General features: G+C 38.7%; 3 long non-coding RNA genes across 9 annotated transcripts in view; 1 reads left to right on the forward strand and 2 right to left on the reverse strand.

Moving 5' to 3' along the window:
• Window positions 1–3,838: 3,838 nt before the first annotated feature.
• LOC121393241 lies at window positions 3,839–5,762 on the reverse strand. 2 transcript variants are annotated; one of them, XR_005960883.1, is made up of 3 exons: window positions 5,078–5,762; window positions 4,781–4,938; window positions 3,839–3,894 (listed from the first exon to the last, which is right to left on the reverse strand). It is a non-coding gene; the product is annotated as an uncharacterized LOC121393241 (long non-coding RNA). The 2 variants fall into 2 exon arrangements; XR_005960884.1 differs by lacking the exon at window positions 3,839–3,894 and adding an exon at window positions 3,937–4,116.
• An 881-nt stretch (window positions 5,763–6,643) lies between these two features.
• On the reverse strand, window positions 6,644–39,904 carry LOC121393242. 6 transcript variants are annotated; one of them, XR_005960886.1, is made up of 13 exons: window positions 38,282–39,904; window positions 18,394–18,458; window positions 15,880–15,995; window positions 14,371–14,517; window positions 13,066–13,253; window positions 12,407–12,535; window positions 11,296–11,380; window positions 10,972–11,117; window positions 10,699–10,838; window positions 10,370–10,549; window positions 8,970–9,178; window positions 8,724–8,782; window positions 6,644–7,266 (listed from the first exon to the last, which is right to left on the reverse strand). It is a non-coding gene; the product is annotated as an uncharacterized LOC121393242 (long non-coding RNA). The 6 variants fall into 6 exon arrangements; XR_005960888.1 differs by lacking the exon at window positions 8,724–8,782 and having other exon boundaries at window positions 38,282–39,903; XR_005960887.1 differs by lacking the exon at window positions 6,644–7,266 and having other exon boundaries at window positions 8,534–9,178; window positions 10,689–10,838; window positions 38,282–39,903.
• Window positions 39,905–60,014: 20,110 nt separating this feature from the next.
• LOC121393243 overlaps window positions 60,015–60,381 on the forward strand; it is a 4,823-nt gene continuing 4,456 nt past the window's right edge. The window contains exon 1 of the long non-coding RNA XR_005960891.1: window positions 60,015–60,381. This exon is cut by the window's right edge and continues 20 nt beyond it. This is a non-coding gene — a long non-coding RNA (uncharacterized LOC121393243).

Genomic DNA, 60,381 nt, shown 5'->3' on the forward strand with positions numbered 1-60,381 from the left:
ATACTTGCATCTCCATGATATAGTCATGTTTTTGTAGAGACAGGTGTCAGCAAACATTTTCTTTAAAGTGCTTTGGAAAGAGACATGGAAAAGATGTCCGTAATTAAAGGGAACTGTGAAATAAGAATGGTTCCCATCTATCACCGATTTTGAATTATCAATAAAGAGTGTTCATTTGAAATCATCATCATCATAAACATGTAGCAAGAAAAAACGATTGCCAAAATCTTCCACATGCTCAGTTGTTTATCTATAGAAGTAAACAAATTATAATGTTAGAAACTACTTTTATAAAGAATTTCAGAGTCAGGATCTCGAATCCTGACACGGTAGATATGTTTAGCCTTAGGTTTTGTACTTTTTTTTAAATTATAAACACTGTAAGTTTATAAAGGGCATAAAATTATAGCAATATAATGAAAACCATGAACAAGAAAACACTATCTTGCTTAAGTAAAACTAAATATATTACTAAATTGGAAACCTTTAAAAGGGTTCCACGCCTTATGCCTAATTGCCCTTGCTTCATATTGTAACTCTTCAATCTTATTTACAATTCCACAAAAAACATTAAACTTTACTATGGTAAACAATTCTCTTAAAAAGATTGTGGCGTGATATTAAAAAAAAAAAATAGTTGCTGTTACATTATCCTAATCTACAATTGCTATGGCAGGAGCTAAAGTAGCAATAATACAGGGACCATATCTATTCTCTGGTAACCAGACCTAAGGCCATGTACCACATATAAAGTAGTAGGTAGATTTCTATGTAATTAATCCATAAATAGTTAATTTTATTTTAGAATAGAATAGGTTCCAACACTCTATACTTTTCTTAAAGTTAGTATCTGTCAAATTAACAGTTGTTTTATAAATCCCATCTTCTGCTCGTTGCTAAATTCATTAGCTTCATCTTTGGTTGCCTGTAAAAACACACTTAGACCAATCATTATTTTCCATGTGTCATTTAAACATGTTTAATGTTTTAATAGTGCTATTTTCCAAGCTATATATAAATAATAATTGTTATTGTTAAACTAATGTATGAGCAGAAATTGGGAAAACTACCATGGGTAGTCCCATTGAATCAGTTGACCTAATGCCACACTCCCAACAATTAGTTCTATTTGCTTCCTTAGTTATTCTTTTTTTTTTTGTAATGTTATGTAATGATTTGATTGTTCATAAAAATTACTTTTGCTAAAGGACATATGAACGAAACCAAAAATCAGTAGTACTCAAAATACAAATACATGCTTGTCGGGTACACTTGCTCTACTACAATTTGAAACATGTATCTATATATCTTTGTTATGTAATTTTACTGAAGTAGGTGTTACTGATTGCACTTAGAAAGGACCTTCAAACCTTGGGTCCAAGCCGTTCCTCACGTAATTTCTAATCACTACCCAGTCACCCGGTTTAAGATAGTGTGAACCAGTATTGACATTTGGATCTGGAATAGAATCAAAAACATATTTGTGTATTTCATTTAGACATTTCTGTACAATAGCTACATATACAATCCCATTCTTAGGGCTGACCCAGACAGAATGTCATAGGGTGACAATTTGTAAGGGCCTCTTGGATTGGTGCATATTGAAAACAAAGCAATGGAAGGAAGTTAACCCAAGATTTGAATGTTTCTTTCAGAATATATTAAATTTTATTCTATATAACACCATTTAGGCTTTCAACCTTCCCAAAACTCAGAGGGTTATTTTTATTTAAGACATTATCTGCCCTGTAAAATGTGTACCCCTGTTATGTTCAATGTAGGTTGGTAATGAATACCTACACATTACCTATTTAAATTTTTTTAGCAGTTGCTTTTGTTGTAGCCTTAGCAACTTGGCCATGCCTCAGGCCATCCTGAGATCATGTCAATACATACTAGTACATATTCATATGGACATACTTTAGGCAGTTGGCTGTAGTCTATTTGTAATTGCTGGAAGGGTTATTCTGGTTTAGCAAAGTGCTGTCTCGGAGATTTGACTATCTGACCAGGATTATGACTTAAACAGGTAACACAAGAAAATACACATTTTGCAACAAATGCTGGAAACCCAGATGCTATTCAACTTTTCTGAACTGAAGCAGCCATTGCATTCTTACCTGAGTGCACAAGTCCATGAGTAAGATGTGCCATCATAGCATACACTGCTTTTGATAGACAGTATAATAGGCCATTTCTCCATGTCATCCTTGGATGCTCCCAGCTTTGACCACTTTCCTTTTTCCATCTCAGGGGCCTAGTCCTGTATTGTAGCCAGAATATCCATGTGCAACGGCCCTTTGTGGTCTTTCTGGATGTAACTTACTGTCATTATAGGCAAGAGGGCAGCTGACTTGGCTCTCTCGTCAGCTTTTGCATTTCCTTGTAGGTTCTGGAGTTTGAAGCTTTGTGTGCGCTTGTACTTTAAGAATGGCTACCTCAGTTGGAAGCTGTAATGCTAACAATAGCTGTTTTACTAAATTTGTATTTGTATTCTTATTTGGATTACCTGATGATGTCACAAAATTTCTGGCCCTCCAAATCAGAAGATAGTCGAGACAAATACCAATACAGTACCTGCTATCAGAAAAGATGTTCGCCCTTTGACCTTCCACTAGTGTGCATGAATGATGTGATGAGTGCTTGTACCTCAGCTTCTTGAGCTGACATGTGCGGAGGTAGATTCTGCTGAACTAAAACATCAGACAAATGTTACAACAGCATATGATATTTAGCATCCTCAGTACAGTTGCGAGAACCATAAAAAAACAATTCACAATAAGCATTTAACAAAGGTTCATCTTTTACATTATCAAACCCATGTACCTCACTTTGTCAGGGTGTGTGAAGCATTTGATGTATCCCAATGTCTTTACAGATTTGTTGAATCTATCTGCAATATTTGAAATGGGTACATTGATTGTACATATTTGGCTGCGATAGATGAGAACACAGGGCAAACCATACTCTTGATACTGCATCACACCTCCCCCTTTTTGAAATGTGGGTGAGACCATGTGAGGCAGCAACCAAGTAACAGAGCACGTGGTGCGACAGGGCAATTGCCTAAGCGCAAAAAAGAAACATCAACTTCTGGAGTTTTGCAACCTGCTTTGGTAGTCAGATTAGGCACTACCCGATGGGATGTAATAACATCTTTAACTGCTGTGAGATCCTGAACAAAACGCCACTCATTCTTGCTGGGCTGTTTAATTGGCAAGATGGGCTGATCTTGTGAATTAACACTCCCCTGTCAGGTAACCCTTGAATGACTGGGTGAATCCCCTCTCCTTGCGCCCTGGACAGTGGGTGCTATGGGATTTTGGGCAGTGGGGGCCGTGGGTCTACTTGTTTGGACACAGGTGGGATGGATGACATCAACTAAATATCAGTTGGTGATAAAGCCCATACATCACCTAGGGCACATTGTAATTCAGGAGGTACGGAAGGTTCCTCCTTAGACATTTCTTTGAGTGACAGAAGATTTGCTGTATCTGGGGCATTAGTCATCTCAGACATTTACTGAGGTGGGACAGACACACACACTCAATCCAGAATGCAGTATATGGTGCACCCTAGTTTACAAAGGATGTCCCTACCTATGAAACTGTCAGGGATGGGGGCACTGATAAGAAAGGCAGCTTGTGTAGATACGGGACCCCTACTTGGGCTGGGTTAACAGGGTAAAGCTGGCTTGAATGCATGTAACTGCTCAATACTGATTACTGGCAACACCAAATTGGTTGAATTAGCTTGTTAAGCCTTGGACTTCATAGGCAGGTTTGTCCAATCATGAGAAAAGATATTTAAGGTGGTCAATTGCAAGTTGTACTTCTGTTTGACTCTCCTCTGAAGAGTGACAGCATGGGATCCTCAAAGCAACTCTCAAAAGATCTGAAAACAAATATTGTTCAGTATCATGGTTTAGGGGAAGGCTACAGAAATCTCAGAGGTTTAAACTGTCAGTTTCAACTGTAAGGAATGTAATCAGGAAATGGAAGACCACAGGCACAGTTGCTGTAAAACCCAGTCAGTGAGAGAACACTGCAAAGCACCCAGGAGCAGTTAAGTGAGCGTGTGGCTGAGGTTGTGAGACAAGAACAGCACCTCCGCAGGCTGAAAAGTGAAATGCACACACTGAGAGAGAGGACAAGTAGCAGTGAAGAAGAGCTGAATCCCCTACAGCAGACGTGGAACAGGGATAGAACATAGCCTGATTCCCTTGTCAGTACTGTGGTTCCTTCACTACAGGCAAAGCAGAGCCTGGGGAGAGCTACAGTATTTCCTTCTATGCTCCTAGTTGGAGCTTGAGCTGCTCTTTCTTACTAAGCCTCACTGTCTCACTCTCTCTATAGAGTGCTATTACAGGAGCTACACTACACACTGACTTAACCTCGTTCATGGGGTCCCTGTATCCCGACTTCAATAAAGGGCTTGTCCCTTTAGGGCCTAACACTTTTGGGGCCTTGTTGACTCCAGGCTCAATGGACACCTCCACTCAGATCAACTGCTGCAGGCCAAAGAGGAAGGACCTCCCCCTGCAAAGCACTTTGCTACAATGCTGCAGGATGTGGTCACTACCTAGGGCCAATGAAATAGCTATGCAAATAATGTATAATATATTACATGGGTTTTAATCCAGCAACAGGAGGCACTGGCAGGAATGAAGCCATAAGGGCCATTATACTTATGGGTCCCTACAGAACTATCCACCCTTGCCTGTTGCCCTGGGGTAGTAAGGTGAGAGCTATCACACAAACAAATGCTCATCATCACTTACCTGCTCCCTCTGAGCAAAAGCTATAGCAACTTCTCCGAGCTCCTCCTGCAGTTTCTGGATTTGCTGCTGTTGTTCAGAAATCAGAAGCTTGTGTTCTTAGATCTGTGATGCAGTGTCCTTATGGAAGCCGCAAACCTCCTGCTCCAGCCAGTCCACATCTCGATAAAGGAGTCATGTCAATACAAACTCTCCATTATATCATTATTTTCACTGTAAATTATGTGAATTCCTCTTCTAAAAATACATGCAATGTCAGATATAATTGCTCACAGGACTATGCTATTAGCACAAACCTACCTTTCAATGCACTATTTCTTTGCTCTATTACTTTGACTAGATCCAATTTCAGCTCATGCAAAAGTGACTGGCTATGAGCAGTCTCCTGCTTCTGTCTTTGTACCTCCACCTCTGCACGGCTCCGCTCCTGAGCATGGAACCTGCATAATGTTATAAATATGATAAATATACTGATCTGCAGGAGAGGAGCTGGAAGTGACACGTTACCTGGTTCAGCTGCATGACAAGTCTCTCCAGTTCTGCATAGCTATTGTCACTGTGTCTGTGAGTGACTTTATAAGCAAATCTGTTTGTAGCTTCACTAGGTCCTCTTCTAGTTCTACTACCTGTTATACAGATAGTTGCCTATAAACTCATACATTTATGTATTTAAAGGATCACCATATCTTTACTTTTTATTTACCCTTTCTATTTGTCTAAAGCTGCCATTGTCCACAAGAAGGACACAGTCACAGGTAAATGTAAATGTAACTCTCCTCAATAGGCACATTTCTCCAGGGATGTTTAGGACATTCAGGCCCTTTAAACGGTTGCTGTGTTCCACCTAGGCCCCTTTAAAGAGGCAGCATAGTACGGATCCAGCATATGTACGGGATCCGTTATCTGGAAACCCATTATCACAGACACCATTGTAATCAAATAATCTAAATTTTTACAAATGGTTTCCTTTTTTTCGGTAACAATAAAACAGTACCTTGTACTTGATGCCAACTAAGATATCATTAATCCTTATTGGTATCAAAACCAGATTATCAGGTTTATTTAATATTTACAAGATTTTCTAGTAGACTTAAGGTATGAAGATCCAAATTATGGAAAGATCCGTTATCCGGAAAACCCCAGGTCCCGAGCATACCTGTACAAGGACATAGCAGAATTTATTTACATATATACTTCTGTATATTAGCACATATGCACAGTTGTCATTTGCCTCAGCTAAGGTATTCTCTTTTGGCATCAACAGAATATTGGTCTGTAACACCACATATTCACCATGGTTCAGTCTGGAACACCAAAGGATGGAAGGCCCCATCATTGCTGGGGCCCTGAATGCTGAATCCAAAGGGATGGGGGGCCCAAAATATATACTTGTACAGGGTGGCATAGAAAATATGCACATGCCATTGGTTATTTAAGTCTTTGTAGAAGTTTCTACAAATTTCATTCAAAAATGCAAATATGCAGAGAAAGGAAGAGAGAGAGACTTTCTAGTCCTGTCTCCTAGTGGAGGAAGCTATACCCCCTGTGTCCCGCATAACCCTACAATAATTCTGTTAATAAATATCCATAAACTTGTAAACAATGAATATAAATTATTCACCCACTATTTACACTGAATTCAACAGCTTGAAATATGTCTGAATGTATACCACACGTAGAGCATGCTATCATGCATTTCCATGTATTTGGCTACAGAAAGCTATGTGACTTTTATTAAAGTCCAAATGTTAAAAACTCAAAAATGTGAGTTTTAGCATAGAATCAAAATTTTTAGTGGAAAAACAAAGGCTCAAATTTTTCGACATTTATTATACCCAGAGGCTGCAAAAAGTCAGAATCCGAAAATCCACCATCTCAGACCTGCCGAGGTTGTATATACAGCATATAAGTCAATAGGAGAGGTCCCTATCCTATTTGGAAGTTTCTGTGGTCTGTGCTGGAACTAGCCTGAAAATTTGACTATTTCTGGCAAAAATCTAATAAATCCAGACTTTTTGGGAAAAAGTCTGAAAAAATTGAGCGATTCAGAAAAAATTCCGAAAGAAAAAAATACGATCCAGATTTTTGCTCGATATTATCCTCGATAAAAATAAATAAGGTCCAATCGTGGATTCTAGTCTGGTCAGACATTTTTAATTTAAAAAATCAGATACATTTTGATTTTGATAAATAACCCCCCAAATGTCTGCATTTTTTAGTGTACACATGCAATATCTGGGGAACCATATGGTGACACTGCATGCAGGGATTATATGTGGCCTGCTGCAAGAGGGGCAACCACACAAACTGAAAAACATAGAATCACAAAGGCTACAAAGAGTACAAGACTGTAGTGGAGACTCATTTTTCTTTGTGCCACATAACTGTACCATCTGCAGGCCTGGATGGTTGCACTAAAACATTGAAAATCAATTCAAGCAAACTTACTCTTTATATCAATAAGGTAGCCATATCGACAAGCAGTGGTTCTGCAGAGGATGACCAAAAATTAACACACATTATTGAATATTGTGAACTGATATTTCAGTCTTGTTTATAAATGACTGTCTCTATATTGTGCCATTCAAAAATATTCAGACAAACCTCTGAACTAATGACACAGTTACATTCCAAATACAAGAGTCCTCTGCACTCAACCCATTATATTTAAGACATTGAGACATTTTGTGCATACTGCTACTGAAAAATGCCTTACTCTTTAAACAGGGATTGTTTGTCCATATATTGCAATATATTTAAGCTGGCTAACTACGTCAAAGTCATCCCATATCTGGCCAGTCCTATGCTTAATTTTCATCTGGTTCATTAAGAATTCTATTGCTTCATTATACATTTTACAAAGGGACTAAGTTTTACCTGCAACTTACTTGCTGCTTTCAAAGTAAAACTCCCAAACTTGGCTGCCCTTTTATTAGACACCAGTGGGATCACCTGACTATAGCTGGGAAGGGTGGGAGCTACAACATGGAGCTGGTCACTGCTCCTGTATAACTATAACAAACAAGGGAAAGTTGTGCTCACCACTAATTTTTAAAACCATTAGGCGGGAGTGCAATGAGGGTGTGACCACAAAATACATATACATAATAATAGACAAATACAAGAGTCCTCTGCACTCAACCCATTATCATTATTAATATATTTAAGACAGCGACATTTTGTGCATACTGCTACTGAAAAATGCCTTACCCTTTAAACAAAACAGGGATTGTTTGTCCATATATTGCAATATATTTACTATATATTTTCCTATTACTTTACTACACTTACTGGTAAATGATTTGCCATGTAGAAATATAATTTCTACCAAAAACAGTGATTGATCAGGTTAGTGAGGTTGGACTGCTATTATTCTGAACACAACTGTATGGGGCAGATTTACTAAGCTCGAGTGAATAGTTTGAATGCAAAAATATTCGAATTCCAAAGTATTTTTTTGGGTACTTCGACCATTGAATTGGTCAAATTCGATCGAATCAAATGATTCGACCGATTTAAAGTAAAAATCGTTTGACTATTCGACCATACGATAATCGAAGTACTGTCTCTTTACAATAAACTTCAACTTCATACTTCGCCACATTGAAGCTACCGAAGTGCAATGTTAGCCTATGGGGACCTTCCAGATCACTTTTCTTTTTGATTGAATAAAAATCATTCGATCGATCGCTTAAAATCGTTCGATTCGAAGGATTTTAACGTTCCATGAAACGTATTTTATTCGATCGTTCGATCTAACCTTTTGCACTAAAATCTTTTTACTTTGAGGGTCGAATTCGAGGGTTTTTTAACCCTCGAAATTCGACCCATGATAAATCTGCCCTTATATGTTCACTTAAAATCAGCGGTGCAAAAATATTTCCTATTGGGAGCCCTATAGACTCAAAACAGACAGAAATTGAACAAAGTATTGGAAACTCCATACTGAGGGGAAACCAGTTCCGGTTCCACTGGAGGTATAAAGCATTCATTTTTTTTATTAAACTGAAAAAAAAAGACAAGGCCAGTGATTGATCAGGTAAGTGATGTCGGACTGCTATTTTTCTGAATGATGCACAAAAATATTGGCTTACTGAAACAGCAGCCTGTTTCAAAAGAGCATCAATGCAAGTCTAAAGCCCATAGCTCAATTGTATTGGTGACTTGATTAATGCACAGTCCACCTACTGACCTCATTTTTCATTTGCAGCAGCTCTTCATTTTTAGCCGTGAGATCTGCACATTCAGATTCCATTTCTTAATGGTCAGCCATAGTCAGTAGTTCTGAATTCTCAAAAACGCTTCAATCTCCTCAAACTCACTCGTCCTTTGCAGGATCCAAATTCCTCTTGTAGTTCAGAAAGCTCCCGCTGTAGAGATTTCATTGTCTTTCTCTTCCACCTGAGCTTGCACAAAGATAAATCTTTAATGAACTCTTTCATCCCATCTTTCTGATGCTATGATGCACACATTATGCTTTCCCTTATCAATAGTTATGGGCGAATTTATTCGGCAGGCACGAATTTGCGGCAAATTTGCACAATTCGCCGGCGACTAATAAATTCACAAAACGGCCGCGAAAATTCACTGGTGAAAATTCTGCGGCGTAAAAAAATGGACGCCGACGCATTTTCGACAAATAAAACGCGTAGTTTCGCAAATTTTTCGGCAAAGCGAAACGGAGCAAATTCACCCATCACTTCCCATCACCCATCAAACCATTGCTTGCTGTGTCCTGGGTCACCATTCTCTCTTTCAAACAGTTTTTTACCATGTTGGTTACCAGTGACAACAGCTGTGATGGAAGGGACACTGCAGCCTCTCCGTATATATCACAGAGTGAAAAAATACAAATCAATTTCATGGTCATTCATGCCCCAAGGAACAAGTCCTCATTTTCTAAAATTCTGGCCAACTGTATGCGGACTGGGGAATATTATTTATTATTATTTTTTTTTTTTTCAGGGTGGGGTATATGTTTCCATGAAGCTGTACCATTCACCCCAGATTTCCTGATGGAGTTTTATTCTGTTCTCTCTCTCTCTCTCTGCTGCCAGTTTTCCATGCTACCTCTGACCTTTATTTGGGCTATGCATTCCTGCAAGTTAGAGGTTTTCCAGTATTTAGCTATGAGGGTATTAGCAGAATTGAATATGTGAAATAGTAATTTCTCCAATGAAATATATATTAATTGGAACTGGGTGCCCTTCCCAGAACTTTTTGTTTTGAGTAGAGAGACTAACAAAGTCAAGTCCTGCCTGTGACACACCTTTTAATGAGAGGATTTCAAAGCCAAGATAGTTCATCAGAGAATTTCCAGACACAGCTAGGTCGGAGGAACACGACAATCAGAAATGTCATTATATGAGCATGTGTGTATATGTTCCTTTGTGAGATAAATCTGCAATCTATTTAAGTGTATATCCTAATGAAAATGATTAATATTGGAGGCCACCTCAGTGTTCTGTGACATGTGGAAAGGCACTTAATGTTTGGACTTAAACTCTATATGGCCATGCCAGTCCCTCTTACATTGAATCATCCATAGTTCTTTTAATTCAGGACACAGTATATTATTATTGCTGGAATTACCTTTCTATCTGCCTCCTGCTTATAATCATCATTCTCCTGTGTAGCTTTATACAGGGCATCCTGAGAAGTCTGCAATTGCTCTTTCAGAACTTGAAGCTCTGTATCCCTCCTACTGACATCAAGTAGCAAAGACTCATTCTCATGTAGGGCTGCATTTATACGTTGCTCAGCCAGGAACACCTGCAAAATGTTAAGCCTTGCTTAAAGTACAGAAACTAAAACAATTAGAATGTGTCTATGTTTAATTGCATGAACTGATGCCATGACACACAGAACATTGATAGAAAGGAAAATCTAGTAGGTGACATTATTCTCTTACGGGGTGGTACCTCCTTTTGCAGATCATAGAGCTCATGATATCTCTTTCCTCTTTGAGTTTTAAACTCTTCTCCCAAGCACTCTCTTTTGCAGACTAGCTGACTGATACCTGCGCCTGCAGTTGTTCTACAGTTGTGGTTTGGAAATGTATCTGTCCAAAATTAAATAACGAAGGGATCTTAAATATGATCATCAAATATCACTAAATAAAACATTCTATTGATCAATGATAGTGTTCTGAACATTATAATTATTTCCTTATACATATCTTAGTTTCACTGTACCTTCATCCCACTCTCTCGATACCTCCTGCTCCAGGTCCTCTCTTTGGGCCTTGCTGTTACTCAGCTCTCTCTCCAGCCTTAGAATGGTCTCAACACAATGTGAGATCTTCTCTAAGGCTTCATATTTCTGATTCATGCTGCAAGACCTGTAGGAGGAACAGTAACATCAATGAATCCAGGCATTTTTATACAATGGCAGAACCTTATGTATCTGTCAGTGATCTAGACTATAATATTTGCTTTCAACGTGCTGCAAAAGGGAAAAAAAAGGAAAAAACAAAATAAATTTGTATATGAAAGAAATCAAGAATAAAATAATCACACCTTATCCTCAGCAATCTGCACTTTCTTTCTCAAAACCCTCAAGTCTCGCAATCTGATGCTCCGCCTGTTGATCTTTTTGGTTCAACTGCAAAATATGAGGACATACATGGACACTCAGAGACTTACAGTACAGTTTGCATTAGCAGAATGAAATATATACTGATATCCTATTTGATGTAATATACATTGATTTCCCAAACAGTTATACGGATCTAGGGAAGTATAACTGAAAAATCTGAATTGGAGTAAAAGAAGAACATTTTGTTCCAAACTGTGGTGGGTGAAAATAGTGAAATATATGCTGCAGACTGAATTCTTTCTGACATTAATTAAGAGATATATATGAATTCTAAAATATTAATTGTTAGTTACTTGGCTCAATAAGCATCTAAATTTAGTGATGTGCCGACACTAACTAACTCTAATGTTATCGAGAGACTAAACGATGATCTATAGCAAATTATTAACCGTAATTACAACCGATATGTACAGTAATTTACATTCAAAATAACAACATAGAACTATTGTTGTATACTAATTAAGTTGTACAACATGCATAATATCACCTGTGCAATGTGTGTATTTGCAGGGCACAACTAAGGGACATATCAGTGCTTTATATACTTATATCAGAAAGGGGGTATGGTCTATAACTGACTGTATGATGAGATCATAATTATCTAATTTGACAAATTTGCATATACAAATTAGGGCAAGGAAGGGTTAAAAAGGAAAACACAAACAATTTCCTTGTTCATGTGATAAAGTCCTGTGGTTTTAGGGATTTCGATTTGGTTGGGCCAGGTACTTTGATTCAACTGAATCCGAATCCAACAGAAAAAGACCAAATCTTGTCTGAATCCTGATTTAATGCTTACAGCTTTAAATTGCGGGTACATTTTAATGATTTGGTGCAATCAAATATGAAAATTTGTAGTAAATTGAAGAAGTTCCTCGTCATTCTCCCAATATGATGCAGTGATCAATATGTTTATTTCTCACCACTATAATATTTTATACCCATACTTTTGGTACTTAACTATAAGAGATTGCTATAGTTGTGGATGGTGCACATCCATACTAGAGGGTAGATACACAGGTTTACTGTTACCTGATTGCTCTGTTCAGTCAGTGTCAGGCGCTGTGTTTCCAGTTCAGCAAGTAGAGTGCCCGTCTCTTGCTCTAGGTGCTGACAATGTTCTTGAAGCCTTAATCATTCCTCTTGAATCTCTTGTAGAGACTGCTCAAGATTAAGCAACCAAGGACATGAGAAAGATTTTCGGTTGTAGTAGAACAAGCTCATTACTTTTATGGTGACACATATCTTTGCAGTAGGAAAAAAATGTGAGTAAATTTAGGTTGGTGGTAGGTGGGTTATCTCATCCAATGTGTTAGAGGAGGTGCTTTTCTGCAGTCTGCCAAAGAAGAGCCTCTTTCCCAATCAGCATGAAAAGAGGATCCTAAGTAGACACCCCATATAGCCATAAGAAAGAGGGGACTTCCAACTAGTAAGCAAAAGGGCTTCTTTTCTAGAATATGAAAGAAACCTCCCTACTAGCCTGTGAAAGGAGAAGTGGGACTATCCTCTCAACGGCTTTTTGTTTTGTTAGGAGGAGATTCTTTTATTGTTTTTCTGGGTTTTCTCTCTCTCTCTGAAGTATGAATATGATAAATAGATGCGTTTTAATTCAGAGAAATACATAGAATAGTTTATTTACAAACAGGTTGTGGTTTTCGTTTTAGAGTGACGTGCATTTAAAAAACTCTCACCTGTTCTTTGAATCTGTTCAGGCTGTCTATTGCAGACCTGTTCTCTCTTTGCAACTCCTGGATTATTTGCTCCTGATCCATAACCTGCTCCTGTAATTCCTCCCCTCCATCTGAGAGTTACTGTATTTCCCTCTGAGGGACACTGCCTCTGCCTCTGCCTCTTGCGACTGTTTCTGCAAACCACCCACCTGCAATCAAATACTTCATGAAAATAATACGTGCAAGACTAATCAGTGTTATTGTGCAAAATGAGTAGCTTTGAAAAAAAATCTACAAAGAAATATAGAGACATGTTTGCAACATCTCATTCCTTATTAAAATCATGTTCCTTATGTGGCATCAAGGCAGCGCTGCTTTTCCTGACCCTGGCATTAAGTATAGGACCCACTCCTAAAAAGGTGTTCTATTACACGTTATACAAGGATATAGATATCTTGCCTGTCTATGGGCCTCATCTCTCTGGCTTCCAGCTGACTGCAGGTCCATGTGAAGCTGCTGTATGCGGCTGTGTCGCTGTTCTAACTCGTTCTGCCTTTCCTTCAGCTCCCTCTGCAGCCTTAACATTAAACCAAAAAGTACACCAGACAAGACTAACATATGGCTAAATTAAACATTTAACACAAATTACTTTGTGACAAGCATCTGCATTAGGCATATGCTAGACAAACATCCTCCACTAACACTCCTTCCCAGAAAGCACTAACCACAAATCAGAGCAGCGATCCTCCTGTAATAGACAAAGTGTATTTCATTGTTTCTCTGTGCCACCTTTTTCATAAAAAGATAATTTCTGCAGTCAAGAGCTACACATCTCTGTTTTTAAAAACTTGTTAGTTTTGGAGAGTGATAAGTTTAAATACAATAGAGGAGGGTCCGCTGAAGGGTTGGCTACCTGTGGGCAGATATGTGAATGAAAAATACATCATAAACAATAATGTCTCATTTGTGAAACACAACACATACAGTGCAAAATGGACATACAAGGAGCAGGTAAAAATAACTAAAGACCTTTCAAAATTGTAAAGGGGAATAAAAAGGTCAAACAGCATTCTTTCAGTAGTATGACTTGTAATGCCTAACATAGACAAATTACACGCAGCTCTGTGCTAGTCCTATAGTTATCATAATGAACAAGAAGAGAGAGAGAGAGCGTTTCCATACAATGGCCATGGTCAAGAAGGATGTTCTATTGGTGCTTATTCATGATAGAGCAGTGGTTCAGACATCTTCAAATAAATAAGATTATACCTATCATTAAAAAAACAAAAAATACACAGAAACCGCAATGGGGGATGGAGGACTCACTGCCTGGCTCTGTGCCTTGACTTGATTTTCCAAATAGTGCTTTTCGCGCAAATGGATCACTGCCTCTGAGTAATTCAATGAAATCTCCTGCTGCAGTTCAGTGATGGTCTCCTGTAGCTCCTGTAGTTTGGAATCCTTTTCAAAAACCTGAAATTTTTAAAGAATAAAGAAAGAAGAAAAGGAGGCTGGAAATAAAACACAGAAGTGAGAATTCTTGCTGTATGTGTAGAGTATCCTTAAATATAACAAAGGAGCATAAAATATGTTTGATTTCCTGAGCACTGCAGACACAAGATACACTCCACTCATTCGTTGCCAATACACCCCACTCTGCACAATAAAAATTTCCAAAGTGTGTATATATATATATATATATTCCATCCGTCGATGCTCTCCTTGTAATACTTTCCCTGTACCTTGCCTTTTAGATATTATAGCCAGGGTTACTTTCCTTCTGTAACAGAGCCAAGTTCTGGCAGCATCTAATGAGTTAGAGGACACTATATGAGTGATCTGCACTAGGAGCCATGGGCAACAGCTTGCCATTAGTCTGGGGCTCACTAATGTACTCTGAGTCTATTACTCAGTCATCTATCAGGTGGCCGCAGTTCGTAATGATAGATTCCAGTGCTCGGAGATCTGTAAGGTGCTGCAAGGCAGACACATTACAAGCCTTTAGCTGGGCAGCAAAGAATAAAAAAAAATATTAGTGCCTGTCTGTAAATCTTCTTTCCTAAGCAATTGCCAACGAAAGCTGCACATTAACTGCAGATGAGCAGAGCAGGCCTCTTCTTTTGCTACAGGGAACACTTCTTGCCCTCCTGAAAGTTACAATAGTAGTGGCCCAACTTCAACTTGTGATCAAATGCTCATGTATTTTCCATTCACATATTGTAAGCCTGCCTTGCACAAACCCGGATAGCGTTGCTTCCCTTCACAGCAATCCCCCACAATAATTAGAGGCAGTTATTATGCTATTGTATTCACAAAAAGGCACATTAGCTTTGACTAAGCTGAGCCCCCACATGCCTCACAATGCCACTGAGTGCACTTCAAGCCCTACCTCCATCCGACTCAGTTCCTGGCTGTGGTCTGTGGATGGTATCTCTCAACTGGCTATGGAGCTGCTGCACTAGCTGTTCTTTATTTAGCACCAGTTCCAGCAGCTCCTCCACAATCCCCCTAAAGAATAACAGCTCTGTGCATATTATCCTATTCTTTTGTTATACATATAAGAGCATATTAATGAAGTTTCACTACATCACTCCTTCTATTCTGACTGCTTCGGCAAATTGCTTGCTGCACACAGTATGCCAACATACAGTAGCTAAAAAACTACGCCATGATGATTAGACAGATTTTATCATACCCAGATCTCTACAGCTTGACAGTATTGTTCAGAAAAAACAACCTTCTATGAGGAGTTATGCTCTGGGATGCAGACATTACTTCATTCACCTGTACTACAGACATACAGCTTTGCTGCCAAATGTAAGTGAACTTGCTCACAGAGGTATAGAAGCGAATATCCTGCTATGCCAAATTCCGAGTGCTGGAATCTCAATGCTCCGGTTCAAATGGACTCCTAATGCTTGTAATGCACTGGTCAGGGCCATTCTCAGCACCTGATAAAGAAAAATGGAATTAAGAAAGACAAGAAAAGGAAAGAAAGATTAGGGGGAAAAAGGATGCTGGCAAGAAAGAGTGATCATAAAGTTCAAAAAAAAAAGAAAAGATTTGATACTGATTTAAAAAAAAAACAGGTTTGGAAGAGTCATCAGCGAGCTCACAGTAAGAAGACTCAAACCCTTCCCCGCAAATCACCGGCAAAAAAAACATCCAGACATCAGCACTCATAAATTATAGAGCTCATCTGCATATTCAAGACAGGATACATTATGCAAATGCAAGCTGATTTGCACATTGTATTCTTTTTGTGTCTCCACAGCTTTAAGCCTTTCAAGACAGGAGGAAAGTGCAGGAAATCAAGCTTAATGCTGTAATATTGGCACCTCTCATCCTTCCATCCCCTGCTCCTGGAGGAGAGGCACTCTCTAAACAAACAGTTGTCCTCCAGAGAAGCTTCCAAACAAAGCTTGTATTTGCATGTCTAATTGTACTGCTAATTAACTGGTTCAGTGCTGGAGGGCTTGATCACTGCGTAATATGCCTTGAAGGCCTTTCAGCAGAGAGAGCTGGGCATTACGTGCTGAGTGCAGCAGAAGGAGGGCATGGAGAAAACATACCTTCATTCAATTGAACGTGTCAGTCATGCACACACATATGCCAGCCTGTGAGATCTCAAGATTTGTGCGTGTGCATGCTGAGAGGGGTGCGAGAGTGCACACTACTTCATAATTATTTCATCGCAAGAGATGCTCTCTGTCATTTGAGATTATTTGACTTAATTGCAGGGTATAAATGGGGGTAGGATAAAGAGGGGAGGCTTGGTATAAGTTCAGGATGGCTTCCATTTGTCTCAGGGGGAGGGAAAAGGGAGTGCCCAGCTTATTTAAAATAAAATATAATGGCACTCTACAGTCAAGCAGAGGCAGTGTCACCACAATTCCTATCAGCTGTTCTCCAATAAGCAGCCAAGGCTCTCTTGCTACAAGATTTTTTTCTGTTTCTGCAGGCTTCTCTCTGCCCCCTCCCCCACACCCAGCAGACCCATGCCAGCTTGCTGCCGCTCATACCCTCTGGGAAAAGTTAACTGTAATTTTTCAGCTTTTAAATCAATTAGCCCGTCTGTTAATTAACATCAAGCCGACAGGAGGAGGAGGAGAAAGTGCTGCATGGGCGGATGGCAGACGAGCTGGCACAATGCCATCCATTCAGTGGCAACGCCACCGTTTCGTGTGATATCGGCAGCGGGTATATGTCACGGCGGCCAATGGTGTTGGTCTGGAGATCCTTTACAGACCTAGAACAGACAAAGAACAGGCACCGACTGCCACAGCAATCCTTTTTGCCCAGGGAAAGCCAGGTACTGTGCATGAGGGATGTGTGAATAGGAGGCACTGTGGTTTGGGGGGCAACTAATATGGCTCACCCTTCCCCCAATCGCTCCTTCTGCTGCAGTGAACAGGCAACGATGTATCCTTCCACCCCAAGAAAAGCACAGTTGAGGAGCTGAGCGCCCGGAGTTTGGAATCAGCGGAACCACAAAGAGATAATAAAGATGAAAAAGCAAAATTACAGCTGTGAGTGAGAACCGGTGCCAAGGACACTGGCATCTTTTATGGCATTGGATACTACTCCAGGGACTCTTTTTCCTGCAGCTCTCGAAGCTCGTTTGGCATTCAAGTTTAACAATTAACACAGAAAGAACTGCCTTGTCAACAACAGACAAAAGGGCGTCTGGCCCACTGAGAGGCAGGAATGGCAAAGGCATAGTATGGCTTCTGCCAAGCACTTCAGATGGGAGTGCCAGCCTTGGGATTTGAGGGGGAAAATCTGAGAACAGCAGGCAGCAGATAAAGACAACAGAAAGTCTACACTCCATAGACATTGCTGACTCTGTTCAGGCATAGGATCTTTCTATTGCCCCATAGCATTACACAGCTTACAGCAGCAGGAAGACTTACAGGACTATGCATCTGCATAAAAAACACAGACACAATTATATATTTACATAAATATATATATTATATACCAAACACACACACATATATATATATATATACATATCTATAAAACATACATATAAACACTTTCAGAGCAGGTACGTTGCAGGAGCGACAGCTCCCCCAGAAACAGCAGGATCAGGAGTCTGAGAGAGATTTATCTGCATTTGCTGCTATCACCAGGGAGATGAATGGGGCCGAACCAAAGGCTTTCTCCTAGATCTGTCTGTGTTGGAGTACAGGAGCATCACACAGAGGAGCAAAAACTTGAAGGCCAGCAGATAAGGACTGTGGCACTTTACAAAGAGAACTGGCACTGGATGGTATGCACTGAGGCTATACTCAATGTGTTTGGTTTGGAGTGTGCCCTTCTACAGTGTGACGGATAAGTACTCACATGGTTGAAGCTGTGTTGGATTCTGATGGGTCTTTGGGCACTGGGTGCAGGACCAGAAGCTGGCGCTGGAAATAAAAAGGGATACGGTCAGATAAGATTCACGTTTACATGGCAAGGATTTTACAAAACTACGCAGAGGGTTTGAGCTGCTGCCCATTGTGTGGGGCAATAACAACCTGGCTTGGAATATAAAATGCGCTCAGGATTTACAGCTGCGCTGATGCCCTCTGATTATACGTATGCCGTAATGTCGATTGAAGTTTTTTTTTTTGTTTTTTTTTTAATAAATCCACACTGGGTTTTAATGAGGAATAATTGTTTGGCTAATGAGCTTTGGCACACTATGAAATAATGAAGTGCCCCATCCCCACACTGTCTGGATTACAAAGACAAGCACTGAGGATTCTGCATGTGGATGAGGGAGAGCAGCCCCCTCAGCTGGAGAAACGCAAAGATGGGCGAGGGGTCCACAATTTTACTCCTATGCCAAGGGGTGTACAGAGCCCCCACTAACAGGCGAGAGGCGTCAGAGGGTTATTAAACTTACACAGGCTGATGTCGGCTGCTAATGTCGCCTGTGGTTAATCATCCTACAGTGCTATGGCTTTGAGCATATCTCATTTGCATCTCATTAGAGCTGCTTGTGCTCAAGCTCATTCTAAGGGGAGAAAGTTAAGGGAAATGCCGATATTGGATGATCAGAGGGCAGCTCCCACTCTCACAATGGATGGCTTGGAGTTTGATCTAGCTAATTCCCTAAGGATGAGTGAGAATCATGCCCTTAAATTCCTAAACAGGAGCTGGATTATTCTTTCTTGACACAGAGATTTAGAAGCTGAAATCCTGCTTTGAGCCAATCAAACCCAGTTGGTTGCTCATTTGGGCACAGGAAATTTCCACTGTTCATTGGGATTGGTATACTGTATATTGCAAGGGATAATGTGGCAGGTGAGAACATTTGTTAGTCCCTGGGTCATATTCCCAGTCTAGATAGTTTTCATTTGAAAAGTCCAGGGATGATTTTAAAAGCAAATTTACAATATGAATATTGTTTGATATATTTCAATGCCATATACAAAAGTCAGCTTTTGCCATATTCAGAACCTTATAATTGTTATTTTGTAATCGGATATCAGTTGAGCATTTTACATTACCCAATATCAAAAGCAAATGACTAATTTAGTTTTGTTGCGCAAGACACTGGGAAGTATTTATACTTATTTCTAATCCTATTAGTCCATTTCCATTTATTTGAGGTTTCCATGAACAAACCATTGCCCTCTGCACAAACAGCCTCCCTAGACATTGATAGAATTGTTTTTGGTGCAAATCTAAAAAGAAATCAAATATCGAACCATTGAATACTAGAGAAAGTATTCCCTCAGTATCCATTTTGAAAAGTTAGTCTTCCTTAAAACCACGCTTTATTTAAATAAATATTCTTAGCTGATAATCATTGCTTTGGAAGTATTTTCCAATCCAGAACTCACATTTTCACCCAGAGCCATGCCAAATTCAGCTACTTTGTGGTTCATGTAAGTATATTCAGCTCTGCCCACTGAATGCCGTAATTACATTTCCATGAGAGTATATCCACTGTGGGGAGCGGGATTATATGAGAAATGAAATGGTTCCACTCTCACCCCCACTCATTCTCTTCCTCATGCCCTGACATGCTGATATTATGACACATGCAGATGTCGCTGTTGTTCTGCAGAAAGCGTTAATGATATGCAAAATCCATAACGATTCCATTTGAATGTTGTACAACTACAGAATTCTCAAGAGCGGCCAAGAACAGGAGGGAAGCTTACGGAGGGCAATGAAACATCATGGAGATGGTACTTCTTTTAATTATCCATAGATTATAACACCAAAGGCTTCTGATTAGAATATGATTGCATGATTTTTAGAGCATAACAGGAACATGGAAGGAAAATAAAATGAGTAAAGAGCAGTTATGCACATAAAGAATGTTACTGAGTGGTTACCAGCACACACACATATATATAACGATCTATACACACACACACACATATATAATGTAGATGCATCGATGTAATTTTGGTCTGCTTTGTCAACATCCAACGTCTATCACAGTTTAATTGAAGTGAGTCCATGGGGCAAATTCATCAAGGGTCGAATATCGAGGGTTAATTAACCCTCGATATTCGACTGGGGAATGAAAATCCTTCGACTTCGAATATCGAAGTCGAAGGATTTTGCGCAAATACTTCGATCGAAGGATTATATTTCGACCAAAAAAACTTAGCCAAGCCTATGGGGACCTTCCCCATAGGCTAACATTGAGCTCGGTAGCTTTTAGGTGGCGAACTAGGGGGTCGAAGTTTTCTCTTAAAGAGACAGTACTTCGACTATTGAATGGTCGAATAGTTGAACGATTTTTAGTTTGAATCATTCGATTCAAAGTCGAAGTCGAAGGTCAAAGTAGCCCATTCGATGGTCGAAGTAGCTAAAAAAACACTTCGAAATTCGAAGCATTTTTTCTTCTATTCCTTCACTCGAACTTAATGAATGGGCCCCCATATGTTGGAAGGAGGTGTCTATGAAAAAGTCATTTACGTAGTGATGCAGAATGCATTATTACAAGAGCTCTATGATGTGATGGCCTTTTTCTAAAAGATATATACAGTGAAACCTCAATTTTACATCCCCTGATTTTAAGTTTTCCCTCATTTTACATTGTTGTTGTCTGGTCCCACCAATATATTTTGCATAATACATTTCCCTTTACATTTTCCTGGATTTTACACCATTTTTTCTGGTCCCCTGAAATTGTAAAATTGAAGTTCGACTGTATGTCCTAGACTACTTTCCATTACAGATGACGGGACTCCCAGCTTAGTGATTCCCTACAAGCTAAAATGGTAAATGAGACAAAGAATGTGATTTTGCCAACACATTATTCCTAATGGGGAATGCCCTTTGTACATAAGAGTAAATGCTCTGTTAGAGGTTTATATTTATATACAGAAGTATGCTACCAAAGATAAATAATTAAAAAAAATATATTATAATTATAACTCAAAAAATTAGAGTGGCAAGAATACCTCCACAACATCATGTCTCCATACACTTGATATTAAACAACTTCCTTATTTACATTCAATTCCACATAACTAAAGACACCTGCACTGCAAATATAATGTAGGTGGGAGCTGCTATACCACTTACTTTGTATAAAACATAAACAATAACAGTAAATGTTCCTTATTGACAATTATTAACAGCACATGATGCTAAGGTCTTGTATTCTATATTTATTGGAAATGATAAAGCATCCTTACGACCTGTTTAATTCCTCCTTCAATCAAACTAAAATATGTTTAAAAATTAAACATGCAACCTATGACTATTTGGTAGCCTCTATGTGGACTGGCAGCCAACAAGAAGCACTGCTGGGCAGTACACCTGGTTTTTATGCATCAAAATCTTCAGGTCATAAATTAAAAAAAAACTCCTGCTTTGAGGACACTGGGAGAAACATTCAAGAGGTTGTTAAACAACAGGTTGCTCACAAGTCAGTGGTTAGGGATCACTGGCATAGACTCTCCCATGGTGTCTAATCTGCCAAAATGTATTCAGGTGCATCTTCCTTCACCTTTCCTTGTCATTCTCTTTCTATGCACATTCTCATCAATTTGTAGGAAGGGTCACCAGTTGTTGTAAACTCTTTCTCCCACATAGACACAGAGTCCAAGTGAACAGGAAAACAATCAGGCATTTTAATTCCAACAAGTTCTTCACTTTTCCATTCAGATCCGAATTTCCCAGGAACATACATCCAACATTCTGTAAATGCACACAGGCATCTCAGGCTTACTCTTTTATCCCATACGGTTACAACTGGACGGCTCAAATGGGTACTCAAGCTGGTCTCCAGTCACTGGGAATCCTGATCCCCACCCACTCAGTAATCTGGTTCTCCATTCGGCCCTATTCCGACCAGGCCTTTTACTACTGGCAGGCCTCAGACCCAAAGCCCATCATACCCTGTTCTGACCTAAACTCTTCCTCTGGGGTCCCTATCTTGTGGAATATCCACTGGGGTGATCCCCACTACACTCCTCGTTGGGGCATTAGGTGGCCCATGCTTGCTGTCCTAACTCAGACACTAGTGCCTGCTCTACTTCCCCTTACCTACTCTCAGCCTGCTCTATTTCCTCCATTCAGGTCTCTTTTCTTCCAGTCTTCCATTCCTGACCACTTCCTCCCATCAAAGACATAAAAACCAGGGTGTGGCCCCTTTTTATACCTCTAAAACGTACCCTCCGGTGGTTGGAGTGTGTATTGCATCCTTTCTTCTAATATCCTCTTCCACCATCTAGTGTCTGTTTTATCACATTACACTGTAAGATTTAAATTTTTTTGTAACAAATACACTCACACATTAATTAACTGACTTTTGCACATCAGTAACATTAACTCGTTCACCATCTTACAAATTATTTATCAGCATTCACAGTAGCCATCAGTTTGTCCAGTCATCCCTCTCAGTTGGCTTTAAAAGGCTGTACAAATATTTCTATATCTATTATATATTTCTAATGATGGAGTAAAGCAGTACTGTTATGTATTATAAGAAAACTATACCCTTAACATTGCAGGTCTCTTTAAAACGTATCACATAAAACAATATATGTTTTATTGCATATAAATAAAACATATCTTTTTATACATTTGTATACATATATATTTTCTAATATGTGCCATTAAAAAAGCCCATAATAAAACGCTACTATTTGAAGTTCAACTGTCATTCCCTTTGGCTCGTTTGAGGCACTGTAGTTTGTGGGTGGGCACACACAAACTAAGGGCATGCGTTCATGCTACGTTACATCATCCAATGAATCGACAGAGCTCTGTCTTTTACACCCATACTTCTTCCAGTTACAGTTAGATACATTTATTTGATCACTGAGGGAGTACAAGGTACATGGAGAAATGGTAGTTTATTATAAAAGATGAATGAAGGAAACATTTATTGATGTATACAGTGTCGGACTGGGACACCAGGGGCCCACCCAAAAGACCTTAGATCAGGGGCCCACCCTCAGTACTATTATAATTCCTCTCCTCACTCAACCTCTATTCTGCTAGTCTCTTTTCTTTACATACTATTATCTATTATTCAATCTATTCAGTTTCTTTATACTCATAGAAATAGTTAATGACCATGAAATAGACCAAATGTTTTGAAGCAGGAGGGCCCACTGACAACTGGGCCCACTGGGAGTTTTCCTGGTATCACTGTGGGCCTCATTGAGCATCAAATAGTTTAGTAGACCCCTGGAATTCCTATTCATGATGTTTTATCTTGGAGCCTAATGGCACGTGGAAAATAAGATGCTGTAAATTGGAAGCTTTAAAACTTATTTCAGAAATTTCATAAAAATCACAAAAATTTGTGACTTGGAATTCTGGAGAAGAATGTTTATCCATTTTGGTTTGAGAAAATGTGAACTTAACAAAAATATGTCTTTCTGGGGTGAACTTAGTAAAGTCCATGCTAAAATGACATCATACAGCAGAACCCCAATTCTACATTTTTATGTTGTAAAATCCAAAAACAAGAAAAACTCAGGGAAATGTATTATGCACAATATATAGGTGGAACCACAAAAAAGTATGTACAATTTTGGACATTTTTAAATGAGGAGATGGAAAATTGAGTTGTCATTGAGTTCACATGCAATATTTACAACATTCCACATACTTTGGTGAAGCTTCACACACAGGGAATCAAACTGTTCAGTATGTATTAAGCCTATATCTTTTAATAAAAATAAAATGACAGAAATTCCAGCTCAAGTTGTATTGTAAATACAGATTTGTAAATGCAGATTCAGGTTTTTTTGATGCCCCTCCCCTCCTTTCTATACCGAAAACATTGTTTGACCCCTAGTTAGATGGCACAGAACTCTTGACACAGAACTCCAAGCAGTTCCAGGTTTGGAGCGGATATAGATTAGTTAGGGGAAAACAAATACAGTGAATCGGCAGGAGTAAATAGGGCAACACAACTTCATTGATTGGAATTGTAGCATCTTGTGTATCTATTGATGTTTCATAAGCAGAGGTGGAAGCATTTGTTTAGTGATTTATTCAGACAAAGGAGAGATGTCAAAATAAAACAATAGCAGCATAATCATGTTACATATCTGATTGGGGCAGAAATTGCAGGTTACAGACAATTAACTGCTGGAGTACAGTAGTACAAATAAATTCTGTATTTTAAACAGCAGGAATTTGCAGAATGAAGATAAGATTCCGAGCTTAAAAGAAGTATACATCTGTGAGCAGTCAAGTCTTGACATACTAAGTCATATTTACAAAAAAATTGATATTTGTCAAAAAATGGAGCATTCTCATAGAAAATGATAGTTTTATATAATTATATCAAAGAATTTTAAACATTTCATCATTAGTAGTTGGTTACAGGAAGACAAAAAAAATGGGGGGGGGAGTCCTTTTCACCGAATGGGTCATGTCGTTGCCTTGTTGGGCACAGGTACATTATTTTTTTAACAGGTACATTTTTAAACAAAAAAATTACTTAACGGGATACCTTCATGGGAAATTTTTTTTTTTCAAAATGAATCAGTTAATAGTGCTTCTCCAGCAGACTTCTGCACTGAAACCCATTTCTCAAATTATATTCAATTTTAAAATCTGACATGGGGCTAGACATTTTGTCAATTTCCCAGCTGCCCCTGGTCATGTGACTTGTGCATGCACTTTAGGAGAGCAATGCTTTCTGGTAGGCTGCTGTTTTTCCTTCTTAATGTAACTGAATGTGTCTCAGTGGGACATGGTTTTTTACTATTGAGTGCTGTTCTTAAATCTACCAGGGAGCTGTTATCTTGTGTTAGGGAGCTGCTATCTGGTTACCTTCCCATTGTTCTTTTGTTAGGCTGCTGGGGGAAAAAAGGGAGGGGGTGATATCACTCCGACTTGCAGTACAGCAGTAAAGAGTGACTGAAGTTTATCAGAGCACAAGTCACATGACTTGGGGCAGCTGGGAAATTGACAATATGTCTAGCCCCATGTCAGATTTTAAAATTGAATATAAAAAAATCTGTTTGCTCTTTTGAGAAATGGATTTCAGTGCAGAATTCTGCTGGAGCAGCACTTTTAACTGATTCATTTTGAAAAAAAATTTTTTTCCCATGACAGTATCCCTTTAAAGTCAAAACAGCACTATCTGCTTTTTTCATATTACGATCTGAAGCTTTAGACTGCTTACACCATTGCTCAACTGAGAGTCAGGAATCCTAGGGTTAATAGTGAATAGAAAGTACATAGATTACATAGTTAGGGTTGCTGACACTCTGACCTTGAAAGAGAGCCATTGAGCTGAAAGCCTGGTATTAACACTCTAGTAATGTCTAAAATGTCTAATAACTTAGAAACCACGAAGGAGTGGTCCTCAGATGACTTTTTCAGTTTACATTCATTTTCTGAGTAAGTTTACATCAATTCATTTTTGGATCTCTTTTAACATACCTTTTCTTTTGAATTGCCACTAACTCAATACCTTGTTTATTTTCTCCAGTTATTCCAGGGGATATGCTTTCACAATTCTCTGAAGTACTCACACCCAACCACCATATTTGTTTCCTCTGCCCTATGGATTTTGTCAATGGAATTTCCCCACAATTCTATAAGCAGTAGCTAATAAAAAGAGAATGCTTCAGATGCAAGTGAATAATAAGAATTAATAGTGGTGCTTCATGGACCAACTAGTAGCAATTTGCCCCCCAACAACTTTATTATAACAGTAAATCTATAGATTCTAAACAGGATTCTTCAACAATGTTATTCCAGTTCTTCACCTATAAGATTTAAGTATAGAGTATATTGTGCCCAGTCTCCTGCAATATGAAACTCAACCTGCACAACAGCACCCTCTTCAGTTCAATCAGTATTATACATCCTCAATAAATAATCACAATTATTGTTTATTTAAGCAAAAAATGTTTTGCTTTTTTTTTTGTCTTAGAAACATTATCATCATGCAATCAGCCTTTCCTGAAAATATTATTTTCCTAGTGCTTTTTAGTCTTTGAGACAAGGCCCGTCTGTGGATTGGTAATTTGTTTTACTAGCTTCTTACCTTCAAATAGTGACCAGGAAATTTATATAAAGTTTCTAAAGCTATATTTATAAAGTCCGTGCAGCACATATTTAGTCACAAATGGTTGTATTGCCCATGTTTTTTTTTTCTGATTACGAAAATATTGCATTGCTGTGCCCATCCTTCCGTTGTTAGCAAATTCACATTGCGACCACATTTTCGCAAATGAGATGGGTGTTTGCATGAGTGTGGCCACTGTGTGAGGCTGTTGTGTGCGAAAATAGCGTTGGCAGCAATTTAAATTTGCAAATTTCAAAACTGTTTTGAGAATAGTTTCTCCACCACCGAAGTCGTGGCGTAAATGTGTGCAGAAATATTTTCAATTTTTGCCATATTTAAAAATACATTAAATACACCACTCTTGTCCAGAGTGCACAGGACAAATATATTCACTGTGTGAATCATTCTGCTCTGCATGAAGTATATAAATGAGCCCCAAGGTGTTTGAATTTCTTGTTTAGTGGAAGACCATAGATATTTCTTAAATAATACAGATATGGGACCTGTTATCCAGAATGCTTAGGACCTGGGTTTTTTGGATAATGGATATTTTCATTACAAAATTATGTTATGCTAATAGGCTGGTTTTGCTTCCAATAAGAATTAAGAATATCTTTGTTTGGATCGAGTACAAGGTACTGTTGTATTATTGCAGAGAAAAATGAAATAATTTAAATAAAAATTGGATTATTTGGATAAAGAGGAGTCTATGGGAGATTCATTTCCTTCAAATTTAACAGAATCTGTATTTTTTTACCCAGCATTTTTCATTGTTACCACTATATAAAAATGTAGAGGGTTGCACTGCTTTTTTTCTCAGTGAGCCCCTTGGCCACTTCATGCCACATCTGAAATGGCTTTTGGAAAGACCACTCATTATTCTCCACTGGCTAGTCTGACAATTGCAATGGTCATTACACATCAAAATGTGCTCTTATGGGTTTCCCAAGCTTATTTTCTAAGTGTGCTAGGCTGCAGATCATCTGTTCTAAACAGCTGTTTGCCTGTTGTGGGAATTTATGTTTTCTAATGCTTTACATCTCATTCAGGGGCTGCTTTCTTGAATCTTATGTTTCATGTATTTGGCTGCAATCACTGACAGCTGCTTGAGCAGCATTTGAGCCTAAAGGGATTCCTGAAGCTTCACTGTGACCACCGTGTGGTTTGGGGCCAGTGGTTAAGTCTGCATGTGTCAGTGGAAGGCCTGGATTAGGCAAGCAACTTTGTAACTACAATTTAACTACAGCATAAAGCTGTAAGTAGGGTTAGTGGTCACTGACTAATTTGCAAATCAGATTTTAGAAAGTCCCAGCAACTCCTTAAACTAAAAACTACCTCTACCCCTTGAAGCAGCCAGTGAGGCTGTCGGTAAGATTATGGAATGCTCTGCTGGTTGATGTTGTGATGGCTGATTCTGTTAAAGGGACGCTGTCATGGGAAAAAAAATTTTCTCAAAATGAAACCGTAAATAGTACTGCTCCAGCAGAATTCTGCACTGAAATCCATTTCTCAAAATAGCAAACAGTTTTTTTTATATTCAATTTTGAAATCTGACATGGGGCTAGACATAGTGTCAATTTCCCAGCTGCCCCAAGTCATGTGACTTGTGCTCTGATAAACTTCAATCACTCTTTACTGCTGTACTGCAAGTTGGAGTGATATCACCCCCTCCCTTTTCCCCCCAGCAGCCAAACAAAAGAAGGTAACCAGATAACAGCTCCCTAACACAAGGTAACAGCTGCCTGGTAGATCTAAGAACAACACTCAATAGTAAAAACCCATGTCCCACTGAGACACATTCAGTTACATTGAGAAGGAAAAACAGCAGCCTGCCAGAAAGCATTTCTCTCCTAAAGTGCAGGCACAAGTCATATGACCAGGGGCAGCTGGGAAATTGACAAAATGTCTAGCCCCATGTCAGATTTCAAAATTGAATATAAAAAAATCTGTTTGCTCTTTGAGAAATGGATTTCAGTGCAGAAGTCTGCTGGAGTAGCACTAGTAACTGATGCGTTTTGAAAAAAACATGTTTTTCGATGACAGGATCCCTTTAATGCCTTAGGGTTTGGATGATTTCTTGGACAATCATAATATCCAGGACTATTGTGATGCTTAAACTCTACAATTAGTATAGATATTGGTAAATATAGTTTATGTGAGTGTATAGATAGGTGTATGTATGTATGGGTGCTGGGTATCCCTTGGATGGGTTGAACTTGAAGGACCTTGCTCTATTTTCAATCCAATTCAACTATGTAACTATAAATGATGGATGTCAGGCAGATCATGATTGTGCACTTAATAAGGCCTTCAGCTGCATGTGATACAGTCACAAAGAGCAAAGGGAGATCTGCACTCACTGCCTTATCCAGGCAGTAAGAGCAAGCTTCACCTTGCACCTTGTTCATCAGAGTAGGTGCAATCATCAAACTAGTATGTCCAATTCTGCTTCCATGTTTGCACCTACCAATCATAAATGAGCCTTAATTCCTCCAAAATGGGGTTTGTCAGTTGTACCAAATCAAATGAGCCCCAATAATTAATACATTAAACCAATAATTATTTTTACCACATTTGAGGTGGAACCCAGTGGAGGACCATTCACTTCCATGGGGCTCTGAACCCAGTGGAGGACCATTCACTTCCATAGGACAGAGCCCCATGGAGGATAATTCACCCCCAAAGGACAGAGCCCCATGGAGGATAATTCACTAGTTTTATCTTTTATCTGTTTTATATAACCTTTTAGTCAAGGCCTGGATCATTATGGTTGCTGAACCTTTAGGCTGGTGCAGTAAGTTCAGTATATAAAAATATGCATTTCTAGCCACATTTGTTTTTAGGGTTTAGTTTTCTTTAAAGAAGGCTCCCGGGATTTCGATCAGCCTTTTAAATCAATGCAGTTTAAATCTGTACTAAATGTTCAATGATATTGAACAAACCGTTCAGTCTTCTTTTTCATATTTGAAGTTATAGTGTGTCAGATTGCACAAGTTCAGTTAGAAAGGAAGCAATTTGCCCTGTGGGAATTGTAAGCAGTATTCATGCTTTGTAGGCCAACTAAAAGAGTGAGACCAAAGCTGTTGCTGGCCTTATTTTAGGTTTACAGTGCAAGCTTGATTCGCAAAGAATGCCTACTCTCTGCAATGTCTATACATCCCAGTGCTTTCCTTTTTTAATCCAAGCACTGCAGCGTGATCCAGTTTAGATCCTAGTCAGAAAGCAGTCGTTTATTGAGAAAATGATTACAAACTAGAGGAACAGACCCTTTTCTGAACACCGTCACTCTCGCTGACCTAAACACTCTCTTCACAACTCTACTTCAGACTAAACTATATCCCTGCCAAGTTGATCAAATGAGCTAATAAAAAGGGTTGGATGTGAACCAAAAGATCAGTGTGTCAACGAGGCTAAGAGTGAACAGTCTATAGGAGAAGGGAATGGATAAGACTGTTAATAGGAAATTATTAGGGAAGTCACTATAAATGTGAGAGCCACAGGAACACATCTCCTGCCTGACTTGGGATATTAATATTTATTTAAATTCAAAGAACCAATTACTAGCTTCACAAATGCCATGTCAGCTTGTAACTGGAATAATATGCTGCTTTAAGAAGCTCAGAGAGGCTGAGCACAATCATGCTACATTGTGATTATACCCAACATCCCTCTGTGAAATTGTGCTGTGACACCATCCATGATTGCACCCACACTTCAGCAAAAGTTTTGATCATGCACTTTCTATAAAGGGGTGGTTCACCTTTAATTTAACTTTTAGTTATGTTACAGGTCAATTCTAAGAAACTTTCAATTTTCTTTATTGTTTTTAAGTTACTTGTCTTCTTGTTCTGACTTGTTCAGCTTGTTCTGACCCCATCTAAGAACATATGCTCTGAAAGGCTACAAATGTATTGTTATTGCCACTTTTTATTCCTCAGCTTTCTATTTAGATTCTCCTGTTAATATTCCAGTCTGTCATTCAAATTAATGCATAGTTGCAAGGGTAATTTGGTCCCTAGAAACCAGATTACAAATGGTTTGAACCAATACATTGAAGGCTGGAAGTTATTGCTAGTCTAATAATTACAGCAAGGAAATTTATTACTTTCTTATCCGACTAGTGAGTACATTTTGTATAATGTGGATTTTCACAGTGTGATCAAAGAAAGGCAAATAAGGGTAGACAATGAAAATCTTTAAAGGCTGGTTATTTGCCATGCAATACTGCAATCTAAGCAAAAATGGCCTCAATCATATTAAAGGAACAGTACCACCAAAAAATGGTGTTTTAAAGGAATTGTTCAGTATAAAAATAAAAAATAGGTAAATAAATAGGCTGTGCAAAATAAAAAATGTTTCTAATACAGTTAGTTAGCCAAAAATGTAATGTATAAAGGCTGGAGTGACTGGATATCTCACATAATAGCCTACTCTACTTCCTGCTTTGCAGCTCTCTTGGTTTCCACTGATTGGACCAGTCAGTAACCAATAAGTGACTTGAGGGGGGCACATGGGCCATAACTGCTTTTGAATCTGAGCTGAATGCGGAGGATCAAACAGTTATGTCCCACGTGGCCCCCCTTCAAGTCACTGACTGACTAGAGAGTTAGAAAAAGAAAGCTGCAAAGCAGGAAGTAGTGTTCCGGCTATTATGTTAGACATCCAGTCACTCCAGCCTTTATACATTACATTTTTGGCTAACTAATTCTATATTAGAAACATTTTTTATTTTGCACAGCTTATCTATTTACCCAGTTTTTATTTTTACCCTGAACTGTTCCTTTAAGGGAATGACAATATAATGTATTGTTGCCCTGTACTGGTAAAACTGATGTGTTTGCTTCAGAAAGACTTCTACAGTTTTTATAAACAAGCTGCTGTGTAGCCATGGGTGCAGCCATTCAAAGCTGAAAAAGGAGAAAAGGCATAGGATACACAGCAGATAACAGATACGCTGTGTAGTATACAACAGGATTTCTTAGAGCTTATCTGTTATCTGCTGTGTATCCTGTGCTTGAATGGCTGCCCCAATGGCTACACAGCAGCTTTTTTAATATAAATTATAGTTATGTTTCTGAAGAAAATGCACCAGTTTTACCCATGCAGGACAACAGTACATTATATTGTCATTCCTTTAAAACACTTTAATTTTTTTGACGTTACTGTTTCTTTAATTCTTTTCTATGCAAATACAGGCAGAGTGACTGCTAACATAGAAAACTGGATGCGACTCTGTGCAACTGTAGCTAGAAATCAAATCTGATAACTCCTATTGAAGCTGGATGTGGCTTTAGATTGTGAGATTCAATGTATTCTGACTTGCATTGTCAGTGCAATGGGCATACTCAGTGAAACCTCATGTCCAATTTGATTATTAAGTAAATAATTATGAAGGGGTTTACACATGGAGTAATGACTATGTTGTTATTTATGTCACCTGCTCCAGTAAGGGCATAAAGGCCTATATTTAAACCTATGCCAAGTATGTGATTTCCTTACTAGCTTTGTAGGAAGTCATCCCAGAATAGAGGAGATTAATATTTGGATTATTACACCATTTTCATTTATCAATGTACATCAAGAGGGTTGGGATAATTTACATAATGTTCATTCATGGGGCAATACAGAAGCATTAGCTGCCAGGGATCCAGCACAGTGTACAGTCTGGGACTGCTACCAGGGTACCCTATTACTTTACACTTCGTAATAATGCCTCTAAATATTTTTGCAGGCAAGATAGCACTGTGATAGCCAGAAGACATTCGTGCATCCCTGTATAATTCATAATTCCTTATCCATACACATCCATTATCCTACCCACCCCACAGATGACCTTAAAAACAATTGTATTAAAAACTGTATGTGTTATTCCTTAACAGAAAGTGAAGAAAATGGAATTTTAGGCTGTTCCAAAAAATAGCAGTGTCTGCATTCTTCTTTACAAACTGAACCATTCACTGTATAAACTGAAAAACATTTCCAGATTTTGCTTTCCTTTATAAGCAGCGTTTCTGAGATCTGCTGCACATCAGTGTTGCATGGAGTCCAGCAACTTATGGCACCTGTTACATTCCCCAATTCTTCTGCATTTCTGCATTTGGGATGTCACCCCACAAGTTTTCTATTGAAATAAGGTCCAGGGATTAGGTTAGCCACTTCATCACAACAATCTTGTTGGTCTGGAACCAAGACGTGGCTGGTTTACTGGTGTGTTTGTCTCGTTGCCCATTTCAAGGGCATTTTCTCTTCACCATAAGGCAACATGACCCTTTTCAAGTATTTTGATGAAACTGATCCGTGATCCCTGGTATGGGATAAATAGGCCCTTTTGGTTGCCTTTTTAAAGCATTTAAGATCATTTTAGCTGAACAGCCTGTCATTTTCTGCACTCCTTTTACCCTCTCCAATCAACTTCTAATCAAAGTACTCAATTTTTCTGAACAATGTCTGGGACGACCCCTTTTCAGAGAGAAATGCACTATAACCAGCATGCACTGCATTTGCTGCCTTCCTGTAATTGACACCTGTTTTTTCATAGAATGAATGTCCTCACTTATTGAACTCCACACTGCTATTATTTGGAACAAGCTTTTATTATTTTGAACACTGCTATTATTTGAAACAAGCCTCAATTAATGATTCAGTTACACAGAATCAGCAGCATGCACGTCATCACTGTTGGGTCTGTTCGTTTTCTATTACTCTTCTACACCTACTAGTAAATTATTTGTCATGTAGAAATGTAATTTCTACCAAAAACAGTGATTGATCAGAACTGCTATTATTTTGAACACAACTGTTTATAGGCATAGTAAACAGAGGATAATGTGGCTACATATTCATAGGAACAGTGGAGGCAAATATGTGTACTTATTATAGGTAAAACTAGGTGAGCAGAATTGCAGTTCCTGTGTAAATGCCCACAATATATATTGATAGGAATCACAAGCTGTTGATTTAGGGGATGCATTTGAGAAAAAAATAACACAATGCTGCATGACTGTATAGTTTGCATAAGTGAGCAGCATATAAAGATGATTGCTTGTGGCCAATTTGTTTAGTTAACAGGGCTGATGAAGAAGATTACAAGCTTTGTTTGATTGTCCTTGGAGCTTAGAGACAAAAAGATGAAAAGAAATGTTTCACCATGGGGATGAGAAATGAAAACAAAAGGATAGTTCCTGCTTTGGCCTCCAAAACTCATGAAGATCTAAGAAGGCACTATGTTTCCTGTTGTGATTTTAAATGAAGGGCTTTTATTCCTGTCTTGTACTGTGACCTCCTTCCTACTCTCTGCCACTGTCACCTATTGCATTTTAGGGATGATTCACCTACAAGATTTCTACTGCATGATAACTCGCTATAAGGCTGTACACAGTAACAAATTAAAGCTCACATCTTTGCTTATTCGCCCAGTCCAACTGACTGCACAACATTTGGCAGGGAAGACATAAATGGTTAAACAGGTCACACACAGTAGAACCCCAACACACATGTATAACACACACACACTAAAAATGATGAATAATACTAATCTTATTAGTAATTATAGGGACGGTTTACCTCCTGGTTTTCAACATGATTTCAATAAATAGGGGTTGTGCGAAACATATTTTTGTTTATTATTTTAATCAGGAGAAACAAATGATTTACTGAATGTGATTTCTTGAGCTAAACATTGAAACTGAAGCTACTCAGTTGGGTATTTAGATTACCAGTGCAAGATAATCTACTTCTGTTAACAAAATGGTCACAACAAAGGGTGAAGGGAGTCAGTTGTATACAGGTAACCCTTTGTGCTAGTATAGTAACTATATATAAAATACAGCATTTCCAGCCTTTTTCTAGGATTTCGTTCTTTTGCTTGCATAGAGAAGTGTATGTTTTTTTAAGATTTTTTTAAGACATTTTTTTGTATACACTGAACCGATCACACTGGCCCAATTGTACACAAACATAAGGTCACATCCAGGTATCACTAAGACTAACAGCACACTAGGCATTTTCTCCCTGGTATATTTCTGCTGGTATAGAAAGGCCAGTCCCTGCCCAGACCACCTGCAACTGAATTGAATGGCAACCACTTGTCCAGTGTCGGACTGGCCCACCGGGAAACCAGGAAAACTCCCGGTGGGCCCAGGTGTCAGGGGGCCCTTGAGCTGCTAAAGATTTTGCCTATTTAATGGCTATTCCCTATTTCTATGAGAACAAAGAGGTTAAATATATGGAATAATAGATTATAGTATGTAAAGAATAGAGACTAGGAGAATAGAGGTTGAGTGAGGAGAAGAATAATAATAGTACTGAGAGTGGGCCCCTGGTTATTGGTTCTTTGGTGGGCCCCTGGTCTAAGGTTTTAGGATGGGCCCCTGGTGTCCCAGTCCGACACTGCACTTGTCCACAAGCGGATTTCGGCCAACAAATGCAGGTTGAAATCTCTCTGGTGATGGAAATACGCCGGTGAAGGAAAACCCCTGATGTGCTAAATTATATAAATGGCAGGTTGCACCAGTTTAAAACAGCTATATTTTCTAGAGTTTCTAGTCCATTTGCCATGATCTATGATACAAGTGAAAGTTTTGTGCCTGCTAAATGTAGATCTTGTGATGAAGTTGTACCTATAATTCATTTACTGTTTATAAGTTTTAACTCATGGAACTTTCACAAACAGGAAAAGAACATATAAGGGGCTGCATAAGTGAAAATCACACATCATATCACAAACTCAGCCAATCATTGTGATGCACACACCCAGTGCAGTAACTAGATGTTACTGGGTCCCACTGCAAATTAATATTTAGGGCCTCCAACATATCCAGAGATTTTCCTGTTTTATCAATATATTTTGAAATTGCTCATTGTTTGGGCATCATGGGGTCCCCTATACCTCCTGGGGCCCCCCTGCAGCCACAGGGTCTGCTAGTTATGCCCCTGCACACACCCAAGACGCTCTCTTGTAGACACCTCTCCATGTGTACAAGTTATAATGCAGAATATGCACAGCAAACCTGGAGCTGTCTCTGCACAAAACACAAAGCTATTGCTGCTGATTTACCATTTTTATTAGAAAGTGAAAGCTCTTAAGAAGGATGAAAAAAATCTAATCAGGCAGACGAGATAGAAAAGTTGCAAAGCCCCCGTGCACCCCCTCTTATTCCTATCAAAGCCTATCTCCTATTCATTGCTTCCAGTGTCGTTATGACACAGTTCCACAAATCAATACAGACAGCAGAGGCTGGCCTAACAGCTAAAATGCAGTGCTACAGACGAGCTCGGAGTTCTGATTTGCTAATAACACATAATAGTAGCTGTTTGCGCCTGTATTAAATCATGCATTTCACTGTGAGTTTATTAAGGGATTTTTAAACGTCCTGACCAAATTGGATTTTCTTATTGGGTTCTAATTTCTACATCTATCATTATCATTTAAGATTAAACTACTGAGCTAGAGGTACAGGTGGAGGCAGCGGATGAGTAAAATGTGTGCATATTTAGCAAGGTTGTGTTAAAATGAAAGCTATGCTTCTTGAGCTGTTAGGAGTATGGAAGAATTTGCTGAAAAGGTGACTTGGATACACAAATATGGGGCATTGTGCAGGTGGTCAAATGCTACATATCCAGCTGCAGATTAATAATATTAAAACAGTTGTTGTGCTACTCATATGTAGTCAGAAGCATGTGATGGAATTCTAAAATTGGTCACTTAGATATAATCAGTGCACTTTGTCCTTACTCTCCATAAGCTAGACTGAGGAGCCAATGAGTTTGCATAAAATACAGGTTTCCCTATGCAGCAGGGCAGAAAGGGTTCGGGTAAGCACGCAATACACTCAATCATTCAGCAACAAAATATTCGCTCTAACGCTTTCAATAGCACAGTGGTTTAACTACGTGTTGCTGGGCCCCACCGCAAATTCATTTTAGGGCCCCCCAATATATCCAGAGGTTGCACTGTTTTACCGATATATGTTGAAATTGCTCACTAATTTGGGCCTCGTGGGGCCCCCTATACCTCCTGGGCCCACCTTCAGCCCCAGGGTCTGCTTCCTCTGTAGTTACGTCCCTGAACTATCAAAGGTATTTTTTCATCCAGGAATGTATACTTCCTCTCCCCCAGTTTACCCTTCCTTCTTTCTAGTTATGGTTTAAAAAATCCATATAATCCCAGATGCAAAGCCTATGCAGAAGAACTGGCAAATAACCAGATTTTGTCATTTCCCACATACCAGCTAGGCACTACAGTTTTTTGTCTTTGGAAGGTATCCATCAGTTAGCACCGCTACTAAATATACTGTATTTCTAAATGGTGCAAGTACAGTAGAAGTGCTTTAAACAATTAACATAAATTATATTCTGCAGCTATTTGCATTTTTATGATTTGTGAATTATTTTTTTCCTGCAGCTGTACAGTGTACATTTGAACACTTGCTAGACTCACTGACCATAGAAACTAGGGGTATGTTTGAATGTCAGAGTGAAAGACAGCCAGGAGAGGCCCGAAGCATAAATAAAAAATGGAATAAATCAAATATAATCTTACTTCTCAGTTCATCTGCTTTCTGGTTGCCAGGGGCATTGACACTGTAACACAACGCACAGCAACAGATGGATAAGATGAAAAAGAAGACCAAAAGCAAAGCTGCTTGAATTACTTAACCCAGGAGTAGTGTAACAACTAATGTAAACATGAATTTCCCTATCAACTGACCCTTGAGTAATCCACTCTTACTATAATTACTTAAATTCATGTAAACCTACCCGCTATCTAGGAATAAGCTGTTATAATGTATATTTTTGTAATGCTATCACATTTTCCAGTCTGTTAACTCTTCCCCCCACTATGTATTCCGATTGGTGCTGTGTACATTTATGGTATGATCATATGATATGATATAAATGCCCATACACACAGTATATTGCATATTTGCAAAAACGCATTGGGTTGCAAGCACTTTCACCATCTTACATAGAATGCAAACTGCTTTCGGAGCCCCAGATGATTTTCCTGCAGTTCTCGCTAACTCTAGTCCTGATGCTTTGTTATTTCTGCATGTAATCTTCTGACAGCATGAAAGCCTTGTGATTCATTTATTGCGACAACTCCGCTGTAAAATTCTTAACTACATAAGACAAAAGAATGTGGATACAGAATTCTCCATGCGCGCACATGACTAAATTAATCTTTCATATGAATTCCCTGAATAAAGCTATGTGTATTATTTATGCAGCCCAGTACATGTTGTGCCTTAAATAGACAGTAACAGACACAAAGCCATCAAATGTGCTCAGGTTTCTCTGTCTATTTTAAAGGTACACTGCAGTCATCGTCAGGGTACAAGTCTCGCTCTAGTGCACTAAATAATATATTTTGTAAACTCTTTGCCCTCTGCTGACACCAAAAGATTGCCAACACCTAATTTCACCCCCCCCCTCTGCTGAGGGACAACAATGCGCCCCAGTGATTGGTGCTGAAAGCAGCGAGGGAAGCAGCCACAGAACAGGAGGAAGAAGGAATGAGAGCAATAAAAAAGTAATTACATAAAAATGCTAAAGATATTCCATCTGTTATTTCACTTGGCCTAGTGGGCTTCAGAGCCCCACGTCCTGCCATTACTGCAGCTCTCAGCGACAGGATAATGGAAGTATTAGCAGAGGGGGGGCAGAGGAATCCTTATTAATCTGATGCATGAGGAATAGCAGCCGTCATTACAGGAACGGGAAGGGACTCACGGATATTCCTGCCTGCAGACGCCTGTGTTCAGCAGGGAGCTCATCGCAGGCTCACACTCTGTTGCCCTGGAAACCGACTCCTGCAAAATAAAGATTATTAAAGCGCATATGATTATGGGCTGCTGCTGAATCACATTCTTATCACACAAATTTCATTTTTCATCCCAAATTGCACTACAACCCCCTTCCCCCAACATAGCGATAAATCACACATAAATCTGACACAGCCACATATATACATTTTATGATCTTTGGAGAATTGGGCACACAAGTACCTGACGCACACACCTCCATATACACAGAACTTATAGACACAATAATCTGGAAAAGCTTCAGTCCTAGACACACACATACACACACACATAGCGCCAGCCTTATTCACCTGCAAGTCAACACAATATGCACACTCTCTATCACAGACACGGCAGATAATACTTGGGTGTCTCTGTTTGAGGGGGGGAGGGGATATTTAGGGTTCCACATCACCAACAAAGAGCAAGACAGAAATACATATATTTTGAGAGAACACAGTAGGATTCTCAAGGTCATCCAGTCCAAAGTCATCGCCTCAATTCATTATGTTTGCTTACAGCTTCAGGTTATTTCTAAATTAGCAACAGAGTCAAGCCCTGCTTTGCACTACATATTAGCAATGAATTCCATGTATGATAGTTAATAGATATCTGCAAGACAGGCAAATAATCTTTATAATCATGAACTATAGGTTAAATATTCCTATGGTTAGCTCACGAATAAACACACATTCATCAAGGTTAGCTGAATACATATGTGAGCAGTCCCTTTCGTAGAACCCTGTGTGCAGAAGTATCTTTTAACAAAGAGGTGTTTTGTCATATTAATCTATACACACAAACACACACTTAAATATATTAGCTGCTCCTTTATATATATATTCATTCATCAATTTATTTTGGGGTAACATATGCAGTAATCCATGGAATATAAAATAGCCTTGGAAATGTTTTTATTTATTTCATAAAACCACTTGTGTATATAACGTATTTAGCCATACCACCAAACCACTAACCCAAACAACTCTAATTCCTGGTCAAACCTATCCATAAATAAAATATAAAAAACAGGCACACAAAGGAATATTGGAAAAACACATTATTTTTATTATTATACACATATGTCAAATATGTAAGCTAAATATTAGCACAGTCTGCACATACTCTTTTCAAAAGGCAGGTTGTGTTCACTTTGGTATCTAAATTGTTTATTTTATATAAGATCTTGTAAACAAGGACATATCCTCTTCTTATTCCAGCTGATAACTGCAATGAAAGCTAGCTTGTATTCATCTTATTATCAAATATAGAAATATAGTATATTTGGTGCGCTGCATATAAGAGTAAACGAGACATGGAGATTTTCAACATTCCTGTACAAGACTTAGATATATCATAGATAATACAAAATTTCGCTAGAGGAAACACATCTTACAAACACCCTTCATTCTTCTCAGAAGCACTCTGCACCTTCTCCGACCCAAACAATTGCTAAACCCTTAGAGCATCTCCAAGCACTAACCAGTAGAGGGAGCTGCAGCTCTTCAGGGGAGACAGAATGTGTCATTTACTGTGTCATACCACCTAGTGACAGTGCAGCAGACCTTGTACGAATATAAAATCTCCTTCGCCATTTCTTTATTTATGGTACCAGATTCACAAGAGACTAACTGGTTCCTGAAAGGAAGATGCAAGAGAAAAGGTTAAAAAGTATGAGGCTGGTAAAGGTAATAAAAGAATATAGAGCACAAATGAATGTGCTGTGTTCCTTGAAAGATGATGGTTTGGTCTCTCATCCCATAATTACTGCCAGTGCATAAAGAAACACACAGATACAGTGTGACATTATACAAATTGTGCTTGCATGTCACAAATATATAAGTAAACGTTGCTTTTGCACACTATGCAGTCAAAAATAAATGGAAACACACCAAGTGCTAGCAGATTTGAAACACCACCTCTCTTTCTATATGTAGGTACAGTGGCGTAACTAGATATTACTGGGCCCCACAGCAAATTACTCTTCAGATCCCCAAAATGTCTACAGGTTTTACCAATATTTATTAAAATTGTATATGAATTAGGGCCTCATGGGACCCCTATACCTCCTGGGCCCCGCTGAAGCTGCATGGTCTGCTTCTTCTGTAGTTACACCCGGTGTATGCATAAAATTACACAATACATTATGGAACAATTCTGATTTTGTAGTTTGAGTCACTAGTAGGAACAGATCCAAAGATGCATTAGGATATGTGGCCCATATTAAGAACGTTGGTCAGTGCACAATGAAATGAAATGGCTTTGTACCCAAAATGCATCTTGCAGCTTCTTTGCAGCCGAAAACGTTGTGCACCTCTATCGAATGCATCTAAGGCTGGATTGAGTAGCGTGGTCCATTTGTGGTGGTTCTAATTCTAGGGGTCACTTGTAGTAATGAATAAGGTGAAACACTAGTTTCTGAAACAATTCTGAAGCCAATTCCTCAACTTAATTTGGGTGCCTTGGGGAAAAAATTAAAAAAGCCTGAGCCAAGGGACTGAACAAATGCTGAATTGCAAATGCAAGAAGTTTTTATACTTTTGAAATTATGTTAAAAAAACAAATGTATTTTTATTGCTACTTTTTATTACTCATCTTTTGTGTGTGTGTGTATATATATTCATGGGTTTGACTTGAAAAGGGAAATCTGAAAAATATGTTGCAAAATACACAAGCCATCATATAAACTTTGCACAGTGCATGGTTTTACTGTATTTATAATCCTGGAAAAGAGTGTGCAAACAAAATTGCGAATTTTTAGTTGCGCTGCGAATGTCCATAAGAGCTTTTTAAATATGACCAAAATCCCAAATTGTATATATAAGCACACTATCTGCGTTTGCATTATGCCACTACATTGGTGCCGGAGCAAAATATGCACAAAACTGTTTCATAAATTGCAAATTTAAGTTACTGTTGCTATTTTCACGCACAAAAAGCTCGCACAGTGTGTACACTCGCGCAAGCCTCAATTTAACTTGTGAGTCATTTGTGAAAATGTATGCGCAATGCAAATTCGCAAAAACAGCAGTGCAATATTTTAGCATGCAGGAAAAACATGGGCAACACAACCATTTGAGAATAAATATGCGCTACACGAACTATTACAAAATTACCCCCCATGACTTTTGCAGTTATTGCAGGTGGTCACAGCAATTTGCACTCCCAGAATGCAACCTCCAATGTCAGTGCAGAGTGTATAATGAGAGGTTTATGGGTGGTACAAGGGTATGCCCTTTGATTTTGCTACCTTGCACATCATGTTTATAGCAGTTGCTGTACTTTGTTCTTCTTTAACACAACGTGACCTCATCATTGTGAGGTTTGCGATTCTAGGGGCAGTGTAATGCTGTTTGAAGCTGTACGTTTTTAATAGGAAAGTATGAAAATTCTTATACTCCTGGAGTTTCTGCTTGGCACTCTATATATCTGTGACTTTGAGGAACTGTAAGAAGCAGACAGACAACAGTTTGCTGCTTTGGGTGTCACTGCTGAGTACAGTAGGTTACTAGTGATGGGCGAATAAATTTGCCTGGCACGAATTTGCAGCGAATTTCCGGCTAAATAACACTATTCGAACGCCCATTGACTTTAACGCCAGTGTCAAAATTGACGCGATCGCCTTTTTCGTGAAACTTTCAGATTTTCACGATTTTTTCGTGAAACTTTCCAATTTTCATGATTTTTTTTATGAATTTTTTGCCGTTTCGCGAATTTTGCAGGAAATTCGCCCATCACTACTGGTTATTTATGTTTGTAATGTAATGTAATGAGCAGCGTTTCCTTCATTATCATATTATTGCCCCCAAGGTTCACATGTGCTAAATGCAGCCTGCAGTCTACCCCTGCCTCCATCAGACTCTTTTATCCGGCATTACAGTTTTAATATAATCTAGACAGTTACCATGTGGTACCGTATGGTATCCATTATCCAGAAACCAGTTATCCAGAAAACTTGGGGGTATATATATCAAAGAATGAAGTTAGAGATCACCACAGTCTGCTAGCGTGAAATACCGGTTCTCTCTATTCATTTCTGTGTGATTTTAAAAGGCGTATTTATCAAATGGTGAACTTTCACTTTCTTCCTTTGATAAATATGCCTTTAAAAACCTCATACAAATCAATGGAGAGAGGAGGTATTTCACTCTAGTGGACTGTGGTGATCTCTAAATTCATTCTTTGATAAATATACCCCTTGGAAGTATGGGAAGGCCATCTCCCATAGAAACCATTTTATTCAAATAATTAAGATTTTTATAATTGATTTCCTTTTTCCTGTAATAATAAAATAGTACCTTATACTTAATTCTAACAAAGATATAATAAATATCTATAGGAGGCAAAACAATTCTATTTTTTAAGTAGACAAAGGGGTATATTTATCAAACAGTGAAGTTAGAGATCACCACAGCCCTCTAGAGTGAAAATCCACTACTTTCCATTCATTTCTATAGCATTTTTAAAGGGTGAACTTAAATTTCACCCATTTTAACCCAAGTATGGAGATCCAGATATTAGAAAGTTGCCTTCCCCCAGGTCCCGAGCATACTGGATAACAGGTCCTACACCAGTATTAGATATTGTCTCACTGGAGCTACCTATAGATGTATTGCTCCATTGGGAAATTATGCCATATTTTATTTGCATTGACATGAATTTTGAATGTAGCTGGAAAGAAGCACAGCCCAACAGTAAGGGATGCTCCATCTTTGACTTCTGCCCTGGGCCCCTGCAGGTTTAAAACTGTCAATGGAGTGACTAAAACGGCCATGGTGACATTTGACTATACAAAAGCCCAGTTAACCTCACTAGTAAATGGGACTCTGCCCCTGGAGTTATAAAGAATTAAGTTCAAGGAAGGCTTGCAGTAATGTTTATAAATCAGAATGACACCTGATTGCTTAGTCAACCATTGAATGCCACTGCAGTGCCAGATGTCACTATTAATGTCAATAAAGCACCAAGCCAATAGAAAATTTAAAAGAGACCTCTTTTATATTGAAATATTTATACAAGTGTGTTTTAATATTTAAAGCTGTCAAATGAACCCCTGCCATAAGTGATTAAAGGAAATGTATGAAAGATTCTTGTGAATTCAGCAGAAGCATAGTTGACTGGAAAAATATTTCTGGGACACTTTGCAACTATGTTGATTAACGCTTTCCCTTTGAGCAGATGGGAATTCGGGTCACCGGTATTTTATTTGTTGAACTATGGGTAAACAACTGTATTAGATATTGTATAGTATTAAATAAAGAAAGCAAAAGCCTTACTTGGGTGGAAATCATTATATGCATTTTGGCAGAAACAGATGCTGAGAGAGGGTGTCAGGGGGCCTATCGGCTCCCAGCGGGGGAGTCAGGACCAAGGAGGAAGCCCTTAGGGTCAAAGTTCAGGTTCAAGGTACAGGCAAGGGTTAAGGCAATCTCAAGGTCAAAGTCCAGGCAGGCAGAATGAATCAGAATCAAAAGTCTAGGCAGGGGTCAAAGTCCAGAATAACAATAATAAAGTACCCAGAAACAATAGCAAACAGGTCCTATACTTGGGCAGCGTCTAGGTGACCAGGGCGCCCTTTTATTACAAATTTTGGCGCCATTGGTGACATAATCGGGTCAGCGTCATTGCGCTGGCGTCCGCGCCGACGTCGTTGCACTGACGTAATTGCGCCGGCGATGTTGCACCGGCGTCCCAGCGCCCACATGTCCAGCATGGGCGCCGCCCTCTTGAATCTTCTGCCGCCGGGAGAGGACACCCTGCTGATTACTTGATTATTTCAGAAACTATGCAGAACTTTTAATTGATTATATTTAGAAAGTTTCTTATTTCAATACGATGAAGCTTATATTAAATTTTCATTTTCACGATAGTTAGCATGTTGACCATGACTACTAATGTAAGGTCATTTAGTTGGGCTTGACCCCCAGACCAAACGCTATCATTTTTCTCCTGATAAAATGCTATCATTTTCAGGTAAACCAGTGGTAAGACAGCGTTACATTAATGACTTTACATAGACATAGCTTGTTATCCATTGGATACTTTCCGACAATATGGAAACTGGAATTGTGTGCTTTATCGCTCTTTCTATTATTGCATGTTGACTCCATAAACAAGAATTAGGATTGAGTGACTAAGCGAATCTTCCTTTTCAAACGAAGGTATATGTCTTCTTAAGACCATACATGCTTTTTCACTGAAATGTAGATTGTTGTAAGCAGATTAAAATGAGGCAGCATTCATTTTTCTTATTCCTATACTCTGGCCCTCCTCTTCTCATGAGGAATCAGAAAAGGGCCCTTCAATACATCAGCACCCCAGGTAGCAGGATGTATCCCAACCCAGTGCCTTCTACCCTTCCCTGTATTCCACTTCAGTCCGGAGTACAGACGCTTCTATATAAACAAAAGAAACCTTTATGTGTAAAAAAAACCAACTAGCTACAGAGACATCAAAAAGCCAAGGAGGCACCTAAGGCATCTATCAAAACAACCCAAAACTGTTTAAAGTCAGACTACTACACCTACCTCTATAACAACCATCTTTGCCAACTGAGTGTGATTACCAGAAGTCTTCCTTCAAAGAAGAAGGTGCTGTTTGCAATGCTTTTAGCGATTGGGAAGTCACAACCTCCTAGTCTAAAGCCAAGCGCTTAGTATCCAGAAGTGTAAAAAGAATTCAAAACTCAGAAGAAGCCCTTTAGCTCCTCACAAAAACAATTATGTTTCCCAGTGCATGACACTATTGTCTATGAAACGTATGAAGGAAGAGAAAACCTCTGACTGGAGGCTTTCCAAGGACAAAAGAACGGAGGATTTATAACCAATCAACCAGGTACACAGAGATAAGTGGACCACCATTCCAAAAGTGGGCACCATGGTTTCTCGCTTAGCAAAAAGCACTACGATCCCCCTAGAGGCTGGCACTTCGTTCAAGGCATTACGAACAGGAAAAACATATTCTTTGAAAAGGCATATTTATACACAGTGTTTAAACCCACTGTTGCCTCAGATTGTTAATTACACATATTAGACTAATGTTTAAGAATACAGTTTTGAAAAGTAAGTTCTTCCTCAGGATTAGAAATCCAGACAACAATTTTTATGTATGTTTTCAGACTTTTTCCCCCACCTGTTTAGGCCTGAAAATATGCAAATGTGCCTTTTCAGACTGATAACCACCAGTCGCAAATAGTGATTGGTGAATTCCATTTATGTAAATGACAGGTGTCACAGAGAAGTAAAAGGCATTGCTTTTGGGTATTATGTGCGCCATAGGCCTTAGGAAGCAGAGTCAGTTGATAGATCTTATACTGTGGCTTAGCCATAACACTGATATCTTCTGAAATTAACCACAAACAATTCCCTATTGCCATGGCTAATATCAGGAATGAGTTAGGGAAATTATACAGCTATTATCATGAGGCTTCGTCCTAAATCAGCACACATTGCTTACTTACTCAGAACCCCGTTGCAGAGCTAGAAACCCAAATTTGACTATTATTATTTGCATTTGCAAATTATGGCTCACATGTAATTCACTATTTATACAAAGGATTTGGGATTTGGTGTACATCTATTATACATCATATAATACGCAAAAGCCATGAATATCTTGTAAATTATATCCTTATAAACGGTGACTAGTGACGTCATCAGTTATAAACGGTGAGTAGTGATGTCATTTTTGTCACATGACTCACTAAAACTTGTGTATTATAATAAATAAAGTAGCCCTTGTTGGAAAATATCAGGATATTAGAAGTAACCTCGGAGTTTCATGACCTGTATAAAACCACAAGGCCAAGATCATGGAACTCCTCTGTGACTTATAATATCCTTATATTTTACAATAGGGGTACTTTATTCACTATCTATCATACAGCTGAAATCTGGAGCCCATGCTATCAAGCATTCAAGCAGGGCTGGCACTGAGACAAATAAAGCAAATTGTATTTTGGATGGAAATGTAATTTTCCAGGTTCAGGTTCAGGCCCGGATTTGTGGCGAGGCCACATAGGTCCTGGCCTAGGGCGGCACATTTTTGGGGGCGGCATGCCGCCCAGCTGCTCTGTGGGGAGCCTGTGCTCCCCAGTGCTCCGGCGCTCGCACGCTGGTGCTTTTCCGCCAGCGCGTGGTAGTGCGGTCGGGCGCTAGGACCGCGCGGAGCGCATAACCTAGGGGCGCCCGCCCAGTGAATCCGGCGCTGTTCAGGTTTGCAAATCTCCTGCTTCCAGCTCAAATACAGCAAGTTTGCAGGTAGGGCAATAAAGCAAAGCAAAACTGCTGTTTTAAATATATGCTGCTGTTTTTAATGTAATTACAGTCACACAAAAATGCATTATATATGATAGCACAAATAAATGCAATGTTTTATTCCAGCACAGTGCTAAATTACAATGCAAACACATTGCTTTATGTCACACAAATGTAATGGTAGCTGTTCTATAATTAAGACAACAGACATACACACTCTTCAGTATGCACTAACCAACATTTAAGACCACACAGCTCTTTTCATCTAATTAATAGGAAAGATGCCAAAAACAAAATAAAATATAAAAAATTCAACAAACATTTCTAATATACAGGTTTGAATTAAATGCAAATACATTATCCTGTTTGATTTTAGTGCCAGACAATATGAAGCTGCTGTAGGGAACAAAACACAACCTGGTTTACTATGGGAAGTCTGTTTTTAATCAGGGTGTACACTCCTGCAGGGTCAGATAAAAGTGATTAGCTTATTAAATGCATAGCTTTGCTAGTTAATAAAAAAAGAATATTAGCAATTCTACCAGAGAACTTGATAATTTCAGTGATTCTAGTTAAGAAGGCAAAATTGCATTCCTTATTAGTGTCTAGATTCATTAACAATTCAATTTATAGATAGAAATGCTTATAATGCATGCTTCGCTTGCCAAAACTTGGAGAGAAATTGTTTCAATTAACTTTCATGGATCATGAGCCCTACAGTATAGGTATTTTTAGAAAAAAAGATACAAATACTTCCCTTAAGCACTGCTAATGCACAGTTGGATTTCTCATATAAGGTCATAGGGACACTGACATCATTTAAGCATGGGGAAAGGACACTGTTTTCTGGGGAGATTAAATTGCCTACCCAGTCATGTTGTTTTTATATTCCTATGCTACATACACTAGTTGTAAATGTGTACCTAGAAGAAAAAATGTATACATGTGTTGTACACAAGCTGTGCTTTGCCATACAATGTGTTCAGAACAAGAACAGTAAATCAGCTTGAAACAAACCTTAAAGGAACAGTTCAGTATAAATATTACAACTGGGTAAATAGATAGGCTGTACTAAATAGAAAATGTTTCTAATATAGCTAGTTAGCCAAAAATGTAATGTATAAAGACTAGTGATGGGCGAATTGGCGTCGTTTTGCTTCGCCGGAAAATTCGAAATTTTGCGCGAAATTCACGAAACGGCGCCGGCATCCCGTTTTTGACGCCAGCTCCCGTTTGTTTGACGCCGGCGCCCGTTTTTGACGCCAGCGCTCATTTTTGACGCTGGCGTCCGTTTTTTTCGTAAAAAAATTTTTGACGCCCTCAAATTTTTTCCGCGAATTTATTCACTGGCAGCGAATCGCGCAAATTCGCCCATCACTGATAAAGACTGGAGTGACTGGATGTCTAACATAAAAGACTAGAACACGACTTCCTGCTTCTCTTCTCTCTAAAGCTCCCCATAGATGCAAAGATTTTTCTTGCCGAACGACCGATTTTAGCGAAGTCCGACCAATCCTTCGAAATTATCGTGCAGTTAGTGGGATTCAAATGATTTTAAATCTTACGATTTTTCGGCCGACATCTGTCAGAAAATTGATCGGCCAGGTTAAAAAAATCTTTGTCGGTCCCAGTACAATCTATCTATGTTTGCAGGGCCAAGCAGGCAGCTCCCCTTTGTTTTCCTGGCAAATTGGTCTTTTTAGTTGATGGACAATTCGTACGATTGTTCTGAGATAATCGTGGCCTCGCGATGATGATCGGATTTTTTTAAATATCTCAACATCTGGGGCCATCTTAACTCTGAGTTAGTCAGCGACCTGAAGGGGGGCCACATGGGACATATCTGTTCAGTGAGTTTGCAATTGATCCTTAGCATTCAGCTCAGATTCAAAAGCAACAGTAATAACCCATGTGCCCCCATCCCCTTCAAGTCACTGATTGGTTTCTGCCTGGTAACCATTCAGGAAAAGCAGGAAGAAGTGTTCTGGCTATTATATTAGACATCCAGTCTTTATACATTACATTTTTGCCTAACTAACTAACTATATTAACTATATTTTGCACAGCCTATCTATACTGAACAATTACTTTAACGAAACAGAAAAATGACCTTGAATACTACTCGTACAATTTTATGATTGCCAATGCCTATCCAACAATTAAAAATAATAAAATGAATATTGGGTGATATATTACATATGAACTGTTCTGCAAATCTAGATGCATTTTACCTTAAAGCGATACTGACACATTCCTATAAAAAGCATAGGAACGTGTCAGTATCAAGTGGTTGCTGCACCTGGAATATTTTCCCTCAAAGCCACCCCTAGCCCTGCGAACCTTTGCGCATCCGACCCGCTCACACAACTAACGGATCTTCTGCCTTGCTTCCATGAAGCTGGGGGCAGAGGGATCCTTCCATAGGCTGAATTCCTGTTTTCATTCGTAATTAGCCCAGTGTTACTGAAACTGCACGGAAGGTCTTTTAGCAGTCAAAGCAGGTTCGCGGGGCTGGAGGCAGCTTTGAGGGAAAATATTCCAGGTAAGCAACTATTTGATACTGACATGTTCCTATGATTTTTATAGGAACGTGTCGGTATCGCTTTAAGTGATTCCAATATACATGGACCCATTCAAACCGAACAAAGAACATTTCTAATTCATATTGAGTGCACCAGTATTATGTCTGCTGGCATGAAAATTACCAAGGAATACATCTACAATTATTTTTATCACAGTGCTGCAAGATGACCACTTTTTCTACTTCATATAATATTGTCGGTATCCACTAAGGAATTTACTCTAATTTGAATTTGCTGAAATACGTTGTTTGCATATTTTACACTGGGGTGGCAAACTTTGTATGAATTCATTTTCTGATGCTGCTGTTCCTCTAATGATGAATTCCTGGCTAATGGCTTAATTGATTTTACAAGATATGAAGTGCCTATATCTTTTGTTTTGTCATTACTGTATATGGTAATCTTCAGTGGGACAAACTTGGTTTGGAATTTAAAATAATATATACAATGTTTCACCTACATCACTAGTAAGAATGCAGCGAGACAGTTTCTTTTTTTCTTCCAGGCAGTGTCACTTGGCAATTTGTCACATTAACACACGTGTGTATTTAAGTTGAGGTTTACAGCTTGCAGCCAAAGACCCCAGGGCCTTTTCCGTCAATCAGTGTTACGGGACTACAATTTGTCTAAGAAACCAGAAAAAAATGAAGTATAAAATGCAGATAATGAAAGATTGTGACACAGAAAGATCATGGCTCACAGCAGGAACAGTACTGTATTTACTGTAGGTAAACATTCAATTATATAAAACTGACGCTTTCTATTTTTATAGTGAGTGACTAGTGAGTTGCTTTATTGGGTCTAACAGTGAAACGCCATCTGCAAACACAATAGGCCCAAGAAACAAAATTTGCCCAACAGGGAGAACTAAATAGTGAAGGGTGTAACATTTAACAATAACCTCTACTATGAAGGTCCTTTAAAGCATTTCCAGTTATGTTCTCATATTGATAATACTGTGGGAAGAAGTCCCCATCCTAACTAGGACCCACCCCCTTATTTTGAATCATTGTGAAGTGATAGATTCTGTACCATGAAGTCACTGCCAGAGAATTTGTGCACCATTCACTATGGAAAGAACCAGGTAGTAAACTCATCACATAAAAAAAATCTCATATTTTAAAAAGCATTACAAGTGTTGGAATGTTCCAGATAGACCTCTGGTTGTTGTGGTAGATAGCCTGAACAAACGGGACAATCAACCAATGTGATAATCTAGCATTTAGTGCAAGATTTAAAAAAAAAAAAAAAGCCTCCGACTTTTAAGGGTCAGGGCACACGCTCAGATTTGGGGAGATTAGTCGCCTGGGGGGAATAATCTCCTGGAACTGCATCCTGTCGGCTAGAATGTAAATTGCCGGTGGGATGGCACTCGGAGTTAGGGTTGCCACCTTTTAAAATAATCTTTACCGGCAGGTGGAGGGGGTAGGGTTAAAAGGGCGGGGCAGTGATGCTAAAGGGGGTGGGGCCATGACACGCTATTGGCTGGCCGGCTCGTGATGTCAAAGGGGCGGAGCCAAATGCACGAATTTGGCAAGAAGCCCAGAAAAAAACACGAGTTTGGAGCAGGCTGGGGGCAAGCCACAGGCGTTTTTTTAGGTGTATTACAAATTTACCGGCAGCTACATTGTACGTTAAAATACCAGCCAGGTGGCAACACTACTCGGAGTGCTTCATTTTCCGAAGTCGCCTAAAGTTTCTACTTCGGAAAACAAAGCGCTCCGAGTGCCATACATTGTAGCCGATTGGAAGGCAGTTCGGGGAGATTAGTTGCCCCGAAGAAGAGGAGATTTGTCGCCTGGCGACTAATCTCCCAAATGAATATGGGAGATTAAGTTAGAGTTGTGCAGTGGCAGCAAACCAGTGAGGTACTAGTGCTTTAGTACCTGCATGCAGACAAGACCTCAGCATACTGAAATATAGCACAGGCAGAACAGGTCAGCAGACATCGAAGATTAATATAAAAATGAAGTCTTTTAGATTTTAGCTTGTCAAGCTTCCCCAATAAAATATACTTATCAACTTTAAAATAGAAAGCACGCCAGACGCTGATATCACTGAACAGATCAATAACCCAGCCATAAAGGGAAGTCTTGTATTGGCAAATCATTTCAAGCCCTCTCAATAACTGTCTGTTTGCGTTCTTCCATACAACAACCCCCAGGATAGGAGGCAGGAGAAATCATGCAGAGAAAACACCAGAGAATAATCTTTGCACTAATAAAACAGGCATGTTTGCTTAAAAAACCTGATTGTCAGTCCAAAACTCCTTGCGGTTATACACACAGATAGGAAACAAAACGTTTTTGATGCATTTCCTAAAGGGAAACACACAGAAGTTTGTAATGAGCTAAATATATCTTCAGCCAATAACAGCTTGCTACAGGAAAATGTTTACAGATCTTGATATCTGATGTTTCAAATTAAGCAAGTTAAAGGTGAAATAATGTTATATGCACAGAATAGGCCCAAGAAACAAGGCACAGAAAATCGTTATTTTGGACACTCATAATGTATGCCTAGAAATAAAGCTTAATTTCTCTGCTAGGGATCACAGTGCCACCAGATCCCAAATATTTGTTACAAGTAATAAATATTGCATTTATCAAAACTTCTACTATGATTAGTAAAGGAAACGAGGCCAACAACCTGTAGAAGTGCCATAATAATGCCTCCATGTAATTGAAAAAGCTCACCTAGTAGAAATAAATCAGCAATGACTTGCCCCTAATACTATAGGAAACCATCTGAAAAATGATTGTTTCCCTTTGCCCTCTTCCTCCAAATGATGCTGTAAAGTTTTGTAATTCACCATTGTCACCTCCCATTCTCTTATATGGGGAATGACTGCTGCTTTTCAGACCAAAAGCCCTAAAGCATTTTAAAGGAGAAGGAAAGGTACTGAAGCAGTTTATTGTTAATAGATAGTGCAAGCTAGAACACTAGTTATTCTGCGGAATGCTTTACCATACCTGAGTAAACGGCTCTAGACACTCTCTCTGTTTGTTTAGGATACAACTGCTATATTCACTTGGTGTGACATCGCTTCCTGCCTGAGTTTCCCTGCTCAGTTAGATCTGGGCTCAGTTTACAGCAGAAAGGGGAGGAGGAAGGGAGAGGAGCAAACTGAGCATGCTCAAGCCCTGCTCTGGAGGTTTATGCTGAAAACAGGAAGTCTGACACAGAAGTCCATGTGTACACAATAAAAGGAAAGAAATGTGTTTTTTTTTTTTTTTAAAAGAGGGCTCAGAGCAGCATTACTTTGAGGGTTTACTGGTGGATTTATATAGACCTTTCTGATAAAGCTTACTTAATGTTAGCCTTTCCTTCTCCTTTAAGTTAAAAAGCACCAATAAAAGCACTGTCCAGTGTTCCCTATTCAATTGGATGGGACAATCTACTTATAAGTATATATGACTGTCTTTAATTGTTGTTGATTGCTGCAAATGTCTATAATAAATATATTATGTATATTAATTGAGATTCCTCAAGACCCTAAAGTATAATTTTACCCCTTATAAAGCATTTGGCAGTTCTGCCCATCTAATATGCAAGCTACCCCTCAGAGCAAGTAGACCCTAAGATTTTTCGGTTCAACCAAAAATCCAATACTACTGAATGTGATCACATTGCATGATACTGGTTTGGGCTATGATGCAGCAGAATTATTAATTTTAACAGAATACAATACCCTGCATTGTCTTGGTATATACGTGGTATAGTGATGGGTGTTATTAGCAGATATATTGTATATATACATAGTAACTATTGCTATTGCTATTAGGGATGGGCAAATTGTTTTGACTTGTTTCGCCGCAGAAATGTCGCCCATAGACTTTAATGGGTGTCCACGACATTTTGCTGGTGGCGAATTCGCCCATCCCTACAAACTATGAAACTCATGTAAATGTGACAAGGTGAAAGTTCACTCCTTGTTCAAAATATTAAAAAAAAATTAGGAGTTTATCCTGCTGCTTCTTCATTAGAGGCATATTTATGAAGCCTCGATTTTTTTTCTGGTCGAGTTTCTTGGGGGGAAAACTCAAATCTTTAGAGGAAAAAAAATACCTTGAATTTTTCGAGATTTATTATGCTCCAAAGCTGCTAAAAATCTGAATATGAAAAAACTAAATCTAAAACCTGTTGAAATCATGTAAAAGTAATTTGAAGTCACTTAAAGATGTTTTCTTGCCTTCAAGGGTTTCATGCTGGTTTTCATTCGATAACCAGGAAAAGTTGAATTTTTTCAGCATCAAATCTTCAAATCTAAATAGTCAAGTTTTTTTGGGCATCAAATCTTGAAAAAATCCGCACAATTCAAATTGATGCTCGATTTGGTTGTGACTTTTTTTCCCTCCGCTTTTATAAAGAATGATTATTGGTAAATGAGGGGCATTTAGATTTGGGAGCTTGGCCAAATTTTAAAAAAAATATAGAGTGAGAAAAAGTTGTCTTTTAGCAAATAACCTCCTAAATTGTTCCTGTTAGTGATGCGCGGGTCAAGTTTTTCCTGACCCGCACCCGACCCTAACCTGCCCTGCTGCAACCCGCACCCGCACTTCCAGGGTCCTTTTATAGACCCGTGCCGACCCGCCCTGGCGATGACGTCACAATAACGTCACAAAGGGGGCAGGGTGAGCAGACTTGAGACTATAAAACCGGAAGCCGGAAGTCGGATGCCGGCATTTGAAGGTGGCGAGGAGCAGTGCGAGGTCGACCCGAGATAAACCTCACAAACATCACAAGTTCCTGTCTCTAGTGTCTTAGTCTGGCAGCTCAGTGATCCAGAAACATCTGAATGGTTACAATTTGCTACATTTAGTTGATACATTTAGTTGATACATTTAGTTGATACATTTAGTTGATACATTTAGTTGATACATTTAGTTGATACATTTCTCAGCAGTATCAGTGGAATATTAGCAGCTATTGTATCAATTTTAACAGCTGAAACTCAGGGATTCTTTCAGCGCGGACAAAGATAACAAATGTATCAACTAAATGAAGAGTCTGCGACCCCCCCCCTTCCCAGAGCTGCTTTAGAAATATTCAATATTAGAAAAATGGTCACAAATTGAAAATAGAAAGTAATTGGAAAAAAAGACTTTAATTATGGTAAACTATTTGAAACCAACTAAATTGAAAAAAAGTGTTTGAAGGTGAAAAACCCCTTTAATGAAATAAAGAAATGTGTTTCCATTGCTCACGGTAAGTTATGTTTTGAATTTTGTTACATAAATAATTTTTTTGGAGGGGGGAGTCACTGCTCAGTGAGCTTCAGTGCTGAAAGCTGTATTACTCCTTCAATTTGTTTGGTAGTAACACTATAATAAACTGTTTATGAAGAACATTGCAATCCCTGTGACTCTCTACACTATTGCGTATATTATGAAACATTTGCCAGTTAAGTGTTATGTGATAACTTGCCAAAATTGCTTGGATTTTCACTGCCTAACGAAAGCTGAAGGAATTACCCCTTGAGGAGCCTTATAACCTCCCCTTCCCTTTGAAGCAGGTCCGGACTGAGAATTAAAATAGGCCCTGGCATTTCAGGTACACAGAGGCCCAATCAGCCCACATAGAGGCCCAAACAGCCCCCACCAGCCCACTAAATACTGACTTTCTATGGGACCTTATAGCAGCCCCTCTGGCATTTGCCAGAACCCACAGATTGCCAGTCCGGGCCTGCTTTGAAGCAACCCCCTGTGTAAAAAGAGATGAAGCAAACAAGGGTTAAAAAATTCTTTGAAACATGGGAGAGCTATATTTCTATGCTGCCAAATGAAAAACAACATGCATTGGTGCAGTACTTCCAAGGAACTTCCTGTTATCCACGGAGAATAATTCTTCAGGATCCCCCAATAGTATTACAATAATGAATACTAAGCATTGTTAGGGAAGAAAGGAGAAGGCTTTAGACATATGCAATTAATATTGCAAGAAATAGTATATTGTCCATAATAGATATGCACTACCTTATCCAAAAGCATGTAGTAAAGACAATGTATAATAATAATAATAATACATAAATGCAATCTCAAAAAAACTGTATACAGAGGTTAATCTAAGTGGAATGTAAAAATACTATTAACTTCATGCCTATGAGATATGTATTCATGTCTGTTCATCAATAAAAAATTATGTTTTAAAAGAGATGAAGGTCTTATGAACAGAGATGCAGGCGCAATGAACAGTTCTTTCCTTGGGTGTTCGGATTTGGGTGATAATAAAACTGACCATGGGGACCCCAAACTTCTAGTTAGAAAATTACACTCTTTATATTTTGTCCCACGGTAAAAGAAATCCATCATATGTACTACCTATAATACCGTATAATTGCATTTGCAGCACCATTTTGAATCACATATACAATATATAATGTAAGATCTGAAAAACGTCAGCATCATATCAGAATGACAACTATAACTCCCTTTATAACCTTAAGGTTAATAAAAATCCCCTGCCTTTAAAAGCCAGAGTTAAACTAGTCTGCATGTCAGGCACAGAAACCCTATCCCAGCCAAGAAGTGGCGCTTCTGTAGTGAGGTTAAATAGTACAGTACTCAAAGCAGCCACGTGCCTAAACAAGCTGCTTTCCCTAGGATACTGAGATATTCAATAAAAAGCTTTTAAAGGCATATGTTTAAACTTGTAACAGGAAAGCTTTTCTGTGTTACGACAATAATTCTTTTAACAGCATTGATCAAAATGTCATTCTTTTATGAGTGTACAATACATTTTAATGGCATACAACAAGCCATTAAGGTTGTACACCTCCGAAGCACATGGCTTCCTGGAAAAATGGGTAGATCAGCCAAATTAGGAGGAATATTTAGATGTGTTAATAAGTAGAGCTTCTCTCCCTGCTGCACTAAAGATTTTACTTCTTCAAGTTGAATATATATATATATATATATATATATATATATATATATATATATATATATATATATATATAATATATACACATATACACACACAAGTGTGGGTTGCATTATCTGGAAACCTGTTATCCGGAAAGCTCTGAATTACAGGAAGGCCATCTCCCATAGACTCCATTTTAATCAAATAATTCACAATTTGTACAATTGTTTACCTTTTCTCTGTAATAATAAAATAGCACCTTGTACTCAATCCCAGTGAAGATATAATTAATCCGCATTGAAGGCAGAATAATCCAATTGAGTTTAATTAATGTTTAAACGATTTTTAAGTAAACCTAAGGTATGGAGATCCAATTTACATAAAGACCTCTTATCTGGAAACCCACAGGTCCTGAGCATTCGGGATAACAGGTCCCTTACCTGTATATGTGTATATATATATATATATATATATATATATATAATCTTCACCAAAGAAGCCGCACTACACAGGACTTATTGCAAAAAGGTGCATTTATTAGAAAGTCTAACGTTTCGGCTGTAACACCAGCCTTTGAAATACTGGTGCACAACGAAACATCCAAAAAATGCGCCTGGGTGCTGGGTTAAAACACATACATATCATAAGCCAAATAACTGCACTCGCAGGTCTTTTGTAATAGTGAAAAAAAGAAAAGGTTTATTCAACTTTTCGGCCCTTGTTTGCGGCCCTTCTTCAGGAATCTTAGAATGCTGTACAAAGAAAGTGCTTTATTTAAACATAAAATGGTGCCAAAAAACTCTCGCAATTTCATCATGGGTGGGAGTACGACCTTACAGTGACATCATCTGATGTGTATATATATATATATATATATATATACAAATTTGTAACACAAACATATTAATTTCTATATGCCACATAATGCCCGTGCTGCCACCATATGATCCTGTGAGATTGTTTGAAGAGACCAAATATCTCTGTCCGTTCCATGTATTAAATTTACCCCATGTATTGGATATCTACTAAGCGCTCTATAACCCTTACCTCCAGTGGACCAGCTCGACTGAAACACTTGTCATTGCCCTTGTAGCCCCTTAGGTAAGGACCCGATCAAAGCAGGGAACGGCAACACAACCAGGACCTCTACCGTTATTCCTGGCTGTGTCTACTGAGCTTGTGCAAGCTCCGTAGGACCCTCCAAGGCTAACTCACTCTGTTAGTTTAGTAGCACAGAGAATTTCGGCGCTATTTCACTTTTAAATAGGCACTTTGTTTCTACAGTGTTTCTTAATCCCGAAGAAAGATCGAAAGTAGGGGAAACGTTGAATAAACTTTTTTTGTTTTTTTACTTTTTGCACTATGAGAAAGTCCTGTGAGTGCAGTTATTTGCTGATTATTATGTGTTAATGTTAAAATCAGCACCCAGGCGTACATGCTGAACATCGTTGTGCACCAGTTTTCAAAAATTGAAATGAGCTGAAAGTTGTAAAAGCATTTAAACTGTTTATATTTGATGTTATAATCACAAAACTCTGTCAATGTTTGAGAAGATCTGTATAAATGTAATGAGTGATTATTATATTATAACTATTAATAAAAACAAGAAAAAAAAGTCAGTTTGTCCACTCTCAGTCCTCGTGAACATTTTTATTTCTCTTGAATGTAATGCACAGACTAGCAAACTGGCTATTTTATCTAATGGGCTGACTCACCTTGCTAAATGTACATGCCAAAGGTACTGATTTGAATAATAAAGATGTTAAAGATGTCTGCATTAGCGCAGAATAATGTTTGTGTGTAGGTATAATGCTGGGCAGCTTTGTGAAAAAGCTAAAAGTCAAAATGTAAATCCAGAGAGCAGACACCCTTGACCCTTACTAGGCTGGGGTTTAAAAAAAATACTCTGTAAATTATAGACTGTAATGAAAGAATTCAAAATAACCATGTAAACTGTGTGTTGTTTTGGTCTCATGCAAATCCTGTAAATGCACAACTGAATACAGTTAAGCTGGCCTTACACTGCAATAGCCGCTCACTTGGAGAGGTGACAAAATGAGCATATCTAAGCCTGATTAGGCCACCCACACGCTGGGCCAAATTGGAATGATCCAATTGAAGTAAAGGGTAAGTAACAGAATGAGAATGCTTTATATATGCAATTTATGCTACTTTATATATTATAGTAAAGCTTTGTAGATTTTGAAACCAAAATATTGGTAAGTAATTTGCCCCCTCCCTTGGAAAATTTACCGCCGAACACAGGAAAAATGCAACATGCTGCGTCCCAACCTGCGTTCGTACATAGTATACAGCCCCATTGAAAAGAATTCAGTGCGTCTACTCCTAAAAACGCTCATCTGTAAGAGCCCTTAGGGGGTTATTTATTAAAGTCTGAATGCCAAAAAACAAAATTTTAGTGAAAAAAACTCCAACTTTTCTTGATTTATTATACCATGAGGATGCAAAAAGTCAGAATCCGAAAATCCGGCTTCTCAGACCTGCCAAGGTTGTATATAAGTCAATGGGAGAAATCCCAAAGATATCCTGCTGAGTTTCATGCAAAAATACGAAGCTTTTGTGGTTTCAAGCAAAAATCAGAAAAATGCGAATTTTTAGGTTGGAAAATCCAAAAAACGTGTACAATTCAAATTTTTGTATGTTTTTTCCCGAACTGTAATTTTTCCGGAAAATGTATTGATAAATAACAGGAAATAACCTGTGCACATTTGGTCAGAGTATATTTCAGAAAATAATGAGATACATTCGGATTTTGATAAATAACCCCCTAAATTTCTGTATTAGCTGCTGAAATTATATTAAAGGCAAAAGGATTTTTGATGACTAGCGAAATCTGCATTTTTTTCTTTCTCTCAAAGTTCCAAGCAATCAAAATGAGAGATTTAGCTTTGGATTCCCTAGTGAGTCTTCATAACGTGGCGGCGGCTGCTTGCCAGACATAATGCAAATATGTAAGGAGACATTTCGAATAGCAACAGGAGCAAAACATATCAAAGATTTCTCCAGCGCAAGTCAGTGGATTCAATTACAGCTGTGAAATGAATTTGGGTCTCAGTTACTGGGCTATAATGTGCTGCTGCTGCAGCTCCAATTTCCAGACACACAGCACCCCTGGTCTCAGAAAGCGGCTGTAGTAATTGCAGCAAGACGTGCTCTTGCGAATTCTAATTGCCAGCTGCATTCACTCCTTTGTGAGAATTTCTAGCCTTGCATTGGAGATTCATATAACAGCCTCTATCTGTACCATGCTGCTCATGCACCCTTCATATTTATGTCTTGATTGTACAGTGATAAAAAATGTAGGGGGTTCAAACCATTACTTCTCTGGCACCACCACACCCTTACAAATCTCTGCAAAACAATAGCATAAATATCATGTTTACTTATTTATACTCCACAGCACTGCAACTCATATTGTCACACAGGCTCTTTAACACATACCCTGAATACAAATGAAGCTTTCAAATGTTCAGGATTGGTTTGAAATAGTAATTGCCGGACTGAAATCTAATCAGTCTAAACGGGATTATTTGATACACTTCACTGCCTGGTTGTACATATGGTCACCTATATTTTATTAACCTATGTGACCGAAAAAATTATATCAAAGCCAACACTGAATAGAATTTCCTTTGATAGACAGGAGAAAATATTATTTGATGTTCTAGTAAAACTATAAATGCTTGTAAATCTGACATTGCATGCGGCACAGCATATTTCATTATTAGGAACAATGATGTCTGTATTAAACAGAAGGAATGTATTCTATAAAATGATTCTCTTGTCAGAGGTCTAGGAGACAAAACTCCCAGAAGCTATGCGAGATGATGAAAAGCATTGTGTTCCATATAGCAGTATTTTGTAGAAGGTCTCTATACATATATTTATATTTGGAAATTCAAACTGGTGTTAGTAAACCTATCTATCATTATAAAGCCACTCTGCTGAATCTGCTGGCATTAATTAGTCCTGTCATACAATTCATAGTAACCTATCAGCAATAAGCTTTGATTTGTATATTGAACTAAAAATGTTCAAATCAAGTATATGATTGGTCCCTACAGGTTCCAAGAGAAGGGCAAGCTTTTTCCATGTTACAGCTCACAGCAATACGTTTACAGCTTTGGAGGTTCTGTTAGACTCAAATAGGGTTATATAGACCTATGATTACGCATGGAAACACATGAAATGCATGATGTGAAATAAAGGTTCTTTTTTTTTATCTTACACCACGTCCGAGGTGTTCCTGGAGTGCGTATCCAAAGTGGAAGTGTTTTTTCCAAGGTACAGGTTCGTTGTGCAGCACC

The sequence above is a fragment of the Xenopus laevis genome, chromosome 4S, assembly GCF_017654675.1.
Source record: "Xenopus laevis strain J_2021 chromosome 4S, Xenopus_laevis_v10.1, whole genome shotgun sequence".
NCBI classification, from domain to species: Eukaryota; Metazoa; Chordata; class Amphibia; order Anura; family Pipidae; genus Xenopus; species Xenopus laevis.